The sequence below is a fragment of the Lactuca virosa genome, chromosome 6, assembly GCF_052849685.1.
Source record: "Lactuca virosa cultivar CGN04683 chromosome 6, Lactuca_virosa_CGN04683_v6, whole genome shotgun sequence".
Lineage (NCBI taxonomy): Eukaryota > Viridiplantae > Streptophyta > Magnoliopsida > Asterales > Asteraceae > Lactuca > Lactuca virosa.
This window is the reverse complement of record NC_136431.1, coordinates 22,832,949-22,905,037: the sequence shown is the minus strand read 5'-3', so window position 1 is coordinate 22,905,037 and position 72,089 is coordinate 22,832,949. Positions and strand designations below refer to the sequence as shown.

Genomic DNA, 72,089 nt, shown 5'->3' with positions numbered 1-72,089 from the left:
CCTGAATGATTAAGTTATTCAAACCATCCACAGTCGGTCATATGTTGGAAGTAGATATGAATCAAGACTGTCATGGGTTGGTTTGTAGAGGTCCAAGTTGGTGGACAAAGTGGTGCTACAACATTCATGAGTGCTCATAAGTTCTGAGTATTGGATTCAACCCGTGCTCATTTGAATCACTTCATGGATTTTATCACGAGTGATCATGAGACGATAATATCTTATATTCTTCAAACCTAGAGATATGAGTTGTTACTATGAGTTGGTTATACATTGATTGCACGAAAACGCATTTGGTAACTCGATGTTATAAAACGTGCCTTTGTGTATGATTCAACAAGTAGTAGAACAAGCCATATGAGTCGAAGTTTATCCATTCCTTTTACCTTCGGGATAAAAGCGATATATGTGGGCCCCTCGATGATTTAGCGATGACACATGTGAGTGCTTGGCCAAGCCAGGACTGATTTGATTTGTTGAATCAGTCAGTCATCATAAATCGAAAATCGGGAAACAACAAATGGACAGAGAGAATGATTATAATCCATGTCTCAGTCCATATGATATCTAGAATGGAGGAATATATGATCCCTTATCTAATGGACAAGTCATTGACAAGGTCAGAGTTCGACAGCGGCTTTAAGAGCTACGATTGCCAGTTAGGTTTTGAAGTCATACTCAATAATAGTTTTAGACTTATCCAAGTGGGAGACTGTTGGATTAATGTCTAAGTCCATAACTATATTTGGTATGTACTTGACCCGACCCGGTATGGTCCATTTGGGTTGCACTTCACCGGCACAATTTATATGGATAGTCTTTTGAGAATAGTATATTTATGATTTATATTAATATATTATAAGTTCTAATATATTAATATGGAATCATATTATTTAATTAGTATTGATCAAGAATTAATTTAGAATTAATTAAGTGATCAAAAAGAACTAATTAAATATGGACTCTTATATATATGGAATGGGCCAAGTTCATTTAGGTTGGGCTAAGCTTTCGTGGATGGTCCATGGAGCTTTTAACCCATGGATCCTATGTAAATGAAAGGTCATGGGTATTAGGGTTTACATGGATGTAACCCTAATCCTCCATAATATATAAAGGGGTCCTTGGCTCACAAAATTGGCACAAGTGTGTGAAAATAAGAGTGGGCCGATTTTAGTGTGCATACATATTCTCTCAAGTTCTTCCAAGGTGTTTTGGTGATTTGTGATTCCATTTGAGGCTTCCACACTATTGGGGCTAAGCTCTTAAAGCTTGAAGACATCAAGCTACATCAAAAGGTATGTCATCTAACTAGAACTTTGTAGTATAGGTGCTTCATAATATGCTAGTTAGGATGAAACCTTGGAATAGTTAATATTTGCATGTATAATAGAGAAAACATAGATCCAAGGTTTATAGGGTTGCATGTACACCATAGGAGTGTTAGAATGCTCAAAACCCAACAATTTTAAGTTGGTGGAAGCTATTGGCAGACACAATTCCACATGGAGAAGCCCTGAAAATGTCTTGGGAAATGTTCTTGGAGCAGTTAAAGATGCAGTACTGCTCAGAGATAGATCTGATAGATCTAAACAATGAATTTCAGAACTTGAAGAAAGGGAAAATGAGCATAGACGACTATGCTACTGTATTTACCAAAAAGATGAAGTTATTTCCATACTTAGTGCCAACTGAACTCTCAAAAAATGAGAGGTTCGCAAACGGACTGCCAGCCGACTTTGGCCCAACGATCAAGATGGCAGCTACTCTGAAGACAGCTGTCCGAGCAACTAAAAATGTGGAAACCCAGTTAAAATAAAAGGGTCAAGAGAGGGCAGAGGTTGGTGAGAAAAGAAAGTTCGATGGATCTTCGAGGTCCAACAAGAAAAGTAAATTCTCGAAGTCTGGTTCGAGGAAATTCGGAGGAGGAGCCGAAGCGAAGTGGTGTGATAAGTGTAATAAGAAACATGTTGGAAAATGAAACCCTAATTGACCTAAAAACTTAACCATTGGACTAATTGGCACGCAATTGGATTATAAACCCTAATTAGGGTTTAGAAAACCCTAATTTTGGATTCGTTAGTTTTGGAATTGTCGGGACCCGCATTTTGGACCATTGGATTGGAATTATGAATTAAGCCCGACCACATTGTATTATTGACCTAGTAGAGTGATGGGCTTAATGGATTAAGTCCTTAATGGGTTAAGTGTTCTTGATTAACCCTAATCGTCATTTTATGTGAAAACCCTAATTGTGTTGGGTTTTGAGTTGGGCTTTTCTATTGGGCTTAGATGTTTGGAATCTTGATGTGCCATCTAAGAACAAGTATATGGACTAGGATATTTGGATGGGCTTTAGGGTAAGGCCCATGTGAGGGGTTTGGGCCCAATTTGGAAAATTGGGCCATATGTTGGGCCTTGGTTCATTGTTTGGCTTTTGGGCATTCAGAGTGTGTATTTGGGCCTTGGGCTAGGATCAAGCTAGGTTGGGGGTAAAGTAGTCTTTTTACCCCAATCATTGACTTATGGTTATGTATTAGAACCCAATTATAAATTGGGTGTTGTTTTGATGTTGACAATTCGGGAATCTGTCATCCAGCAACTAGCGTTTTATACGCGGGACTTTAGTAGTGCGAGGTGAGTTGTCTTCCCGGTATCAGTGGGTTGAAGGCACCAATGTCGGCCCACTTATTGTTGTGTATAGTGAGATGATTATCTTTGTGATATGTAACGCCCGTGTTTCTAGGCCAGACATTAATGATGGTGTAACAGTCTAGGTTAACCTTTGTAACTCGTTTTGAAATAATAAGAATGTATTATTTGAGTATTATGTGTTTATTGCTTAATTGTGTGATTTAAATGAATTAAGGATAAAAATAAGCGATAAAGTAAAATATTAGATAAGCCCGATATCTATGAAGGAAGTTGTAGTGGTTGTGGCAAAGTTTCCGAATATATAAAGAATGCCGAAATCCGAGTTATAACGAAGAAGTTATGACCTGTCGAAGTTTCGCGACAGAACCGGTACGACACTGCGTGACGTAAATAGTGAATTTACGATAGAGCGATATTTACCCTTAGTGATCTAAACGAGAGTCGTAGAATAAGTTAAACCGAGAGCGTGCATAAGAAGAACGTCTAAATCTGACTTCGTATGAGGAAGTTATGATTTTTCGAAGTTTCGACTTAGCGGTATGCAACCCAAAGTTCGAATATGAGATCGAGTGGTTTCTAGCCAAAACAATCTAAACGAGAATCGAAGATCTCGTCGATAGTAGTCCAGCGGTAAAAAGACAGCCGGAAACGGATGCAGATGAAGAAGTTATGAATTTCTAACGGAGTTTTCCTGTCCCGGCCTACTAAAAATAATATAATAAAAGTTAAATTCAAAATTAGCCGACGGAGTCTAAACGAGAGTTGTAGAGCATAATCGCGCCTAAGCATGGATATAAAGAACGTCGAAAACGGAGCTCGTATGCGAAAGATATGAATTTCTGAAGTTCGGGGCACGAACTTCAACCCCTGTGTCAGAGCTCACGACGTGAGCACAGTGGCTCACGACGTGAGCACAGTGGCTCACGACGTGAGCAGGTGATGGACACCTTCCAGGGCAAGTGGCCATGACGAACGCAGTGACATATTCGAGCTCACGACGTGAGCATAGTTTCTCAGCCCTATAAATAGAAGTTCAAGGGGTACCCGAGTTTGGTTGTTCCTTTTTCACTCTCTCACTCCCGATACTCTCTAGCCGTATTGAAGTACCCCCGAAGCCCCGGTATCATCCCGAGACCCGAAGCGAGTCCCGAAGCTCTGAAGATCCCGAGAAGAAAAGAGTTTCCGAGCCGAAGCTCTGCCCGCGAGAAGCCCGGTGTGTGAAGAGATCACAGTTTCACCAAAAAATACTGCTTTAAGAGCCGTAGTGCTGTCCGAGCATCATCTTATCAAGTGAGTGCATAGTCCCTTTCATATACACGATTTTAATACAAGTATTGATGAACGTATTAGATCTATGATATGAGTAAGTGTGTAGTTGCTTTCTATAACACACGTATATGGAATATACTCTATGAAATACGTGCTATGTGATTATATATACTATTTGTTATGTGGTATGAGTATTGAATGAATATGTTATACAGGTTTTAAGTTGTATGTAAACAAGTATATTTTATCTACAAATATGTTGGGTAGAACATGGGTAGATAGTGATGTGTGATGAAATAAAAATGATGAGAGGCCTCGATGTGATTGTGATCTAGTCGTCCAGCAGAATATGGATGACGAACACAGACTTTTCTAGACAGTTCAGTGGAACGCTGGCAGGCTCATAACCTGTAGGTGTAGTGAGATTGGGTGTTCATTTGCTGTATTATATCCCCCTCATGGTTGCCTTAGGACATTCATTGCCGAGGAAACCCCTTTGCAGTAGTGTCCGTCCCGATGAAAAATCCTAGACTAGGTCCCTTGTGATAGTTGTTGTTTTAGGGACGTAAAGTGAGGATAACGGGAATGGGTAATCTGGTTATTGTTGGTTGATGAAATTAAATATAATTATTTATTGTGGGTTGAAAACCCTATATGCTCACCAGGCTCCCAAGCCTGACCCACTCGGTGTCTTTGTATTACAGGTAGTGGCGCGAGAGCATAAGTTGGAGAACTTGTGAAGATGTTTTTGTTTATAGACCAGTAGTTGTATATAACTGTGTAAGGTCTATGTTTTATTGTTTATGCTTTTGTGTCTGTGTCGGAACATGACCTCCCGAGTTTTGATATATAATGAAAATACATTTCTTTAAGAAATGCTTTGATAAACCTTATTTTATCATGTATTGTTTTGGGTACAAATTCCGCAACTCTTTTAAATCAATGGATTTACTCTGAAATTATTTTAAAAGCATAAATGAAACCGGTCTTTCTGGCCGTGAATTTGGGGATGTCACGGTTGGTATCAGAGCATTAGTTTAAGCGAACTAGGAATTTGTAGGATTTCTAGACTTAAACTTAGAATGCTAAGTGAAGATTGTGGGGTGAGTGTCTGTTGTACTTTAGACGCGAGCACTAGTTTATTTTAGGAAAGTTGCCTAAAATGCTTTTATGTGCTAAATGTTATATGTTTGCCATATCTGATATTATTTGTTCGGATCTACGATTTGTTGCCACCGGATCTGGAAACCTTATGTGTTTAGGGTTCTAAGCGTAGGACGACGATATTAGAACTAGCATGTAAGCGTTTCGGAGTGATAATGATGATTTGATTATCTATCGTGATTGAGGATCTAAATTCACCTTATTCGGTTTGTAGATCAACGATGGCAAGAACAAGAAGCGGAGTTGGAAACGTGAACAAAAACAGGAATCAACCACCTGTAATTGAGCAAATACTTGTTGTAGCAGCAGCACCGGAGCCAATGACAATGGCTGGTGTACAATTGATGATTCAAACGATGTTGGACCGTCAGATGGAAGAAACGAGACGTCTGCTTCAGCAGAATCGTGAAGAACTTTCAATACAAGTTGAAGAGCCCGAAGTGAATGGAGGGCCGTCGGATGGAGGAAACTTCAGTGGGATTGTTGGTCAAGCGAACCCACTGTTAGCTAGACAAAACCACCAGGAGGGGGGAATTGATGGACTTAGATGTAAGTACAAAGACTTTTTGACTTGCAAACCATCGACCTTCACTGGAAAGGAGGATCCGATCGGAGTTATGGATTGGATCTCGGAAATGGAGCTAGCCTGCATGACGTGTGGCTGCAGAGGCAAGTTGCATACCACTTTCGCAGTACGTCAGTTTAGGGGTGGACCTGTTCGTTGGTGGAACACTCTGGGGAAGACCCTAAGCCCTAATGAGCCACTGCAACTGACTTGGGCAGAGTTCTTGGTGCAATTCAAGCGCAAGTTCTGCTCGGCCCAAAATCTGCTATAGTTGGAGAACAAGTTTCTGACATTGAAAAAAGGCAGCATGTCAGTTGATTAATACACCAATGCCTTTACAGACAAAATGGAGTTTTCTTTGCGCATCGTCCCATATGAGCTGACAAAAGTTGACCGGTACGCGAAGGGACTCCCATGGGAGTACGCGGTGCCAGTACGTCAAGCACCTACTCTGGAGGCAGCTATTTGGGCTGCCAAGTCTGTTGAGGACATGATCAAGGGAAGAACCGCCAGCAAAGTTGAAGTTGGTGAAAAGAGAAGGTTTGAAGGAACTTCAGGTTCCAGCAAGAAAAGCAAATTTTCGAAGTCTGATTCGAAAAAATTTGGAGGAGGAAAAGGGGGCGAATCGAAATGGTGTGAAAAGTCCAAGAAAAAGCACTCTGGGAAATGTAGTGAGGAAGTAACTTGCTACAAGTGTGGAAAGACGGGGCATTATGCCAACGAGTGTCCGTCCAACAAGAGAGTGTGTTTTGGATGTAACGAAGAGGGGCACATTTTGAAAGATTGTCCTAAAAAGAAGGAGGCAGTAAGACCCAATATTCCGCCAAAGCCGAAGGCGAGAGCCTTTCAGATGACACTTGAGGATGCGAAAGAGGAAGCTGATGTCGCTTCAGATACCTTTCTCGTAAACAAATTTCCTGCCCAAATTTTATTTGATTCTGGAGCCAACTACTCCTTTATTTCGCATGAACTTGGTAGAAAACTAGCTTTGCCTGTCGATAGACTAGATAATGCTTTATTAGTCGAAGTTGCTAGTGGCAAGTTTATACCTGTTATCCATCTTATGAAAAACATCTTAATTGATTTGAATGGGAATAAGTTCCACGAGGAATTATTGCCTATTGAGTTAAATGGTTTCGACATTGTGCTGGGAATGGATTGGCTTAGCGCTAATGATGCCAAAATACTGTGTAAGAAGAAGATTGTAAAAGTAAACCCGCCAGGGAAAGAGTCATTTATGGTGTATGGGGACAAACACATAGTAAATTCTGGGATTATTTCTCTAATGAAAGCCAGAAAGTGTTTGGCCAAAGGATGTACATCATATTTGGCATTCGTGATTGATGCAAATAAGGAGAAAAAGGAGATGCAGAGCATTCCTGTCGTGTGTGATTATCCGGAAGTATTTCCCAAAGATCTTCCTGGATTACCGCCTGATCGACAAGTAGAATTTCGTATCGACTTGTTTCCAGGAACCACGCCAATAGCAAAAGCACCGTACTGATTAGCACCAACAGAGATGAAGGAGCTAATGATGCAACTTCAGGAGTTATTGGACAAAGGTTTCATTAGACCTAGTTCATCACCCTGGGGAGCTCCGGTGTTATTCGTAAAGAAAAAGGATGAGAGTATGAGGATGTGCATTGATTACAGAGAGCTGAATAAGGCAACGATAAAGAATAGATATCCATTGGCAAGGATTGGTGACCTGTTCAATAAGCTACAAGGTTCAAGCTATTTCTCAAAGATCGATCTTAGGTCAGGATATCATCAGCTGAAGGTGAGAGAGTAGGATATCGAGAAGACTGCATTCAGAACACGATATGGACACTACGGGTTTTTGGTTATGTCGTTTGGACTAACCAATGCTCCAGCAACATTCATGGATTTAATGAACAGGGTTTGTAAACCGTTCCTTGATAAATCTGTGATAGTGTTCATAGATGATATTCTGATTTACTCGAAAAGCCAAGAGGAGCATGACAGACACTTGCGAGAAGTGTTAGAAGTCTTGAAGAAGGAGAAGTTGTATGCAAAGTTCTCCAAATGTGATTTTTGGATTCGAGAAGTCCAGTTCTTGGGTCACGTGGTCAACCAAGAAGGGATAATGGTTGATCCAGCAAAGATTGAAGTTGTGGTGAAGTGGGAACAACCGAAAAGTACCACGGAGATCCGAAGCTTTTTAGAATTAGCTGGATATTACCGAAGGTTTATCCAAGGCTTTTATTCGATCGCTACTCCATTAACAGCTTTGACTCACAAAGGAGCTACTTATGCTTGGAGTGATAAGCACAAAGAAGCATTCGAGTTGCTAAAGAGGAAGCTATGTGAGGCACCGATTCTTTCTCTACCTGACGGAGTTGAGGACTTCGTTGTCTTTAGCGATGCGTCTGGTGTTGGTTTGGGTTGTGTTTTGACCCAAAGAGAAAAGGTGATAGCATATGCGTCTCGACAGCTGAAAGAGCATGAAAAGAACTACCCCACTCATGATCTGGAGTTGGCAGCGGTAGTATTTGCTCTAAAGATATGGAGGCATTACCTCTATGACACGAGGTGCAAACTTTTCACTGATCATAAGAGTCTCCAATATCTCTTTAATCAGAAGGAATTAAATATGAGGCAACGACGCTGGCTAGAGTTACTCAAGGACTACGACTGTGAGATACTTTACCACCCCAGTAAAGCAAATGTTGTTGCTGATGCTCTCAGTCGGAAAGTCAATCTTGAAAGAAAAAGGCCAAGAGCGTTGAGAATAGAAGTTGTCTCGACAATTGTGGAGAGTATAAAGAAAGCTCGAGAAGAAGCTTTTAAGAAGAATGACCGAAAGGGAGAAAGTTTGGGCAAAAAGTTAGTGTTCGGTACAAACAGTCACGGACTGAAGGTATTCCAAGATTGAATTTGGGTGCCTAAGTCAGGAGGAGTAAGAGATCTTCTGATGGAAGAAGCTCACAAAACCATGTACTCGATACATCCCGGTAGCACTAAAATGTATAGGGACCTAAAACCCTATTAATGGTGGCTGACGATGAAGCTCGATATTGCGAAGTATGTGGCCGAGTGTGTGACATGTGCTAGAGTTAAGGCACAACATCAAAAACCATATGGGAGTTTAGAAACTTTACCTGTACCTATGGGTAAGTGAGAAGACATTGCTATGGATTTTGTCACTAAACTGCCCAGAACAAAGAATGGTCACGACATGATTTGGGTGGTCGTGGATCGCTTCACTAAGAGTGCGCAATTCATAGCTGCCAATGAGAAATGGTCTATGGATAAGCTTGTGAATTCTTACGTGAAGGAAATTGTGAGGCTTCACGGTGTTCCCTTAATGATTGTATCGGATCGTGACAGTCGTTTCACGTCAAGGTTTTGGAAAAGTCTACAAGAGGAATTGGGTACCAAGTTGTGTTTGAGTACAACTTACCATCCACAGACTGATGGGCAGAGCGAACGAACGATACAAACGCTTGAAGATATGTTGAGGGCATGTACCATGGAATTCCAAGGCAACTGGGATGAACATTTTCCTTTGGTAGAATTTTCCTACAATAATAGTTTCCACTCGAGCATTAAGATGGCACCTTATCAAGCTTTGTACGAACAGAAGTGTCGTACGCCGTCTTGTTGGCTTGAGGCTGGAGAAAAGCAGTTTATGGGACCCGAAATAGTCCATCAAACTGCTGAAAAGTTAAAAATAATTAGGGAGAGACTGTTAGCGGCTCAGGATCGTCAAAAGAGCTATGCTGACAACAAGCGAAGACTGATGACTTTTGAAGTTGGAGATTCGGTTTTGCTTAAAGTCTCATCGTGGAAGGGACTTATAAGGTATGGTAAAAGGGGAAAGTTAAGTCCAAGGTTTATTGGACCGTTTAAAGTTCTTCAGAGGATTGGGAACCAAGCTTACAAGCTCGAATTACCTAAGGGGGAGAGAATTGTAACGCCCGTCTTTCTAGGCTAGGCATTAATGATGGTGTAACAGTCTAGGTTAACCTTTGTAACTCGTTTTGAAATAATAAGAATGTATTATTTGACTATTATGTGTTTATTGCTTAATTGTGTGATTTAAATGAATTAAGGATAAAAATAAGCGATAAAGTAAAATATTAGATAAGCCCGATATCTATGAAGGAAGTTGTAGTGGTCGTGGCAAGGTTTCCGAATATATAAAGAATGCCGAAATCCGAGTTATAACGAAGAAGTTATAACCTGTCGAAGTTTCGTAGAATAAGTTAAACCGAGAGTGTGCATAAGAAGAACATCTAAATCTGACTTCGTATGAGGAAGTTATGATTCTTTGAAGTTTCGACTTAGCGGTATGCAGCCCAAAGTTCGAATATGAGATCGAGTGGTTTCTAGCCAAAACAATCTAAACGAGAATCGAAGATCTCGTCGATAGTAGTCCAGCGGTAAAAAGACAGCCGCAAACGGATGTCAGATGAAGAAGTTATGAATTTCTAACGGAGTTTTCCTGTCCCGGCCTACTAAAAATAATATAATAAAAGTTAAATCAAAATTAGCCGATGGAGTCTAAACGAGAGTTGTAGAGCATAATCTCGCCTACGCATGGATATAAAGAACGTAGAAAACGGAGCTCGTATGCGAAAGATATGAATTTCTGAAGTTCGGGGCATGAACTTCAACCCCTGTGTCAGAGCTCACGACGTGAGCACAATGGCTCACGATGTAAGCAGGTGATGGACACCTTCCAGGGCAAGTGGCCATGACGAACGTAGTGACATATTCGAGCTCACGACGTGAGCATAGTTTCTCAGCCGTATAAATAGAAGTTCAAGGGGCAGCCGGGTTTGGTTGTTCCTTTTTCACTCTCTCACTCCCGATACTCTCTCTAGCCGTATTGAAGTACCCCCGAAGCCCCGGTATCATCCCAAGACCCGAAGCGAGTCCCAAAGCTCCGAAGATCCCCAGAAGAAAAGAGTTTCCGAGCCGAAGCTCTGCCCGCGAGAAGCCCGGTGTGTGAAGAGATCACAGTTTCACCAAAAAATACTGCTTTAAGAGCCGTAGTGCTGTCCGAGCATCATCTTATCAAGTGAGTGCATAGTCCCTTTCATATACACGATTTTAATACAAGTATTGATGAACGTATTAGATCTATGATATGAGTAAGTGTGTAGTTGCTTTCTATAACACACGTATATGGAATATACTCTATGAAATACGTGCTATGTGATTATATATACTATTTGTTATGTGGTATGAGTATTGAATGAATATGTTATACAGGTTTTAAGCTGTATGTAAACAAGTATATTTTATCTACAAATATGTTGGGTAGAACATGGGTAGATAGTGATGTGTGATGAAATAAAAATGATGAGAGGCCTCGATGTGATTGTGATCTAGTCGTCCAGCAGAATATGGATGACGACCACGGACTTTTCTAGACAGTTTAGTGGAACACTGGCATGCTCATAACCTGTAGGTGTAGTGAACTTGGGTGTTCATTTGCTGTATTCTATCCCCCTCATGGTTGCCTTAGGACATTCATTGCTGAGGAAACCCCTTTGCAGTAGTGTCCGTCCCGATGAAAAATCCTAGACTAGGTCCCTTGTGATAGTTGTTGTTTTAGGGACGTAAAGTGAGGATAACGGGAATGGGTAATCGGGTTATTGTTGGTTGGTGAAATTAAATATAATTATTTATTGTGGGTTGAAAACCCTATATGTTCACCAGGCTCCCAAGCCTGACCCACTCAGTGTCTTTGTATTACAGGTAGTGGCGCGAGAGCATAAGTTGGAGAACTTGTGAAGATGTTTTTGTTTATAGACCAGTAGTTGTATATAACTGTGTAAGGTCTATGTTTTATTGTTTATGCTTTTGTGTCTGTATCGGAACATGCCATCCCGAGTTTTGTTATATAATGAAAATACATTTCTTTAAGAAATGCTTTGATAAACCTTATTTTATCATGTATTGTTTTGGGTACAAATTCCGCAACTCTTTTAAATCAATGGATTTACTCTGAAATTATTTTAAAAGCATAAATGAAACCGGTCTTTTCTGGCCGAAATTTGGGGATGTCACATGATAATTGTTTGGTATGCCACTATCTGTTGTGACTTATATGCTTGTATGCTATGATATTATGTGGTAGTGTTAGGGGTGAAATAGACCCCGTAACCGGTTGAAAGAGACCGAAGGGGTAGGCCAGCACCCAGATATGCTCGGTAGTATCCGGTTGAAAGAGACCAAAGGGTAGGCCAGCACCCATATATGCTCAGCAGTACCGGTTGAATGAGATCGAAGGGATTGAAATATACCCAGTACCAGTTGAAAGATACCGAAGAGGTTGAAATATACCCAGTACCAGTTGAAAGAGACCGAAGGGGTTGAAATATACCCAGTACCGGTTGAAAGAGACCGAAGGGGTTGCAAGCACCCATATATGCTTGATTGTTATGTATGTATGGTTTGTGATATGTTGGGGGAAGTCACTAAGCTTTGTGCTTACGGCTTTCAGTCTTGTTTCAGGTACTCCAGTTTTCAAATAAAAGAGCTCGGGATGATCGCAGCGCATACACCCGTGTTTTCCGCAATATATGATCTTTGGGATTAGACTCTGATATTTGTTTTAATTGAAATGTTTTTCAATGCTTTGAACAAAGCTCCATTAGTGTTTTGGTTATAATAAAAACAAAATTTTAACTTGGGATTTTTTGGTCGTTACAAATATAAATTAATTACTTGGGGTAATTTGCGAGAATGCATGCTATACGTGGTTGAGATGTTTTGTCATAAATTATTGTGACAAATTTCACAAAAAATCAATAAGAACATTGGTGGGTATTCGATGGTCTTGTGGTCATGTGGGTGGGAGGGAATTTGGAACAAAGAAGATGTCTTTGTAGGTGTGGAGTACGTTGGCGATGGTGAGGTCAACGTGATGAAGGTCATGTGTAGGGGAGGTTGGTGTATGAGGTTGGAACTGGAAGTAAAGGGAATGGAGGGAGGCGAGACTTTTTTGTTGGATGAGGGATTGAATATCTGTAGTGGAGACTGTCGTGGAAATGGGCTCTCCTATAAGAGTAATTGTATTGGGCCCATGGTGTAAGGTTATTTGGGGTATAGAAAAATCTGCCATAATGGGGCCCAAAGTACTAAGCCATGCCTGTAACGACCCAAAAATCAAGGGTAAAAATTTCATTTTTAATATAGCTAAAACATTGATACCATTTGTTTCGAACATTTCAAATCATCATTAAGTAAAACATTTATCAGAGTTTATCCCAAAATCATTCATTGCGGAAATCATAGGTGTGTGCACTGCGATCAATCCGAGCCCTCCTTTTTTCAAATCGATGATACCTGAAACCAAAACTGTAAACCGTAAGCACAAAGCTTAGTGAGTTTCCTAGAGCATACCCCACACAATCCACATAACCACATAATACATACTAGCCATAACAACTACATAAACCATATCAATCATATAAGCCATGCATACATAAACCTGTAAGGATGCCGTGGGCTCCCCCCAGGGTCTTACACCTTCGTGCCATGGGCTACCCCACATGGTCTTTACCTGGGAATGCCATGGGCTACCCCACATGTTCTTATATCCAACTGCCACGGGCTCCCCCCGGGGTCTTCCATGCAAATATCACAAAGACAACTAGCATATCACACATCACATAAACAACTAGTATAACACATACCACATAAACAACTAGTATACTACATATCACATAAACAATGCATATAAACATATAAGGATGCCGTGGTCTCCCCCCAGGGTCTTATACCATCGTGCCATGGGCTACCCCACATGGTATTTACCTGGGAATGCCATGGGCTCCACCACATGGTCTTATATCCAATTGCCATGGGCTACCCCACGTGGTCTTTACCTAGGAATGCCATGGGCTCCCTCACATGGTCTTATATCTAATTGTCATGGGCTACCCCACATGGTCTTTCATGCAAATATCACATAGACAACAACATAGCATATAGCATATAACTAACTGGCATACCACATATCTCTATATCAACTAGTGTACCACCTAATACAAAATGGACTGGCCTTGGTGCCTTCGACCCATTGGTATGGTGAGGAGACTCACCTCGCACTGCTGAAGTCTCGCGGATGCAACTCCAGCTGTTGGTTGACAGGTTCCCAAACTACCAACATCAAACAATACCCAATTAATAATTGGGTTCCAAGCCCAAGGTCCAACTCACACTCCAAGGCCCAATATTCAAGTAATGGGCCAAAGCCCAACATGTGGCCCAATTTTCCAAATTGGGCCCAGACCTTTACATAATCTTATTCAAAGGCCCAACCATTTAGTCCAGTCCAACATTTGGCATTTCTAATGGCCTAATATCTCATAATCATGACGACCCAATTATGGCCCATCTATGGCCCAATTTTCCAAATTGGGCCCAACCCCCTTACATGGGCCTTACCCTAAAGCCCATTAAATTATTCTAGTCCATTTTATTGTTCTTGGATGGCCTAATATTGTCCTAATCGCCAAAGCCCAATAGAAAGGCCCAATATAAAGCCCAAGGAAATTAGGGTTTCACATAAAATGACAATTAGGGTTAAGTGTTTCTCACTTAACCCATTAAGGACTTAATCTATTAAGTCCATCACTCTTCTAAATAAATCATATGGTGTGATTGGGTGTAATTCACAATTCCATTCCAATTGTCCAAATGTGGGTCCCGATAAGTCTAAGCCCAAAATTCCAAAATTAGGGTTTTCTAACCCAATCATAACCCAATAGGCCCAAAAGTTAAGTCCTTAGATCCATTAGGGTTCATTAGGCCCATTAGGGTTTCACTAGGCCCACTAGGGTTTCATTAGGCCCATTTAGTCCATGCATCCCAACGAGTCAAACACAACAAGCACACCGCCACCCGACACGGCGGCTGGTGGCGGCAGCCACCACCTCACGGTGGTGGCCGGCGGTGGCGAGTGGCGGCAACTACCATGGCAGCCATGGCGGTTTTTCCTTGAGTTTCTCTGTTCAGCCACAACACACGTACACGCTCTTGGAACACAGCATCACCAGTTTATGCACTCAATCGGCGAACTTGTGGCGGCACATGGTGGTTGGAGATGACAGCCACCACCTCACGGTGGTGGTGGTGGCGAGTTATCTTGCTTCCCTGCCCAAAATAACGCACATACTCCACTATTAGCTCTGAAAACAACCTATAACAGCGTACACACACATTCAGCCACCTACAAGGTGGCATAACATCGTCGGAAAGCCACTGAATGGCGACCAACGGCGGTTACGACCCCAAACAGCTAAAAGGGATGAAGGGGATGAAAGATGTGACAATCCGAAATTTTTATCTTATACACTTATTCAAATCAATGAAGGTTAGACTCGTTTTTGCTATTTTCTAGCACTATTTAGAGTCAATTAGAGTGTTTAAAACCTAGTATAATCAAGGTAAGAGTCGTGGGATGAGTTTTGAGAGTGTAACAACTTGGAAATGAGCCAAACACTCCAACATATGGAGTGTGCGGCCACACACTTGTGTGTACGGCCACACACAAGAGTGTGCGGCCACACACCCATCCCAACCGCACACTCTCCCATATATATACTACACTTGTCATTTTTGAACACTTTTCCACTTCTTCAAAGCTAGAACTCGAAATCCTCTCAAGTATCATCCAAATCTTCATCTTGATCTTCATAAAAGGTAGTAATCCTTCCTTTTATTTGTTGATATACGACCCTAACTAGCCTTTTCCCTTGGTTTGATCCGTGAAAACATCCATTTTAGTCAAGAACACCAAGAACACGCACTAGTTTTGGACCTTAAACACCCTTTCAAGCCTCTATAACGTGTATACACTTATCATAACTTGTTGTATGGTAAGAACACTTGATGATATGCTAGAAAAACATGATTTTATCATGTTCATAAAGGGTGTGCGGCCGCACACATCATGGTGGCCGCACACACCCTTTTTAGGTCCAAAAATGGCAATAAACTTCTTATAAGGCTAAAGCATGAAGTAAGAAACCTTCCTAGATGAGTCCTAAAGCCTCAAAATACGTTTTGGCACATTCCATAGGGAGTGTGCGGCCGCACACACACCCTGGCCGCACACACACAAATAGTGTGTATTTTGACCATACACTCCCTTGTATAGCCATATACCCCTTATATACAATCATATATGGTTGTAACACTTCAAAATAAGTGTTTACTAGTCCCTAAGGTGGTTAAAAGTCACTAATTAGTTGTTATAAGCACTAATTATATTCATATATGTATCATTATATGTTAAATAGGATCTGTGTGTGTGCTCAAGTCTTCACTTGCCACTTAGCATCCTATACAATCCGTTCATCCAAACCACTCACTACAGGTGAGTTCATACCCCTTAATTAACCTTTTAAATGTTTTTAAATGCTTTTATGGGGGGATACAAGTTGAACTATTATAGTTATTATATCAATCACATGCGATTAATAACTACCAAACAAGTGGATTTCTTACTTTTCAAACTGTGTTACCAAACTGTTTTACTTCAAACTGTCTTACAAACTCTTTTACATGTTAAATACTTTTACTTAAACTCTTTTAACTTATATTCTGTGTATCTATATAGATATAGTTATATAAGTAGGATTGAAAGGACTTAGGACTGATAGCTCACCTTACTTCCTGTTCCTTGTTTGGTTGTGGACTTAGGGTATTCAGGTTATTTGTCCGAAGGTCGTTTGAATCCTAGTTATATATCATGTATATGTGTGTAGATATAAAAGGTTACTTCTTTCATTCAGTTCAATGCCTTTGGGTAGCAAAGGTATACAAACATGTTCATATACACAAACAACATTACTAGTAAACTATAATAGGTATAGTTTAGGAAGATACTATTACTAGAACAATGAAACATACAATGAGTCAGTTCATTCATGAGTAATACATAGTGATGAGAAACAAACATAATACATAGTGATGAGAAACAAACATAATACATAGTGATGAGAAACAAACATGATACACAGTGATGAGAAACAAAACATACAGGCTAGACAGAGAAAGAACACACAATACAGCTAGCACATACATATACATATACATATACATTACTTACAGTTATGTGAGCCACTTAACGGGGGCATGGCACTACCTGTCATGACCCGTTTTGTATCCAGAATCTCCTTAAATGGGGAGCGTATGAGTTTGTGTATAGATCTATACTGGATTGACTATCCTACACCTTGCTGCTCGCTACAGTGGGACTTGCAAGTCTACGGGTGCCAAACGTCATTTCTTACGACGTCTTACATCGTCGTTTTACTATAGAGTCGGTAGCAGGATACAGGCCGATCACATGGTACTTTAAATAACAAATAGTTTAAAGTAATTAGTACAGCAGTAGTTACTTAATACAACACTACAGTACTATATCATTTTCCCTTTACATTTACTTTGTGATATTCACACAATAAACAATAATGTAGAAACTATATTTTTGGTTAATGATAGTCAGACTTGGGAAAATACACAATCTTACAAGAGTCACACACACAGATACTAGATGCCTTGGTAGAAGGCTACTTTTAGTAGGAAACATAGGGTTTTCTAGGAGAGTTCAAACAATTACAAACTTTTACAAACTTATAAACATCTTACAAATGCTTTCATACAAATACAGACACAAATATACTTATGATCTCACCAGCTTTAAAGCTGATAAACTCTTTCAAAATAACTTGTATTCTCAGGTCACCAGTAGACAGGTACCGGTGCCAGATTTTGAGAAGATGGAGCTCGTTCAAGACTCATCTTTTATTTTGATGTATACTTTTGGTGTCTATATAACTTGACAGAACACACTTGTATGAAATAATATTATTAATGCAATGGATGATGTTGTTGCTTATTTACTACTTTACATTGTTGTGATACTGAACATGACGTCCTCCACCCCCGAACGTTTCCGTCGTTCCGGTTTTGGGGTGTGACAGATTGGTATCAGAGCATTGTTTATAGTGAATCGAGTGTATCAACCCATAAAAGATATACGAACTATAAACACAGCGAGATTAAAATACTCTGATAAAGAGTTTATACTTTTAAATAATAAAATATTTAACTAAGTATACATACCTGCATTCATACTAAAATCAGTGTCACTAGGACAGAACAAAAGTATTACGATTGTTGGACATCACAAGTAGACTTAGAGACATATGGTCAACCCTGGGAAGATGTAGCCTGATCAACTACATTATCCGAGGAGTGATTAGCATGTGCCTAAGTGTGGTTGTGAGGTTGCAACAAGTCTAAAAACTTACCAACACTACTACAACAAGAACAGTAGAACATAACATAAACTTAAAATACTATAGGAGTATTTTGTGTTACTTTAATTACTTATCTGAGAACTAAAGGTCTTTATTAGTATATCAATAGTTGATGAGTGGATACGCTAAGGTTATATGTGTCTAGGATATCATAGACTTAGAATCTGTGATCTTTGCTTTACTTCCTGTTCCTTGTTTGGTTGTGGACTTAGAGTTAGGGTCACTTATTCGAAGGTCTATCCTGTCTTGGTTACATATGGCTGGTATGAACTATGAAAATGTTGAATTAACTGATAAAGATCATCTTATAATTATCTAATTAGTTCGTCTATTTAGTTATTTCTTTATCCCTTTCCTCGCATAGATTTTATGGGTGATTCCATATCCCCGGAGACCCGTACTACCCCAACAACGGCAATGCAGGATGGTTGGGAGAAGAGCCAGAAGACGATCACCCAATCCCTTTGGATGATCACGAAGCTGAAGGCTTTTCTGATGGTTCTGACTCGGAGCCAGAAGTCAACAACCTACCCCCAGCTGCTCAAGACCCAAACCTGAATCCTCGTCCAGCATTTCAAGGACTCACACCTCTGTGGGCCAGAAACTTGAATAGATGGAGTCAGGAACAGGGTCAACCCATTCCCTACAATGGAGACAGAAGCTACTACAACCTCACCGAGGGAGGTTCAGCTGATAGGGTCCTACCCATCATGGTTCGTAGGATTGCTCGAAACACAGAGCAGGGTCACGCAGCTATCGACCGAGTCGTGGAGATTGACGCCAACTCTGGCGTTAACACCGTCCGCATTCGCCAACTTGAGTCTGCTCATGAAAGGACTCAAGTACGTAATGCAGTTCTGCAGAGAGAACTTGCTGAAACCCAAGTTGAAGTCAGGGAACTTCGAGCTCAGCAAGCAAGATCTGATAGGCGCGTAAGGGACATAGAACGTCTTTTGTCGGAATCAAGAACTCACTCTAGTAGTTCTCGTCGCCGTTAGAGTCTCATCGACTTCTCTTTGGATATAACCTAGTTCATGTAAAAACTCTAGTCTAATTTCCTATCTTCGTAAATCTTAGACCTGTTAGGTCTTGATTAGGTTGTAGTCTGTCAAAGTTGTCCCATCTTGGTTGATATAAGACCTACCTCTAGGTCATTTTTCCCGAACTCATTACATCTATAATTTCAGTATTATTGACAGATATCTAATCTCATGGAAATTGTATCCAAATGCTTTCGTTTACAATCAATCGTGTTATTCATTTGTGATGTTGGACTATGGAGAGTTAGTCCATGGGTCATCCTCATCAATTTTCCTATCAAATTCTTATCAATACCTTCATGTTTCTAATCTTATAGTTGAAAATGCCTCCTCGTAAATCTACAAGACGCAATCCTCCTGCACCAACACCACCTGCTCCTCAATTCGACACGGCAACCCTGAATGTTGTTGTAGCTGCGGCTGTGGCTACATCCATGGCACAATATCATTCTTCTGGTTCCACTGGAGGAGGAACCCCTGTCCTATCTACTCATGGTGAAATCCATGTGCGCTCCAGAGAGTGCTCCTACAAAGACTTCACAAACTGTAAGCCATTGTCCTTTAAGGGGACTGGCGGAGTCATTTCCCTATCGCAATGGTTCGAAAAGACGGAGTCGGTCTTTGAGATCTACTCATGCCCAGAGGGAAGCAAGGTCAAGTTTGCTGCTTGCACCTTCGAGTCAAAAGTCCTGACATGGTGGAATAGCCATGTCAAGTCACTATCTCTTATAGTGGCAAATTCTATGGGCTGGGAAGCTCTGAGAGAGCTAATGGTTGAGGAGTACTGCCCGAGGGGCGAAATCCAAAAGCTGGAGGAAGAACTGTGGAGCCTAACCATGAAGGGCTCCAACATAGTCTCCTATACCGCCAGGTTCTGTGAAATGGTGGCCCTCTGTCCCAACATGGTTCATACAGAGGGGGAAAAGATTGAAAGATACATATGGGGGCTGGTACCTCCATTCCAGGGAAATGTTTTGGCTTCAAACCCCACTACATTCGATAGTGCCAAGCGATTGGCACAGCGGCTTATAGACCATGGGGTTCGTACCCCGGCCGCAACAACAACCCTGGCCATCTCAGAACCCGCCAGAACCGCTGATTCCAAGCGGAAGTTTTGGGATGACAAGAGAAAGACAAAGGCTACCAAAAAGCAGCAGGTCGTGGCAGTTCATGCTGCGATAGCACCTGCCGCTGCTGCTCCGGTAAAGCAATACGCTGGAAGTTTGCCTAAGTGCAACAAGTACAACTTCCACCACGTAGGAGCCTGCCGGGAAATGCAGTGTTTGAACTGCAACAGGAAGGGGCACACTACCCGTTTCTGCAATGCTCCGGCTAGGCCAATCACCCAAATCCCCGGCGCTGGTGTGAGCCAAACTTGCTACGGTTGTGGCGAGGTGGGCCACTACAAAAGGAACTGCCCGAAGGTAGGGAATGCCGGTGGAGTGGCAAGAGTTCTGGCCATAGGCCACGAGGAAGCGGTTGCCGACCCCACAGTGGTCACTAGTACGTTTCTCCTCGATAACTCTTATGCATGCATTCTGTTTGATAGTGGAACGGAGAAGAGTTTCGTGAACCAAAACTTTGCTCATTTACTTAAGCAAAAATCACGAACACTTAAAGAACCGTTCACTGTAGAAATGGCTAATGGAAAGACAGAGAGCACTAGCAGTATATACATAGGGTGTACACTAACTTTAGATAGCCATTCATTTTCAATCGATCTCATGCCGGTCTCAATTAAAAGTTTCGACGTCATTATCGGCATGGATTGGTTGAGTCTTCATCGTGCCGACATCATGTGTTACGAAAAGGCTGTACGCCTTAATCTGCCGTCTGGCGAAACTCTAGTAGTATATGGCGACAAACCCGACACGAACCTTCGTATCATCTCGAGCATTCAAGCTCAGAACTTCTTGCGAAAGGAATGTCGCACATTCCTTGCTCATGTGGTCGATGTAAGCCAAGAAACGAAAGACATTCAGAACATTCCAGTAGTACGCGACTTTCCCGACATCTTTCCAGAAGAACTCCCAGGTTTACCTCCGCAACGTCAAGTCGAGTTCAGAATCGACTTAGTTCCAGGGGCTACCCCCGTAGCCAAATCGCCCTATCGTCTAGCACCTGCAGAGATGCAAGAACTGTCCTGTCAACTTAACGAACTGCTCAGCAAGGGCTTTATAAGACCAAGCTTCTCACCCTGGGGAGCTCCAGTCTTGTTCGTCAAGAAGAAAGACAGATCGTTTCGTATGTGCATCGACCACAGGGAGCTCAACAAACTGACCATCAAAAATCGTTATCCTTTGCCTCGGATTGACGATTTATTCGATCAACTTCAAGGGGCGAACTTCTTTTCAAAAATCGACTTAAGATCTGGATATCACCAACTACGAGTGCTAGGGGAGGATGTTCCGAAGACAGCCTTCCGAACTCGTTATGGGAACTACGAATTCGTAGTGATGTCGTTCGGATTAACAAACGCGCCCGCAGTATTCATGGATTTAATGAATAGGGTGTGTCGTCTTTACTTGGATCAGTTCTTCATCGTCTTCATCGATGACATACTTATCTACTCTCGTAGTACGGAGGAACATAGTCAACATCTGCGACTAGTCTTAGAAACATTACGTTCGGAGAAGCTCTATGCGAAATTCTCAAAGTGCGAATTTTGGATCCGAAGAGTCAAATTCTTAGGGCACGTGGTTAGCGAAGAGGGAATACACGTGGACCCTTCCAAAATTAAAGCCGATGAGAGCTGGTCAGCACCGAAGACGCCTACAGAAATTCGTCAATTTCTAGGCCTCGCTGGCTACTATCGCAGGTTCATTCAGAACTTCTCCTGCATTGTGAAACCTCTTACAACACTGACCCAGAAGGGCGTGGCCTTTGACTGGGAAGAGAAGCAGGAGAGAGCGTTCCAAACGCTCAAGCGAGCCTTGTGCACCGCACCAATACTATCCCTCCCCGAAGGGATAGAAGACTTCGTTGTCTATTGCGATGCGTCAAATCAAGGACTCGGATGTGTTCTGATGCAGCGAGGTAAGGTCATCGCCTATGCCTCGAGACAGCTGAAGACACATGAGGTCAACTACTACCCACGATCTTGAGCTAGGAGCAGTTGTGTTTGCTCTGAAGATCTGGAGACACTACCTGTATGGTACAAAAAGCACAATCTTTACAGACCACAAAAGCCTACAACATATATTCGACCAGAAAGAGCTCAACATGAGACAACGACGGTGGGTCGAGCTACTCAGTGATTACGAATGCAAAATTCGTTATCATCCGGGTAAAGCCAACGTAGTAGCTGACGCCTTAAGTCGGAAAGAATATTTTGGTCGTAGAGTCAAATCATTGACTATGAATATCCATTCGCACTTGTCCACACAAATTAAGGAGGCTCAGCTCGACGCTTTGAAACCTGAAAATGTGGCGGGTGAATCCTTGAGAGGGATGGATAAGAACTTGGAGGTTAAGGGTGGTGGAGCTTATTATTTCATGGAGCGGATCTGGACCCCGAAACTTGGTGGTTTCAGAGACTTGGTCATGAACGAGGCGCACAACACTCGTTATTCCGTCCACCCAGGTTCAGATAAGATGTATCTGGATCTTAAAAAGCTATACTGGTGGCCTAACATGAAAGCAGAGATTGCTACCTTCGTGAGTAAATGCCTTACTTGCGCCAAGGTCAAGGTCGAATACCAGAAGCCCTCCGGTCTACTACAACAGCCAGAGATACCGGAATGGAAGTGGGAGCGGATCACTATGGATTTCATAACCAAGTTGCCCAAGACAACGGGTGGACTTGATACCATATGGGTCATCGTCGATAGATTGACCAAGTCCGCACACTTCCTGCCCATCAAGGAAACAGACAAGATGGAGAAGCTTACAAGAACTTACTGTTGGAGATAGTGTCTAAGTCCATAACTATATTTGGTATGTACTTGACCCGACCCGGCATGGTCCATTTGGGTTGCACTTCACCCGAACAATTTACGGATAATCTTTTGAGAATAGTATAAGTTATGATTTATTAATATATTATAAGTTCTAATATATTAATATAAAATCATATTATTTAATTTTAATTAGTGTTGATCTATAATTAATTTAGAATTAATTTAGAGATCAAAAGTATGACTAATTAAATATGGGCTCTTGTATTTATATAGTGTGTGCTAATGCTTATTTGGAATGGGCTAGGCTTGCATGGAAAGTCCATGGATACTCCATGGAGCTTTAACCCATGGATCTCATGGAAATGAAAAGACATGGGTATTAGGGTTTACATGGATGTAACCCTAATCCACCACACTATATAAAGGAGGCTTTGGTTCTTGAAATAATACTAGTTGATGTGTGTAAACCAAGAGGGCCGATTTCAAGAAGTTTGTCACTATTCTCTCAAGTTTCCAAGTTTGTGGTGATTTGTGACTTCCATTTGAGGCATCCACATTATTGGTGCTAGGCTCTCAAACTCCAAGCAATCAACTACTACTACAAGGTAAGTAATTCTACTAGTTTTATTTGATTCAAGTATCCCATGCCATGCTAGTTAGGATAAGAACCTTGGAAAAATAATTATTTGCATGTATCTTAGTCAAACATAGATCCAAGGTTTCTAGGGTTGCATGTACATCATAGGAGTGTTAGAATGCTCAAAACCCATCAGTGGTAACAGAGACTGGTTTGTTTATTTGATACTTGATGCAAGAAAAAAAAAACTTGAAAATCCAAGTTTTGTTCAAAAGCTCGTATCAAAATTTCAAGTTTTGTATATGTACTTACGATTCTTGAAATTTTTGATATGAACACTCATAAACATATGAGTTTAGAAGATCATAGAAATTATGTGCTAATAATTGATTAGATTAATTCTTGATCTTTATGTATTTTAATGGAGTCCATAACTAGTTCTTAAGTTATGGATAACCAAAAGTCACATTTATAAATAACCATTAAAAGAACACATAGGTTACAAAAATGAAGAGTCTTCATTTTTAATAACCATTAACTCATAAGTTATGAGAAATGAAAAGTTTTGAAAGTTTACAAAACTTGCCCTCGAGTTTTGGAACATGTAAAGTCATATTAAAAATTTTAGTTCCAACCCCTAGAATTTTAAAAGTTAAAATTCAACCCTTATACTTTATAATATTATAAGTTTAATAATATTTATATATGTATAATATCAAGTCGTCTTACCGCTAGTACGCCTCATTCACGAAGCCGGTCTATAAGGGGGGTATAAGGTTGTTGCCTATAAAATGGCAACTTAATGGGTGTCCACTCTCACCCACCGCTTCCTTGATCGGTGGAGGGTCGTTAGCCGAACGGGTAGGACAAGGACTTATAAATTCTCATTAAAAGTATAATGATAATACTAAAGTAACTAAACTTTATTGAATTCCCAATCTTAGTTATTTTAGGAAAATGTTAATAAGGTGCTAATCCATGAAATTACACTTTACACTTTGTTTAAGTCGTTAGTGGAGCGTGTGTGGTTAACCGGCACACTAACTTGAACTTAACAAGGTAGGTAAAGGGTGACTTAATGTTTATCATAGTATCGATGGAGCGTGTGTGGTTAACCGGCACATCGATTGAGGGGTAATACATTAAGGGTACCAAGTAATTTGCATGGTTACTTCACACCTTGTTTTGTGATCCTCGGCATCCCAGTCACAAAACTTGAAGGGCACACTCGAGATTGAAACATGTCATTGAAGAAAGTTCAATGAATCTCAAAGAATCTAAAAGTTTCTAAACCAATTAAAACCTAATTAAATATTTCGTTTTTCATGGTTGAAATTGGTGAATCGTCATTCACCTACCTTCAAATATCTTATAGCTTAGATTACGGCATCCCTCTTCTAAGTTATAAAATATTGTGTTGGGTCCTAGCCTTAATATTACATTTGGGTGTTTTGTTAAGGACTATCTCTATATCTAATCTAATCTATTCCCTCTTCTTTTCAGATGTCTTCCAATAACAATGCTTCTGGCTCAAACCCTACTAGCTCCTTCTCTCTCATGAATCTTTGTGGGAGAATTATCTTTGATGGGTCCAACTTTACAGATTAGATCAGAAACATCAGGATGGTTACTCGGTATGAGAACAAAGAATATGTTCTCGACAAGGAGCTGAAGGTACCCGAGCAAACTGCTACTCCTGAAGAGCTTGCTGAATATGAGGTACATGAAAGAGATGCTAATAAGTGGCATGCATCATGATGGCCACCATGACAGCCGAGCTCCAAAAGTCCTATGAGGACTATTATCCTTTTGAGATGCACCAGGACTTGATGGACCGCTACCATCAAAGTGCTCGTCAAGAGCGATATGAAATAATCTCCTCCATGATAACAACCCGAATGAAGGATGGTGAACCCATCACGGGCCACATGCAGAAAATGCAAAGGTATGTGGACCGTTTACTGAAGCTGAATGTGAACTTCCCTGAGGAGTTAGCAATAGACATCATTTTGCACTCCTTGCCATCGTGTTATGATCAATTCCGCATGACATATCACATGAACAAGGAAGAAGTCACCCTCAGCAAACTTCAAGGACTCTTGAAGACCGCCGAAAGTGGTTTAAAGGGTAAGTCGGTTGTTACTACTCCTACTCCTACTCCAACTGCGGCCAATGTCTTGGCAATCGGGCATGGCAAAGGGAAGAAGAGAAAGAACCCTTCTAAGGGTACCAAGGGTAAGACCCTTGAAGGATCCTCTTCAAGCAAAACCAAGAAAGGTTTTGTCACTCCTTCTGCTAACCCTAATGAGGCTGAATGCTTCTGTTGCCATGAAAAGTCACACTGGAAGCGAAACTGCCCAAAGTACCAGCAAGATTTGAAGGATGGGAAAGTAAAACCCAACCATGCATGTATATACACTATATTGTCTAATAACTCACCTCATTCTAAGTCTTGGGTCCTTGATACAGGTTGTGGTATTCACATATGTTGTGATTTGCAGGGACTAAAAAGAAGTGAGAATGTGGAGCAGGGAAAGATAAACTTGATCATGGGAAACAGGAAAGCTTCACCTGTCACCAAGATAGGAGTTTATTCCTTAGTGCTAAATACTGGGTTTACATTAGATTTGAATAAATGTTATTATTCGCCAGAAATGGCAAGAAATGTTATTTCCTTTCATGCATTGTATAAACAAGGTTTTACCTTTTATTTTGATAATAATAATGGTAGTATTGATGCTTTCTTTAATAATGTTCTTTATTTTAAAGCATTACCTTGTGATGGCGTGTATGAAACTGTATCTGTTGTAGATAATCTAGGAAATAATGTATTGTGTATTAACTCTTCCACTAGCTTAGATAAAGCATCCTTATGGCATTGTCGTCTTGGACATGTAAGCAAGAAACGCATAGGCCAACTCCAAAAGGATAGAGTCTTGGAGTCATTTGACCTAAAGTCAGATGATAGTTGTGAATCTTGTTTGCTTGGTAAAATGACAAAGTCACATTTTACTGGCACTTGTGCTAGGGGTGAAGGTTTGTTGGACCTCATACACATGTATGTGTGTGGACCTTCGGAACCGCCACAAGAGATGCTAATCGGTTCTATGTGACTTTTACTGATGATTTTAGTAGATATGGATATGTCTACCTAATCAAGCATAAGTCAGAAACCTTTGAGAAATTCAAAGAGTTTAAGAAAGAAGTGGAGAATCAGTTGGGCAGGAACATTAAGATGCTTCGATCCGATCGTGGTGGTGAGTATCTTAGTACTGAGTTCCTTGACCATCTTAAGGAATGTGGGATTGTCTCACAATTGACACCTCCTAGGACACCACAGTTGAATGGTGTAGCTGAGAGGCGCAATCGGACCTTGTTGGACATGGTTCGTTCCATGATGAGTCGAGCTTCGCTACCAATCTCATTTTGGGGGTATGCCTTAGAGACTGCCGCCCATATCCTTAATCTAGTCCCTACAAAGAAGGTTGCCAAAACACCTCACGAGTTGTGGACTGGAAAAGTTCCCAATCTAGACCACATCAAGATTTGGGGTTGCGAGGCTTTCGTGAGACGCGAGACTCACGATAAGCTCGAACCCCAAAGCCAAAGGTGTATTTTCATCGGCTACCCACAGAAATCCTTTGGTTACATCTTCTACAGACCCAGTGATAATGTGGTCTTTGTAGCAAGAAGAGGATTCTTTCGAGAGAGAGAATTCATGAGCCAAGGAGACAGTAGGAGGCAAATTGACCTTGAGGAAATTCAAGAGTCAAGTGGTGAAAGAACCTCAAACCCTAGCCCTCAACCTGAGGAGGAAACTCCTGTTGAGCCGACTAAAGAATCTATACCTCTGAGGCGTTCCACCAGAGTTAGGAATGCACCTGAGCATTATTATGGTTTTCATATTACTGCAGAAGGTAAGACACTTATCAGTGATAACACACTGGTAAATCTAGATGAGCCTAACAGCTACACGGAAGCCATGGCAGGCCCTGAGGCTGCTAAATGGAAAGAGGCTATGGATAGCGAGATACAGTCCATGTATGACAATCAAGTTTGGAACTTGGTTGACAATGTACCTGATCGTAAGATAGTTGGGTGCAAATGGATCTTCAAGAAGAAGACCGACATGGATGGTAATGTACACACTTATAAGGCACGACTGGTTGCAAAGGGTTATTCTCAAACTCCGGGAGTTGATTATGATGAGACCTTTTCACCAGTGGCCAAGATTAAGTCTATTAGGGTTCTGTTAGCCATTGCTGCATTTCATGATTATGAAATATAGCAAATGGATGTCAAAACCGCTTTCCTTAATGGAAAGTTGGCTGAAGATGTTTACATGGTTCAGCCAGAGGGTTTTGTCAGTACAGAGTACCCCAGTAGAGTGTATAAGCTCGAGAAATCCATTTATGGATTAAAACAGGCACCTCGCAGATGGAATCTTTGCTTTGATGAGAAAGTCAAAGAATTTGGCTTTTCAAGGAGTGAAGATGAATCTTGTGTCTATATCAAGGCTAGTGGGAGTATAGTCAGCTTTTTGGTACTGTATGTGGATGACATACTACTCATAGGAAATGACATCCCAACCCTGCAGGAAGTAAAGTCCTGGCTTGGGAAGTGTTTCGCTATGAAGGACCTTGGAGAAGCTGCCTATATCCTAGGGATAAGGATTTTGAGAAACAGGAGTAAAAGACTAATTGGACTTAGTCAAAGCACCTATGTGGACAAAGTGTTGAAAAGGTTCAACATGCATAACTCCAAGAAAGGAGAGTTACCCATCCAGAGTAACGCCAGATTGAGTAAGACACAAAGCCCTAGTACTGAGGCTGAGATAGCAGAAATGAGTCGAATACCTTATGCTTCAGCTGTAGGATCGATCATGTATGCTATGACGTGTACTCGACCTGATGTAGCCTTTGCTTTGAGCATGGTTAGCAGGTATCAGGGGAACCCTGGCAAGGCACACTGGACTGCGGTAAAGAATATCCTCAAGTACCTACGGAGGACTAAGGACTGGGTCCTTACCCTCGGTGGCAGTGAGGACTTGAGAGTTGTAGGGTACAGTGATGCTAGCTTTCAGACTGACAGGGATAATTTCCGCTCTCAGTCGGGCTGGGTCTTTACTCTAAACGGAGGGGCAATTACTTGGAAAAGTTCCAAGCAGGAGACAGTGGCTGATTCCACTTGTGAATCAGAGTATATAGCAGCAAGCGAGGCAGCAAAGGAGGCTATATGGCTAAAGAACTTCATCGGAGACCTTGGAGTTGTACCAGCTATAAAGGAGCCAATGGAGATTTTCTGTGACAACAATAGTGCGGTTGCCTTAGCCAAGGAACCAAGAGATCATGGGAGATCCAGACACATTGACAGAAAATATCACTTCATCAGACATCGAATAGAAGAAGGAATCCTCGTGGCAAAGAGGGTATCATCGGATGAGAACCCAGCAGATCCCCTCACGAAGGGACTGACTCGGGCTAAGCATCTCCAGCATGCTCGGAGCATAGGGCTGAAGGATGATATTAGTTTTAGTAGTTAGATAATCTTGAAATTTGTAAAATGTAATTGACATTTGATGATAAATAAAAGCTGTTATTTATGAGTAAAGTGTTGCTATCTCTTGTCAATCGTTTACTATTATTTCTTTTTGCATGTTTTGACTTCCAGAATAATTATGTTATGGTTTATATCATATTATTCAAACTCTCCACAGTCGGTCATATGTTGGAAGTAGATATGAATCAAGACTGTCATGGGTTGGCTTGTAGAGGTCTAAGATGTTAGACAAAGCGGGGCTACAACACTCATGAGTGCTCATAAGTTCTGAGTATTGATTTCAACCCACGCTCACTTGTATCACTTCATGGAATTTATCTCGAGTGATCGTGAGACGGTAATATCATATAAGTCTTCAAACCTAGAGATATGATTTGTTGCCTATGAGTTGGTTATGCATTGATTGCACGAAAACGCATTGGTAACTCGATGTTATAAACCGTGCCTTTGTGTGTAGTTCAACAAGTAGTAGAGCAAACATATGAGTCGAAGTTTATCTGTTCCTTCTAGGATTAGAAGCGATATCTGGGCCCCTCGATGATTTTGTTTTGAACTATGTACCGGGCCCGGTCAGAACTAAATTGATGTGTTCAGTTAAGTTCTATGCCAAACAAATCGGAAATCGGGAAACAAATGCTGGACAATAAGCAAGACCATGTTCCATGTATTTGTCTGGCTGATATCTAGAACAGAGGATTATATGATCACTTATCTAAAATGGCGCTTCATAGTTCAACAGAGTCTTAAGAGCTACGATTGCTGATCGGTTCCTGAAGTCATACTTGCAACTATAGTTATTAGACTTATCCAAGTGGGAGACTGTTGGAGATAGTGTCTAAGTCCATAACTATATTTGGTATGTACTTGACCCGACCCGGCATGGTCCATTTGGGTTGCACTTCACCCGAACAATTTACGGATAATCTTTTGAGAATAGTATAAGTTATGATTTATTAATATATTATAAGTTCTAATATATTAATATAAAATCATATTATTTAATTTTAATTAGTGTTGATCTATAATTAATTTAGAATTAATTTAGAGATCAAAAGTATAACTAATTAAATATGGGCTCTTGTATTTATATAGTGTGCTAATGCTTATTTGGAATGGGCTAGGCTTGCATGGAAAGTTCATGGATACTCCATGGAGCTTTAACCCATGGATCTCATGGAAATGAAAAGACATGGGTATTAGGGTATACATGGATGTAACCCTAATCCACCACACTATATAAAGGAGGCTTTGGTTCTTGAAATAATACTAGTTGATGTGTGTAAACCAAGAGGGCCGATTTCAAGAAGTTTGTCACTATTCTCTCAAGTTTCCAAGTTTGTGGTGATTTGTGACTTCCATTTGAGGCATCCACATTATTGGTGCTAGGCTCTCAAACTCCAAGCAATCAACTACTACTACAAGGTAAGTAATTTTACTAGTTTTATTTGATTCAAGTATCCCATGCCATGCTAGTTAGGATAAGAACCTTGGAAAAATAATTATTTGCATGTATCTTAGTCAAACATAGATCCAAGGTTTCTAGGGTTGCATGTACATCATAGGAGTGTTAGAATGCTCAAAACCCATCAGTGGTATCAGAGACTAAGTAACTAAACTGTTATTAATACCCAATCTTAGTTACTTAGGAAAATGTGAATTTGGTGCTAACCCATGAAATTACACTTTGCACTTTGCTTAAGTCAGTTAGTGGAGCGTGTGTGGTTAACCGGCACACTAGCTTGATTTAACAAGGTAGGAAAAGGGTAACTTAATATTTATCATAGTATCGGTGGAGCGTGTGTGGTTAACCGGCACATCGATTGAGGGGTAAATATTAAGGGTACCAAGTATATTTGCATGGTTATTCACACCTTGTTTTGTGATCCTCGGCATCCCAGTCATAAAACCTGAAGGGCACACTCGAGATTGAAACATGCCTTTGAAAAGTTCAATGAATCTCAAAAGAATCTAGGAGTTTCAAAACCAATTAAAACCTAATAATACATTTCGTTTATCTTGGTGGAAATTGGTGAATCGTCATTCACCTACCTTCAAATATTTTATAGCTTGGATTACGGCATCCATTTTCCAAGTTATAAAATAGTTTGCTGGGTCCTAGCCTTAATATTTCATATTGGGTGTTATATTAAGAACTTTAGATCAACTATCTTGAATATCTCCCAAAAAGATGTCTGGTTCAGACATCTATGATCCTCCCAAATCTCTTGGAACTTCACTTCCTCCACCTCCTCCAATTATTCTCCCTAACCCACAAGTTCAAGGTCACTCAAGCCCTATTGGCAAGCAAGGTCTATGTGTGATCGCATCTTGGAGATGAAGTCACATATTGACAAGCCGGGAGAGTTGGGTGTCAAACTCTTGAGAAAGTTGTTGGTTCAATCACTTTCTAAGTCACATAGTGAATTCCTTTAGGACTACTATGAAACAGACTATGACATGACCCTTAATGATCTTATCTATTTGCTTGGTGCTGCTGAATCAGCAATAATTTGGAGCACTGGGAGAGCAGATTTGATTAGTAGATCAACTTCCCAAACTACCATGGACATTGACAGTGGTAGTGTCTAAATTTACCAAATCAAGAAAGTTCCTCATCGCCCAAGTTTCAATTGGACCGAAACTTAGAATCATGCAAGTTGAATAGTATGATGAATGAGAACTTTCAAGCATTGGAAAATCAAGACTAATTACTTGTTCACATGGATGTGTGAGTCAAGTGAAGGACTAAAGGGATCGAGTACACATTCTTGTGCACTGGTCATGTCCACCACAAAGCTCGTTAAGACTATTTGATTTACTAAAGTTTAGTAAATATGGTTATACTTACAAGTTTAAGTATAATTCTGAAACATTGGAAAAGTCTCAATGTATGGCAGAACGAATGGGAAGAATCAAATTAGGCAGAAAGATAAAAGTTTCTCAAATCTGAAAAGATGGGAGAGTACTTTAGTATCATGTTTGTGATCATCTTAATGATTTAGAAATCATATCACAATTAGTCCTCTAAAGGTCATCTTAGTGCATTCTTATGACTAAGAAAAGGAGTCATGAATTGTTGAAATGGTTAGATCAGGAAGATGAGTCATACTTCGTTCCAAAACAATTCTTAGAGTCATACTCCAAGATTGTAACTTGAGTGACATATCTTAAAGAAAGGTTTAAAACACTTGTCAAATGTAAGAGTAAAAGTGTCCTACTCTTGTACATTTGAAATTGGTAAGTTGTGATGTTTTGGATAAAACAAAGACCAACTAAGGCCAATTGTGTGAAGTGTTTGTCTTGATAAAGAATCCGCACTATCTCTTGAATATTTGGCAAGATAGTCTTATATGACAAGAGGATAGTGGGAGTCTTAAAGATCCTAAAAAGAATTTCAAGAACTAATCAAGAATAAAACCTGAGGTTCTTCACTAGCACACGACTTGAGGTTTATAACCTATCGTGTTGACATATTCTGTGCCCATTCCAGTTAAAGTTGGCTTTGCATAGGAGTTCTGAAAGTTCTCAATTGGTTGCATAACAACTTGGAAGCAATGGCAGGCCCTGTACTGCCAGGTGGCAAGAAGTTAAGATTGCATAAGTTCAGTCCATATGAGTTTGGATTTGTCATTATCCTTGTCTTGTGACTATGGTTTTGACGATTCACATGGATAAGAACACATATGATGGGTTTTGAGCATTCTAACACTTCCTAAGTGTACATGCAACCCTAATAACCTTGAATCTATGTTTTCTCTATATACATGCAAATTTCTTTTTCAAGGTTATTTCCTAACTAGCATGGCATGGGGATTACATAAAACATAAAAACTAGTAGAAATACATACCTTGTTGTTGCTTGGATTCCTTCAAGACTTTGTGAGCCTAGCACCCCAAATGTTGTGCCTCAAATGCTTCACACAACACCACAAGACTTGGAATAACTTGAGAGAATGTCACTTAGCCTCAAAATTGGTTATGCCCTCTCTAGTAACACTAGGTCTTGATTTTGCTAGCCATAGGGTTCCTTTTATAGTGTTGTCACAATTAGGGTTTACACATGAATGCCCTTAATTGTCATGACTCTTGATTTCTCATGACCCATGGGTTTGTAACTCCCATGGACTATCCATGGAGCTCCATATGGTTATAACCAAACCCATAAACCATGGATCATTAATCCACCATAAAAGAATTGATGATTGTCATAATCAACCCTATATATTTAATTAGTCTCACTTTGATCACTAGATTAATACTAGATTAATACTTGATCAATACTAATTAAATAATACTATTATTAATATATTAGAACTTATAATATATTAATAATCATAAGTGCCTTATTCTCTCATTTAGTCTATCCAAGTATTGCAATGCCATGCAACCCAAATGGACCATGCCGGGTCGGGTCAAGTACATACCAAATAAAGTTATGGACTTAGACACTATATCCAACAGTCTCCCACTTGGATAAGTCTAATAACTATATTTGCAAATATGACTTCAAAATCCGACTAGCAATCGTAGCTCTTTCAAAGTCTCTCGGAACTGAGATGATGATGATACGCCATTTAAGATAAGTGATCATATAATCCTCTGTTCTCATGATATCAGCCGGACAAACACATGGAACATGGTCTTACTTATTGTCGAGCATTTGTTTCTCGATCTCTGATTTGTTTCGACATAGAACTAAATTGAACACATCAATTAGGTTCTGACCGGGCCCGGTACATAGGTCAAAACCAAATCATCGAGGGGCCCAGATATCGCTTCTATTTCTAGAAGGAACAGATAAACTTCGACTGATATGCTTGTACTAACTACTTGTTGAATTATTCACAAAGGCACGTTTTATGACATCGAGTTACCAATGCGTTTTCGTGCAATCAATGAATAACCAACTCACAGTCAACAACTCATATCTCTAGGTTTGAAGATTTATATGATATTACCGTCTCACGATCACTCGAGATAAATTCCATGAAGTGATGCAAGTGAGCGTGGGTTGGATCCAATACTCAGCCCTTATGAGTACTCATGAATGTTGTAGCAACCATTGCATTGTCCAAAGCACTTTTAGACAAATCATACAAGCCAAATTCATGACAGTCTTAAATCAATACTTACTTCCAAAGTTTGACTAACTGTGGATGGTTTGAATAATAACATAATTATTCTGGAAGTAAAAACATGCAAAATTGAAACATAGTAAACAATCAACACAAGATAGTAACACCTTACTCATAAATAAATAACAACTTTTATTTATCATCAAATGTCAATTACATTTTACAAGTTTCAGGAATCTAATTATTGAAACTAATATCATCCTTTAGCCCAATGCGCCTCGCATGCTGTAAATGCTTAACCCTGCTCAGTCCCTTCGTGAGGGGATCTGTCGGGTTCTCATCTGATGATACCCTCTTAGCCACGAGGAGTCCTTCTTCTATTCGATGTCTGATGAAATGGTATTTTTCTGTCAATGTGCCTAGATCTCCCGTGATCTCTCGGTTCCTTAGCCAAAGCAACCGCACTTTCATTGTCACAGAAAATTTCCATTGACTCCTTTATAGCTGGTACAACTCCAAGGTCTCCGATGAACTTCTTTAGCCATATCGCCTCCTTAGCCGCTTCACTTGCTGCTATGTACTCTGATTCACAAGTAGAATCAGCTACTGTCTCCTGCTTGGAACTTTTCCAAGTAATTGCCCCTCCATTTAGGATAAAGACCCAGCCTGACTGAGAGCGGAAATTATCCCTATCAGTCTGGAAGCTAGCATCGTTATATCCTTCCACTCTCAAGTCATCACTGCCTCCGAGGGTAAGGACCCAATCCTTAGTCCTCCACAGATACTTGAGAATGTTCTTTACCGCTGTCCAGTGTGCCTTGCCAGGGTTCCCTTGATATCTACTGACCATGCTCAAAGCAAAGGCCACATCAGGGCGAGTACAAGTCATAGCATACATGATCGAGCCCACAGCGGAAGCATATGGTATTTGACTCATCTCAGCTATCTCAGCCTCTGTACTCGGACTCTGAGTCTTACTCAGCTTGGCATTACTCTGGATTGGTAATTCTCCTTTCTTGGAATCTTGCATACTGAACCTCTTCAGTACCTTATCCAAGTAAGTACTTTGACTAAGTCCAATTAGTCTCTTACTCCTATCTCTCAATATCCTTATCCCTAGGATATAGGCAGCTTCCCCAAGGTCCTTCATAGCGAAACACTTCCCAAGCCAGGACTTAACCTCCTGCAAGGTTGGGACGTCGTTTCCTATGAGAAGTATGTCATCCACATACAACACCAAGAAGCTAACTATGCTCCCACTAGCCCTGACATACACACAAGACTCATCCTCACTCCTAGAAAAGCCAAACTCTTTGACTTTCTCATCAAAGCAAAGATTCCATCTGCGAGATGCTTGTTTCAATCCATAAATGGATTTATCAAGCTTACACACTTTATTAGGGTATCTTGTATCGACAAAACCCTCTGGTTGAGCCATGTAAACATCCTCAGCCAACTTTCCATTAAGGAAAGCGGTTTTGACATCCATTTGCCATATTTCATAATCATGAAATGCAGCTATGGCTAACAATACTCTAATAGACTTAATCTTAGCTACTGGTGAGAAGGTCTCATCATAGTCAACTCCCGGAGTTTGAGTAAAGCCCTTCGCAACCAGTCGCGCTTTGTAAGTATGTACCTTCCCATCCATGTCGGTCTTCTTCTTGAAGATCCATTTGCACCCAATTGTCTTACGACCTGGTACATTGTCAACCAAGTTCCAAACTTGATTGTCATACATGGACTGAATCTCGTTGTCCATAGCCTCCTTCCATTTAGCAGACTCAGGGCCTGCCATGGCTTCCCTGTAATTATTAGGTTCATCCAAATCTATTAGTGTACTATCACTAATAAATGTATCACCTTCAGTGGTGACGTGATAACCATAATAAAAATCAGGTGTGTTCCTCACCCTAGTGGAACGTCTTGGAGGTACAGACTCATCTATCAGATCAACAGGAGTTTCCTCCTCAGGTTGGTTGATAGCATTTGAGGTTCCTTCACCACTTGACTCTTGAAGCTCTTCAAGGTCAATTTGCCTCCCACTGTCCCCTTGGCTTATGAATTCTCTCTCACGAAAGACTCCTCTTCTTGCTACAAAAACCACATTATCACTGGGTCGGTAGAAGAGGTAACCAAAGGATCTTTGTGGGTAGCCGATGAAAATACACCTCTCACTTCGAGGTTCAAGCTTATCATGAGTCTCACGCCTCACGAAAGCTTCACAACCCCAAATCTTGATGTGGTCCAAATTGGGAACTTTCCCAGTCCACATCTCGTGAGGTGTTTTGGCAACCTTTTTAGTAGGGACTAGATTAAGGATATGGGCGGCAGTCTCTAAGGCATACCCCCAGAAAGAGATTGGTAACGAAGCTCGACTCATCATGGAACGAACCATATCCAACAAGGTTCGATTGCGCCTCTCAGCTACACCATTCAACTGTGGTGTTCTGGGAGGTGTCAATTGTGAGACAATCCCACATTCCTTAAGATAGTCAAGGAACTCAATGCTAAGATACTCTCCTCCCCGATCGGATCGGAGCATCTTGATGTTCCTGCCCAATTGATTCTCCACTTCCTGCTTAAACTCTTTGAACTTTTCAAAGGTTTCTGACTTATGCTTGATTAAGTAAATATATCCATATCTACTGTAATCATCAGTAAAAGTCACATAATAGCGATTAGCATCCCTTGTAGCAACTCTGAAGGGCCCACACACATCCGTGTGTACAAGGTCCAACAAACCTTCACCCCTATCACAAGTACCTGTGAAGGGTGACTTTGTCATTTTTCCAAGTAAACAAGACTCGCAACTATCATTTGACTTGAGGTCAAATGATTCCAAGACTCCAGCCTTTTGGAGTTGGCCTATGCGCTTCTTGTTAACATGTCCAAGACGACAATGCCACAAGGATGCTTTATCCAAGCTATCTGAAGAATCAATATACAACACATTATTTCCTAGATTGTCTACAACATTCACGGCTTCATATACACAATCACAAGGTAATGCTTTAAAGTAAAATACATCATTGTAATAAACATTAATAGCACCATTTTTATTATCAAATGAAAATGTAAAACCTTGTTTGTACAAGCCATGAAAAGAAATAATATTTCTCGCCATTTCGGGCGAGTAATAACACTTATTCAAATCTAACATTAACCCATTATTAAGCAATAAAGAATAAACTCCTATCTTGGTAACAGGTGATGCTTTCCTGTTGCCCATGACTAAGTTTATCTTCCCGTGCTCCACTTGCTCACTTCTTCTTAGTGCCTGCAAATCAGTACAGATGTGAATACCACAACCTGTATCAAGCACCCAAGAATTAGCATTAGATGAGTTATTAGACAATATTGTGTAAATACCTGCATGGGTGGGTTTAACCTTCCCATCCTTTACATCTTGCAGATACTTAGGGCAGCTTCGCTTGAAGTGTCCCTTATCCTGGCAATAGAAGCACTGTGCTTCCTTTGGGTTTGAAGAAGGAGTAATGGGACCTTTCTTTGTCCCACTTGAAGAGGAACCATCAAGAGTCTTACCCTTGGTACCCTTCGAAGGGCTTTTCCTCTTCTTACCCTTTCCCTGCCCATTAGCCAGAACAGGGGCTGTTGAAGGAGTAGAAGTAGCAACCGCTTTACCCTTAAGGCCATTTTCAGCTGTCCTTAAGAGTCCTTGAAGTTTGCTAAGTGTGACTTCCTCCTTGTTCATATGATAAGTCATACGAAACTGATCATAACTTGGAGGTAAGGAATGGAGAATGATGTCAATCGCCATTTCCTCAGGAAAGTCAACATTTAGCTTCAGCAACCGGTCAACGAACCTTTGCATCTTCTGCAAGTGACCGGTGATGGGTTCACCATCCTTCATCCTTGCGGTTATCATGGAGGAGATGATTTCATACCTCTCCTGACGCGCGCTCTGATGGTACCTTTCCATCAGATCCAGGTGCATCTCATAGGGGTAGAAATCTTCATAGGGTTTTTGAAGTTCAGGAGTCATGGTGGCCATCATGATGCACGCTACTTTAGTAGCATCCTTTTCATGTGCAACAAACTCCGCAAACTCTTCAGGAGTAGTAGTGGCTTCACTCACAACCTTAAGCTCCCTATCGAGGACATATTCTTTGTCCTCATAGCGGGTAATCATTCTGATGTTTCTGATCCACTCATTGAAATTGGATCCATCAAAGATGACCTTACCACACAAGTTCATAAGGGAAAAGGAGCCTGTTGGGTTTGAGCCAGAAGCATTGTTGGAAGACATCTGAAAGGAAAGAAAGACAAGTTTCATTATATTAGGAATCCTTAATAATTCACCCAAATGAAATATTAAGGCTAGGATCCAACAAACTATTTATAGTTGGAAGAGGGATGCCGTAATCCATACTATAAAATATTTGAAGGTAGGTAAATGACGATTTACCAATTTCCACCATAAGAATGAAATATTTTATTATTAGGTTTTATTGGTTTTGAAACTCCTAGATCTTTTGAGATACATTGAACTTTTCAATGGCATGTTTGAATCTCGATTGTGCCCTCTCAAGTTTGTGACTGGGATGCCGAGGATCACAAACAAGGTGTGAATAACCATACAAATTGACTTGGTACCCTCAACAATATTACCTAATCGATGTGCCGGTTAACCACACACGCTCCACCGATCTATAATAAAGTCAAGTTACCCTTTGCCACTCTTACTAGTCCATGTTAGTGTGCCGGTTAACCACACACGCTCCACTAACGACTTGGTAAGGTACAAAGTGTAATTTTATGGGCTAGCACCAATTTCACATTTTCCTAAAGTAACTAAGATTGGGAATTTATAATGTATAGTTACTTTATAATTCATTATACTTTTAACGAGTATTTAAAGTCGTATCCTACCCGTTCGGCTAACGACCCTCCACCGATCAAGGAAGCGGTGGGTGAGAGTGGACACCCATTAAGTCACCATTTTATAGGCAACAACCTTATACCTCCCTTATAGACCGGCTTCGTGAATGAGGCCTACTAACGGTAAGAATGACATATTCTTATACATATCTATATAATAAAATTATAATAATAGTATAAGTGTTGATTTTTAAACTTTTTAAAAATCTAAGGTTTAATTTGGAATTAAATTATTAAAGTATAAGACTTTTCAAATTCCAAAACTTGAGGGCAAGATTTGAAACTATTCCAAGTCTCTTCAATTTGTAACTTATGAGTTTTAATGGTTCATAAAAATGAAGACTCTTCATTTTATGAAACCTCTTTAGTTCTTTAATCATAATTAAAAGAAGTGACTTTTGGTTATCCATAACTTGAGGACAAGTTATGGACACCATCATAGCCATTAAGATCATGAATTAAACACACATGGAGGTTACACATAATTCCTATGATCTTCTAAACTCATATGAACACAAATTCATGTCAAGCAATTTCAAGAAATCATATAAACATATACAATACTTGAAAATTGATAAAAGTCATATAAAATGGGTTAACATAATCATTATCATTTTGAAAAACAGATTTTACAAGTCCAAAACAGATTGGGATAATGATCTTAATCCATTTCCAGCAACAAAAACTCGAAAAAACTGCCCAACACGCTCCTACTCGCCGAGTGCATTATTCTACTCGGCGAGTAGAATGAATTTGTTCATGGACTCGACGAGTCCTCCCCATGGACTCGGCGAGTCCAGTCGTCAGAGTGCAGAATTTTCGATTTTTAAGCAGTTTTGCATCAAGTATACAGAAAACAATCCTAGGCTCTGATACCACTGATGGGTTTTGAGCATTCTAACACTTCCTAAGTGTACATGCAACCCTAATAACCTTGAATCTATGTTTTCTCTATATACATGCAAATTTCTTTTTCAAGGTTATTTCCTAACTAGCATGGCATGGGGATTACATAAAACATAAAAACTAGTAGAAATACATACCTTGTTGTTGCTTGGATTCCTTCAAGACTTTGTGAGCCTAGCACCCCAAATGTTGTGCCTCAAATGCTTCACACAACACCACAAGACTTGGAATAACTTGAGAGAATGTCACTTAGCCTCAAAATCGGTTATGCCCTCTCTAGTAACACTAGGTCTTGATTTTGCTAGCCATAGGGTTCCTTTTATAGTGTTGTCACAATTAGGGTTTACACATGAATGCCCTTAATTGTCATGACTCTTGATTTCTCATGACCCATGGGTTTGTAACTCCCATGGACTATCCATGGAGCTCCATATGGTTATAACCAAACCCATAAACCATGGATCATTAATCCACCATAAAAGAATTGATGATTGTCATAATCAACCCTATATATTTAATTAGTCTCACTTTGATCACTAGATTAATACTAGATTAATACTTGATCAATACTAATTAAATAATACTATTATTAATATATTAGAACTTATAATATATTAATAATCATAAGTACCTTATTCTCTCATTTAGTCTATCCAAGTATTGCAATGCCATGCAACCCAAATGGACCATGTCGGGTCGGGTCAAGTACATACCAAATAAAGTCATGGACTTAGACACTATATCCAACAACATACACCATAAAATCTAAGGGTCATAAGGTTTCTCTCCGATTCATGAAAATGATGGTGAGGAAACACTTCCACCAAGTAGATTTGAAGCAGATGGCAAAAGGTCTAAACAATTGAGACTATGATTACGGCATCCCTTTTCATAGTTCTGAAATTGTTTAGACACACATGCATGCTATCTAAGGAAAGGTGTATGATTTTGATAAAGTTTTATCAAAGCATCTCGTATCAGAAATCTGAACTTTGGTAAGAAAGTCAATAAAGTATTGATTTCTAGAAGTCCAGCTGATTTCTGAGTACATGTCAAAGCTAGTGGGAGCATAAGTGTTATGCTAATAATCATCATGTTAGTGGGAGCATGATAATTATTGTTAGTGTTGCAAGTTAGCAATGTTAATTATAGAAAACAAAAGTTTCAATTCGTGAGGCTGCAGGGATTGAAAAAGTTGTTTTGCTATAATTAAGGGAGATGATATACTTCATTTCAGTTCTAAAGGCTTAGATTGAGACCTTAATCATCTTTAGTCAAGAATATATATATGAATTTCATGTTGGATTGGTTCAACTTAAGGAAATTCTATATATTGCGTTCTCAAAATTCGATTATGATTACGGCATCCCTCTTCATAGTCAAATTTTGAAAACATGGCAAATAAAAATATTGTAGCAAAAGACTGGTCTAGAATCATGTCTTTATGTGAGACATCATGAATCGTGTACCATTTGCTTTGGGTACAGGATCGATTGCATGTGCTATAATATTTGTCATTTCTAAATTTTTCCAAATGCCCAGAGGCATTAAGAAGGGAAAAGGTCTAGAATTGGATATGACTAAAATGATTAAGCAATTGTCGAGGACAATCTGAGGTTTACCAAAGATTGGTTGCTCAGGGACAGTTGGAAGTATAGTGCTAATTTTGGAAGGACCATATTGACATATTCTGAAAAGAGGCATCTCTTATTCAGAAGTGATAGTCAAAATGAGAATATGGAGTTGTCTCCATAGGTGGAAGTTATCTGTGTAAGATTAGAAAACTTAATGCAAGAAGCATGTCCAAAGCAATGTACTTTGAATATGAGACTTAGTTTCCATGGAGTTGATCTCCATTGGAATACCTTATAATGACTGTTGACAAGTCTTTGTGACTTTGTACATATTCATTATAGGAGGGTCAGTGCATATAAGTTTAAAATCTAAACAGATTTCGATAAATGATAGGAATTTGAAATTCTCACATTTTTCGATAAGGATTTGGGAGTGTGAAATTAGAATCATTGAAATTATGTTCAATTGGTTTATTTCACAAAGTAAGGATCATAGAAAAACATAGAGTGCATACTTGGTGTATGGCAAAGCTATTGTTTAAGAAAAACATAGTGTACATGCTTGGAGCATGGGACAACTAGTGTTTTTAATTCAAGTATAAAGTTGATAAAACCGAAACAATGAATAATGAGTAATCAGTATGGTGATAAATAAAAGTGTTTATTTATATTCATAGGGTTTGATACCATATTTGATTCATTTATTCTTATGTTTCACTTTGCATGTTTTGACTTCCAGAATAACTAAGTCGCTCTTCCTGAATGATTAAGTTATTCAAACCATCCACAGTCGGTCATATGTTGGAAGTAGATATGAATCAAGACTGTCATGGGTTGGTTTGTAGAGGTCCAAGTTGGTGGACAAAGTGGTGCTACAACACTCATGAGTGCTCATAAGTTCTGAGTATTGGATTCAACCCACGCTCATTTGAATCACTTCATGGATTTTATCACGAGTGATCATGAGACGATAATATCTTATATTCTTAAAACCTAGAGATATGAGTTGTTACTATGAGTTGGTTATACATTGATTGCACGAAAACGCATTGGTAACTCGATGTTATAAAACGTGCCTTTGTGTATGATTCAACAAGTAGTAGAACAAGCCATATGAGTCGAAGTTTATCCATTCCTTTTACCTTCGGGATAAAAGCGATATCTGTGGGCCCCTCGATGATTTAGCGATGACACATGTGAGTGCTTGGCCAAGCCAGGACTGGTTTGATTTGTTCAATCAGTCAGTCATCATAAATCGGAAATCGGGAAACAACAAATAGACAGAGAGAATGATTGATAATCCATGTCTCAGTCCATATGATATCTAGAATGGAGGAATATATGATCCCTTATCTAATGGACAAGTCATTGACAAAGGTCAGAGTTCATTGACAAGATCAGAGTTCGACAGCGGCTTTAAGAGCTACGATTGTCAGTTGGTTTTTGAAGTCATACTCAATAATAGTTTTAGACTTATCCAAGTGGGAGACTGTTGGATTAATGTCTAAGTCCATAACTATATTTGGTATGTACTTGACCCGACCCGGCATGGTCCATTTGGGTTGCACTTCACCGACACAATTTATATGGATAGTCTTTTGAGAATAGTATATATATGATTTATATTAATATATTATAAGTTCTAATATATTAATATATAATCATATTATTTAATTAGTATTGATCAAGAATTAATTTATAATGAATTAAGTGATCAAAAGAAACTAATTAAATATGGACTCTTAGATATATATATATATATATATATATATATATATATATATATATATATATATATGTGTGTGTGTGTGTAGTGGGCCAAGTTCATTTAGGTTGGGCTAAGTCTTCATGGATAGTCCATGGAGCTTTAACCCATGGATCCTAGGAAATGAAAGGTTATGGGTATTAGGGTTTAACCCTAATCCTCCACACTATATAAAGGGTCTTATGGTTCATGAAATTATGCTAGTGGCTAGTGTGGATACACTAAAGAGGGCAATAATCGATTTCATAGTGTGAGCCAAGTATCCATATTCTCTAAAGGTTTTCCAAGGTGTTTTGGTGATTTGTGATTCCACTTGAGGCTTCCACACTATTGGGGCTAAACTCTTAAAGCTTGAAGACATCAAGCTACATCAAAAGGTATGTCATCTAACTAGAACTTTGTAGTATAGGTGCTTCATAATATGCTAGTTAGGATGAAACCTTGGAATATTTAATATTTGCATGTATAATAGAGAAAACATAGATCCAAGGTTTATAGGGTTGCATGTACACCATAGGATTGTTAGAATGCTCAAAACCCAACAAGTTCATACCCCTTAATTAACCTTTTAAATGTTTTTAAATGCTTTTATGGGGGGATACAAGTTGAACTATTATAGTTATTATATCAATCACATGCGATTAATAACTACCAAACAAGTGGATTTCTTACTTTTCAAACTGTGTTACCAAACTGTTTTACTTCAAACTGTCTTACAAACTCTTTTACATGTTAAATACTTTTACTTAAACTCTTTTAACTTATATTATGTGTATCTATATAGATATAGTTATATAAGTAGGATTGAAAGGACTTAGGACTGATAACTCACCTTACTTCCTGTTCCTTGTTTGGTTGTGGACTTAGGGTATTCAGGTTATTTGTCCGAAGGTCGTTTGAATCCTAGTTATATATCATGTATATGTGTGTAGATATAAAAGGTTACTTCTTTCATTCAGTTCGATGCCTTTGGGTAGCAAAGGTATACAAACATGTTCATATACACAAACAACATTACTAGTAAACTATAATAGGTATAGTTTAGGAAGATACTATTACTAGAACAATGAAACATACAATGAGTCAGTTCATTCATAAGTAATACATAGTTATGAGAAACAAACATAATACATAGTGATGAGAAACAAACATAATACATAGTGATGAGAAACAAACATAATACATAGTGATGAGAAACAAACATAATACACAGTGATGAGAAACAAAACATACAGGCTAGACAGAGAAAGAACACACAATACAGCTAGCACATACATATACATATACATATACATTACTTACAGTTATGTGAGCCACTTAACGGGGGCATGGCACTACCTGTCATGACCCGTTTTGTATCCAGAATCTCCTTAAATGGGGAGCGTATGAGTTTTTGTATAGATCTATACTGGATTGACTATCCTACACCTTGCTGCTAGCTACAGTGGGACTTGCAAGTCTACGGGTGCCAAACGTCATTTCTTACGACGTCTTACATCGTCGTTTTACTATAGAGTCGGTAGAAGGATACAGGCCGATCACATGGTACTTTAAATAACAAATAGTTTAAAGTAATTAGTACAGCAGTAGTTACTTAATACAACACTACAGTACTATATCATTTTCCCTTTACATTTACTTTGTGATATTCACACAATAAACAATAATGTAGAAACTATATTTTTGGTTAATGATAGTCAGACTTGGGAAAATACACACTCTTACAAGAGTCACACACACAGATACTAGATGCCTTGGTAGAAGGCTACTTTTAGTAGGAAACATAGGGTTTTCTAGGAGAGTTCAAAGAATTACAAACTTTTACAAACTTATAAACATCTTACAAATGCTTTCATACAAATACAGACACAAATATACTTATGATCTCACCAACTTTAAAGCTGATAAACTCTTTCAAAATAACTTGTATTCTCAGGTCACCAGTAGACAGGTATCGGTGCCAGATTTTGAGAAGATGGAGCTCGTTCAAGACTCATCTTTTATTTTGATGTATACTTTTGGTGTCTATATAACTTGACATAACACACTTGTATGAAATTATATTATTAATGCAATGGATGATGTTGTTGCTTCTTTACTACTTTGCATTGTTGTGATACTGAACATGACGTCCTCCACCCCCGAACGTTTCCGTCGTTCCGGTTTTGGGGTGTGACAAAAGACGGCCTCACCGTGAGAATTCCGATCGCACACGACTCGTGTCCGCTGGTCATAGTTTCGACTTCGTTCTTGGGGGGTTTCTCCGGTCGTTCGCGACTTCACCGGAGCAGTAGAGGAGGTGACGATGGCGTTCAATGACAAGGTGGCTAAAACGGTGGCGTCTGGCGGTCTTGCTCGATCAGAAACGAGAAGGAAGTGTACGGCTGGAGATTGACGAATGGCAAAAGGGGGATCCGGAGATGGTGGCGGCTGAAAACAAGGCTAGGGTTAGGGTTTCGGTGGTGGGCAGCTATATACCCGGCTCCCATACTAACTACAACCCATAATGACGGAAATGACCCCTCCTTCTCCTTTTTCTTTCAAATTTAATCCAATATTTACCCTTTAGCCCCTGATTCCATAAATTCATTTCATTTTAAGTCTAAAACTTACCAAACAACCCCTGCCTTAAAAAATCCTTTCAAATTAAGCCAATAATTTACTAAACAGCCCTCAACCTTAAAAATTCTTTACAACTAATCCAGGAATTACATTTTTAACCCCCCATACTCTCAATTATAACTTTTTAAACCCCAAAACTAACTCCTTGCTACACTATTCCGCATTTAGGGCTATTATTAATTTATTAATTTGTTTATTTATTTATTAAATAAACGGGGTGTTACAATGCCACCCCTAGAATTACATCGGCGCCTTCGACTGGGATGATAAAGAAAGGAATTTTTAAAATGGGTTTTTTGGAGGTGGATTTCCAAATTAGGGCAGACGCCGTTGCACTATAGATAATCCCCGCTACCAACCAAAACTGGAAACGAGGTGATGGTGTCGTGGTCTAATTTTAGGGCGGCGACCACTCGAGGTTGGATGATATTATGTGTGCTCCCCGAGTCAACCAAGATTTTGAGTGGTGTGTTATGGATGAAACCAGTAATACGAAGAGCCTGAGCAGAGGGAAGACCATAGAAGGCAGTTGTGGATAAGGCGAGGAATTGGTCTGGTGGGTTGGTTGGTGTGACATCATCAAGCTCTAATGAGAGGGTTTCCAACGAAAGGGTTTCTAATGGCGGGTCCTCCTCATTATCGACAATAACCATAAATTGGGGGGGATTGCACTTGTGTCCGGGGCTGTACTTGGCGGGGCAACAAAAGCAAAGTCCTTCAACCCGCCTTTTCTAGAGCGCATCTGGTGTTAAGCGGTTGAGTGGGAGTGTTGTTTGTGGTGTTGGAGTAGTGAGAAGAGGTGGCGAAGTGTTGGGTTTAGTGAGGGATTGGGTGGGGGTGGATGGTGTGTTAGAGAAGGGTGTTGAGTAGGATACGTATGGGGGTTGGCGGGGTTTGGGTGAGTTAGTTTTTCCTCTATAAGTTTGGCGAGACCGTAGGTCTGATGAAGTGAAGTGGGGTTGTGTAAGGCTGGTTCGTTTTGGATAACAACAGTTACGGATAGCAACTGGTGTGAGGCCATCCACCTGATTGCTTATTCGTTCAAATTCGATTTGATAGGCCGCTACCGTGGATACCTACCGGAGCTTGAAAAGATTGGCCTGGTGATTCTCATAAGAGGACGGGCCAAATCGGAGTTCCAGATCACGACAAAAGTCATCCCATGTGGTGAGCAAGTGATTGCTGGCGAGATGCTTATACCAGCTGAGGGCCTCACCTGTAAGGTAGAACACAACCAAGGGAAATTATTGGTTATTGGTCATATTATAATAATCAAAATAATTGTTAGCTTGGAAAATCCAATCTAACGGGGTGGAGCCGTCAAAATGGGGCAGCGAGATTTTTGGGGGTGGGGGGGAGGTTGTTGGTGGGGTGGGGGCGGTGGTTGTGGTGGTGGGTTTTGTGTTTGGTTGGTGAAGAGGGTCACGAGGGTGTTCATGTTGGTGGTAAGTGTATCGAGGCGGTGATTGGTTGCAGTGGTAAGGTGGATGAGGGCGGCGAGTTGTTCATTGGTGTTAAGCGGCTCTTCGGGTTTGTTTTCAACTTTTGGAGGCATGAGGACGTGATGAAAGCACCAAATTGGTGGATGCCAATTTGAAATGACAAATCTCCCAGAAGGACAGACAAGAGAATGGAGCAATTTTCTGAATTTTTCGTATCCACAAAATGAACGTTAACATCAATTAAATATGCAGAACTATGCTATAATCTAGGAACTAGTGGATGGTCATGGACCTTTAGGAGTGATAACTAACATGATGCTAAACTAATGCAACTACTACTAAAATGCACGAGACTTCTTCCCAATCTGACCAATTCTTCACTGCTTGGGTTACTTGACTTCCCCTTAGTCCAACAGCCTTTGCAGGCTTTCTTGTGATCCGTTTGGGCCTGCTAACCTCCGTAATTGGACTGCTATGTGTTGGATTGGTGTCATATGGAAATGGGTTTGTATCAAACATTCTATTAGAAAAAACAAGCAACATTAGTTATTATCGATGCACATTTGTGATTTGGTGGTCATCTTTTAATATTGCAAGAGAATATGGTTATGATGTGATATAAGAGGTCTTTACGTGGTCATTTTAATTAGTGATTAGCTCTTAAGTAAATAATATATAAAAATATTTGAAAAAATGGGTTCATATTTGGAAAATTGAAAGAAAAAAATAATAACGGTGCAACTGTGAAATATTAGGACGTAAAAGAAATATTTTTATAGCACCATCAATGATGCCAAATGGTGAAGAATAGTTGAGATATAAACACTTCAAAATAGAGCGAGAGTCGACTTCGAATCCCACAAACATCAACGTTTGGGTGACATTTCAATAAAAAAAAAGTAAAAAAAATCCTTGTATGATTTTTTTTTTTTTTTTTTTTTTTTTTTTTTTTTTTTTTATAAATTGTAGTAAAAAAAATACACATATATCTATCTTCCTCCCTAATAAATCAAAAAAAATTTGTCGCATGTCTTCTTCTCTTTTATTTGTTCACATGATATTTTTTAAGATTTTTTGAATTTTTTATTTTCCACTTGTCATTTTGTTGAATTTTTCATTTTATTAAATTAAAATTACATATTTAAATTTAAATGTTATATATGTATGTAAGGTATTTATTAGAAAGGGTTTATATATGTAATATATTTATTGTATTAAAGTCTCATTAGTATCTTTTGTTTATTTATCTAAATTATTTGTTTAAATTTAAAAAAAATAAAAAAACACTTTAATTTTAACAATTCAATATTTTTCTTATTTTCTTATAAATTCAAAATTTTCAAATATTTAAAATTTTATATTTCATTTTTCTTTTAAATAAACTCATGCAATACATGAGTCTCACACCTAGTATATGAAAAAAATGTGAGTTTTAATTTAGGAATTTGTGTAATGCATGTGTAGTTTTACTAAAGAGTAATTATGAGTGTTAATTAAGGTTTTGTGGTTTTCTTAGAGCATTAGGTTTTTTTAGAACGGTAAATCTATATTACTCCTAAACTACTTCTAATACCACATATGTCTCCAATGAGACTTGAACCATCAACCTTTATGAGAGAGGGCAACACCCGACACCGCTGGGCTAGAAGCCCTTTGGTTCTTAGAACATTAGGTATGGGTTACGTTATAACACCAAATTCATATGTCATGTCAACCATAACACAACCATAAGGAAATGGTGTTCCCCATGTTATAACATGTTAAGATGTAGAGAGAGAAAGAAAAAAAAGAATTTGATTGGTTGATAAAGACAACAAACAATTAAACTTCCCGTTGCATATTGTCTTCGTCATAACGAGATATGTCATAACACCCTCTTAACAAGAAGGGGGTGGTGTTCATCTTGTTATGACAACGTTATTAGGTGTCATATCAGCAATAATCTTGTTATGACTAGGTTATGAGGTGTCATATCAGCAATAATACCACTTCTTGTTGCCCATACCGTATGCTCTTATGAGTTTATGAGTTAAGGATCTCAAAATGTTTTTGCCACCTATTGGCGGAAAAGATGATGGTGATGGGCTGATGGCTGGAGTTGGGGTAAATGGATGGTTTGGATGGGTAAGTAATAGCAATGTTTTTAACAGAACATTTAAATAAAAGTTTAAAATAAATGATAATGCCATATGGCAATTACGTGGCATTGAAGTCTTTCAAAACATGTGATAAGAAGTTACTATTTAATGTAATTTAATTACCTTTTCATGTTTCATTGTTAACATGTTTTGTAACCAATTTGATTGTTTTCTCCTCAACAAATAAGAGAAAAGAGTACATGTTGTATCATTTATGCACCATAATGATAAAAAAATGTAATAATCAACTAATAGTATAGTTATAATTACATAGTTCACATAAAAGTTAATCAGTCGAATATTCCCAATGGTGACATATTATTGCATTCTCCAACGACTTTAATGGATAGGTCTACTCCAACCTAAACTATACGATTAGTAGTTGTAGCAAACACCAAACACAAACCTCCGTTAAGTGTAAGTAGTCATTTGTTAGTTTAACCTAAACTTATGCTTGTCATCTGCCTTTCACCAAACCCAAACTCATATCAAAAGCTTGCTTCCTTTTAAGAAATCATTTTTTTTTTCATTCATTATATATATATAAACAAATTTATGGAAAAATAAATGAAAATATAAGAGGTGGAATCCACCAAAAAAGCCTTTATGATTATCTTTTTGAAAAGAAACGTGGATTTGTCCAGATTTGGCTAAAAATTTTATATTTTGGTTGTATATAGTTTTCTTTAAGATTTTTCCTTTTTGAATACGATAATTGTTTTAACGTAAAGTGGGAAATAATCTCATTTCAACACTATCTTACCTTATAAATATTAAATATGCTCTATGCATGGAATATTTTTTCCACTGTAACCATAAAATCACATAACAAACAGATAATAAACTGCCACCTTAACTCGTTAGTTTTTCTTTTCTATAAATCTATGTTCATAGATCTTAAGGCATAACACTACTATGTAATATGTATAGACTCTATTAAAAAGATTTATATTGTAGAAAACCAACAATATCAAACACGAATGAAATAAACACGTTAATTAATAATTATCCATGCATCATTCAGTTTTGTCACTTTGTATTGTATAAGACAATTTTTAAAATTATGTGACCCACAATAAAACATTTGCTTCACAAGCCTACGAGAAAACTTTTAGATCCATAACCTTACTATATATGACACTTGAACTCTATTAAAAAGATCTACAAGGTAGAAAACCAAAAATATCAAACAAAAATGAAATAAACACGTTAGATTAATAATTATTCATGCATCATTTCTTTAGTTTTGTCACTTTGTATAAGACAACTTTTTAAAATTATCTAGCCCACAGTAAAGCATCCGCTTCACAAGTATGAACTTTTAGATGCGTGCATGCATGTGTTTCATATATCCATCCAAAAATCAAAATAGTTGTCAATCTAAGTTTTTTTTTTTTTTAAAAGTACTATTTGTTATTTTAGGTATACATTGAGCAATGTGAACATAAGATAAAAATCTAATACTCAACCATGAAAAACATACCAAATAAATGGAAATTAATGAGACTAGCAATCAATTATACATCATAGATTTGGAATATATATATATATATATATATATATATATATATATATATATATATATATATATATATATATATATATATATATACACACGGAAACATACTTTTCCTAACAAAAGTTTTTGGGCAACTTTCATACATCGACTAATACTCTGCTGGACAAACATGATGTTATGCTTCATGTCTTGGAGTCGGTGTATGCGAACTTCCATGATCAGAGGGCTAAGTAGTGACAAGATATAAACATAAGTCAATAGCTTACTCACCACATCTTCAACATAGAACATAATCTCTCTCTATCTCTCTTTCTCATATATATATATATATATATATATATATATATATATATATATATATATATATATATATATATATATATATATCAGTGTTGTAAAATATCGGCCTAGGCGCTAGGCGGTCTGCAACTGATTAAAATTATTGGCATTCGGTCATTCTGACAGAATAAAATCGGATTTTTAAATTTGAATTAATTTAAAATATTCATATTTTTAAAAATAAAGAAATTAATTATCCATAAAAATCTGAAAATTTCCTTTTTTAATATAGGTTAATTGACTAAAATGCCCTTATGCTGAAATTTGTGTGATTATATGGTACATGTTACCCTATTGTAATATCATAGACCCTCAGATCATGCCAGTTAATTCTATTCCATCCGGTGGTTCAAATTTGTGCATTCTGGCACACAATAGTTAGTAAACAAAATAACCTAAGCCTACAACCTTGATATATATATATATATATATATATATATATATATATATATATATATATATATATATATATATATATATATATATATATATATATATATATATATATATATCAAGGTTGTAAAAATCGTTCGGCGGTAGCTTGGCGGTCGACTGGGGTCAAACGATTAATCGGTTTGGCGGGGATTAATCGGAGGTCTAATCGGGGACCATAAATTACTAATAAAACTATTTTAAAACTTAATATATCCTAAGAAAAAAAATAGTATTTGAAAATTTTAAAATTTTAAATTTTGAAATTTTGAAATATTGAAATATTTGGTATAATATTTGAAAATTAGAATATTTAAAAATTTTAAATTTTGAAGTTTTGTAAATTTTGGTGTAATATTTGAAAATTTGAGTTTTTTAAAATCTTTCCGCCAAGGTCCGCCGAGGAGCGCCAAGGACCGCCTAGCCTGAGTTTGACCGATATTGACCAATTTCCGCCAAGCACCCTTAATCGTAATCAGTTGCAGACCGCCTAGCGACTAGGCGACCGCCTAGGCCGATATTTACAACACTGATATATATATATATATATATATATATATATATATATATATATATATATATATATATATATATATATATATATATGAGAATTACTAAGAGAATAAGTTGTTTGCTAATGTGAATACGTTCAATCTTACACAACGATCATCATTTTCATGCATTCTCACTAATTCTTATTCATTTTTGTTCTCACGCATCATTTTTTACTCATTTTCATTCTTACAGAATACGACCCAATAAACATTATGATAACATTCTGACAGAAAAAAGTCTATAATAACCTTATAGACGATTTAATTAGTGCGAATGCGTGATAATGACAATAATTATGTAAGATTGAACGTATTCACATTACCAAACAACATATTTTCTTTGTCATTTTCACAGAATGCATTCTCACTAATTCTTATTCATTTTTGTTATCACACATCATTTTTTACTCATTTTCATTCTTACAGAATACGACCCAATAAACATTATGATAACATTCTGACTGAAAAAAAGTCTATAATAACCTTATAGACGATTTAATTAGTGAGAATGCGTGATAGTGACAATAATTATGTAAGATTGAACGTATTCACATTACCAAACAACATATTTTCTTTGTCATTTTCACAGAATAGCACTGTCCACACGTCCACACAATATATGTCAATCCATATTTGAACCTAGCTCTCTCTCTCTCTCTCTCTCTATATATATATATATATATATATATATATATATATATATATATATATATATATATATATATATATATATACACACACAGGGGCGAAACAATGACACCATAATTGAGGGGGCCGAAATTAAAACTTCAAAACATAACCATATAAACAAAACAAAAAAATTGGTTTAAAATTATGACATACTACAAATATAAACCAAAAAAACTAATATGAAGTATTGCTACGTCGTATATTCAAATAAAAATCATTTATATTTTGTGTTCTTGAAGTTTTAATTTTTGTTTACTGCTAATCTTTTTATCAAATTCCAAAACAAATTACAAAAAACATAAAATATAGTAATATACAAGCAAAGAGTTCCTCGAAAAATGGTTTTTGGTTTTATTCTTAACATACTTTCATTTTCATTTTATAGTTAATGCTAATAAATCATATATACTTTCGATGTATCTAATCACAGTATAAAACAATAACTAATTTATTAATAAATAAGTATAAACTATTAAAATTAATAGACGTTAGTTGTCAACTATTATAGGTCTACTTTAATACATTTACACTTCATACTCACACATTACACACATTACAATGTCTGATATTATTTGATATATGAGAATAAAGAAAGAAAGAAAAGCCAAAGAGGGTGAGAGATACAGAGACAGTATTACCGTTTTATCTTTAGTACTCTATGGAGAGGAGACTGAAGAGCCGAGGAGAAGGAAAAGCAGAGATCAACATGAAGCACAGTGCACGCCGGAAATCAGATATGACGATTCCGTCGAGGCAGTGGCTGATGGAGAAGAGCAAGAATGACGGCAGCGCAAAGTCCGACGACTTGCGGAGAGGGGAGAGATGGTGCACGGAGAACGTCGGAAGGCGAGAGTCCGATGTCGGATACTGGTTTCGGACATGCAGTTGGACGGAAGCTTTGTTTTCCGGTGGAAGGAATAAGTTTTCCGGGTTTTTTTTCTTAAATACCGGGGAGGCCATGGCCTCCCGGCCTCTATTACCGTCCGCCACTGTGTGTGTATATATATATATATATATATATATATATATATATATATATATATATCTTAATACCTTAAAATGCATTTACCTATTTTAGGACAACAAAGTCTTAATTTTAAGTAGTACAAAACAAGAAGCTGAAAATACAATTACTGAATGCATATGTTCCCATATCTTTTCCTCATATCTCGCAAACTTTTGACCTCAGGAGCACCAATTTTTGAATTTTCAAGTAGAAAGATAAGAATGTTTTCTTTTTGAATTGAATGAGTAAAATTTGACCTTGTAGTAGCTAAACTTCAGCCAATTATTCAAATAATAATGCAATATATACAAACCGTATTGCTCACTTTCTGTCGACTGAATCATTAGCACCAACAAATACAAGTGATTAATGCATATGTTTTCATATATCTCCTTATTAGTAGGTAGTTTGACTCAGTCAGTTTTATATCCCATAAATATAGATAGGTCACGATAATGAATGAAATTCAAATTTAAAATCCCAATTGTCAGGCCCATTCATCGGCTCCCATCGCCTATATCTCCCATCTTCCTGTGGTAGAATTAAGAAAACCTTAGTTTCCATCCTTCAAGTATTCATCGTCGTCACCATACACCACCATATTTGCTTCAGCCACCCACTAGCACCACAACACCACCACTTTCACATATTTCCCCTATCTCTTAGAAGACAGTGACCAACACCACTCACCGTCGCTGTCATCCCCATCGATTTAGTAGCCATCAACCATCTTCGTTCATCCTTCAACCATCCTCACCTACCCTAACCATCTTTGCCTCCTCTTACATAAGATTCCCAACCATCCTTCCATTTACAAAACCATAATTTCTGCATCACGTAAGATAATCACGGAAGAACGAATGACAATCAGTTTTGAATTTGAGAATTGAATTTTAGATTCTTAGCACCTATCTCTCAGATCTCGCCTCTTTCCCATGTATGTTCACCTATCTTATGGACCATCACCTCAGGTAAGCACCATCATCGCTTGATTGCACCACCAGTATGGCTCTCGACATCAACCGTAGCACCAGATCCACCTCTGCCTGTCGAATCATGTATGAGCATTGATTTGTTGCTTTTTTTAGTTTGTTTTTCTGGATTTGAGAACGTTAGATTTGCTTTTTTTCCCAGGTTAGCAAAAAAAGATGGGTTTACAGTTATTTTGAGGGATTACAAAGTATGCACCCCATGTGTATGATGTAAGGTCTCAAAGAAATTTTGTAGTTTTTTCACTGTTTAATTGCATATAGTTCTTGATATTGTATGTTTTTGATCACCTGCAGGATAAGAATTTTGAAATTATGACAAGTAACATGATTTTAATGCATGACAGTTGGGTCTAATTACAAAAGCATTGATTAATTCTTTTATCTATTCATGTCAGGTTTTTTGTTGTTGTAATGGTCTTCTCAATCAATGCCCAAGTCCGTTTTTCTTCTTCTTCTTTAAGAATTTGCATGGATTTTCAAATTTCAACCTTTAAGCTTCTATTTGGGTTGGTTAGCATTTTTTCTCTTTTTAGCAAATTACTTTCATTATTGGGTATAATATAGTATCTTACTTTGTATGAACCATTTAATCTCAAAACTAAATAGGACAAATATTGAGAATCCATGTTTTTTGTTTGGTGTTTCTTATATTGGAGCTCTTAGTGCATGATTGTGTTTGAAGTTCCCTCACCACACAATTAGGAGTCCCAAGTTTAGATGCAGGTAACGCAGTTTGCAACTTCACTGAATTCGATCAACATTTTTCTCTATTATGATAGGTTGGTTACTCTACAAGACCAAAATGTAAAGTTGTATTACGTGTAAAGGGCTTGAAATTGATTGATTGATAGAAGAATCTAGGAGTGGTTGTATAGAGTTGCTAGAAAATAAGATGACTTTGGTAAATAAACAAGGCTTAAATGCAATATATAGCAACATACTTTTGTTGGTTTGTACATTGTTATGTCTTATTTTTGTTTCTTCCTACTATATTATTGTACTTGAAAATTTCTACCAAATTTAATTATGTTTGTTTCCTTTTGATTTTGCATGATTCTGGTTCTTGGACTTGAAATTGATATTTTTCCTTCCGATTTTTATTTTTAGCATATATATATATATATGGATTTTATAAGAGTTTGACTGTCAAATATTTTTTTATGGTCTACTTATGTGTATAGGGAATTTTGGATTGGAAGTGGAAAAGATTTGAGGTTTAGTTATGGCAGTAAACAATTCAAGACAAGATACGATTCAATCAAACACTCGCAGTCAAATATAATAAGAAAATTGATAAATGATGTGTTAAGTTTCACCCTCAAACTAAGATTTAACATGGTATTTAACAAAATAAAAAAAAAAACTAATTGATGCCTGTATGCATTCAAAGTTACTTCCTACTCTAATTAAAGTTTGATACACATATGGTAATTATAATATTTAAATATAGTATATTATTTTTACATCATCATATAATAATGGTGAAGAATTTAAGATAACATGTTATATATTTGGATTTATATCATATTTTGTGCTAAAAGAAATTATAATTATATATTTGTTTATATATCAAATAGTACTCAACTTTCAAGTAACTACCTTATCTTAATGAATATATGTAAAATTAATTGTTAAAAAAAATTATTATGTATACAAATGATACACATGACATGTGTCTTTATTTAGACCCTTTCTTTCTATATTTTTATCTCTCTTGTTTTAAAATATGTATATTGATCATTTAACCTTTTTTTATTACGACATGAAACTTTAAACAATCTATCGATATCGATTATAGCAATATAGAAATCATGATATTATATCATTATATTATACCATTGATATTTTGGTAAATTGATGTTTTGATTAATCAATAATTTTCTTTGTTAACGATCACTATATTTAATTGTAAAAATTATTATTATTTAACCAGTCAAACCACAATAATATTTCTATAAATGATAGATTATGTCATGAAAACAAAATAAAATAAAACATTGGTTTCTAATCATAATCTCAAATATCATTTGTCATTTTTTGTTAATTATATATCGATACAAATGTCTTAAGGATACTAGCAACGACTATTTGTTGAAAAAACTATTCACCATCTTTCAAAAACAGCTATTCACCTAAAGTAAAACTATTTGCTTTAAAAAAAAACTATTATCACAAAATCACCACATTGAAAACACCACCTACGACCGCGCTACTAACACTTCTCTAAACCCTACACCTTAAACTGTAAACCTTAAGCCTTAAACCACCAAGTAAACTTAGATATATGTTGATGCATTTCATGTTCTTTGTAATATCATATGTTTATAATGAAACTATTATTGTCCGTCAAAATGAAGCTACAAGAAATTATTCGTCAAGCGAAACTAATCATCGAAATGGAATTAATCAACACCCAACTAAAGAATAAATTAGTGGACTGAAAACTATTTTCACGCATGAGAAAATTTATGCTGCATTGTCCATAAGAATATCACGTGACAATACAAATGTATTGGTGAACACTAAAAAAAGTTCAATGAGGACGAAGTCTATATCTCAAATGTGGTGTATAAAGAATTTTTGCACGGTTAACTTTTACTGATAATTATTTAGATGTAGTAACTATTTGCGCAAAAAAATTAATCGTCTCCAAAACTAATTTTTGAAAAACCTATACGCACTCATCGCTTAGCGCGAGTAAACGGCTAGTATATATATATATATATGAGTTATGCTTCATGTCCTGGATATGGTAACATGGCTTAGTAGTGACAATATGAACATGAGTCAATATGTTACTCACCACATATTCGACATGTCTTACCAAGTCATCATAACGTAAGTGGTTAAATATAACATTATCTTAGATAACAAATTATACATTAGTCAATAGGTTACTCACACCATCTTTCGCATGCATTATCAAATCATCATAACCTAACTGGTTAAATATGACATAATCTTTGATAACAAATGGTACATTGATATATCATTTCTTAATAATAAAGTTACATCAAGTTGAAATAAGAGCATTAAAGTATTATTGTCTTTAAGAAATAAAAATTATGTAATTTTGGAGTTTTAATATGAAAAGAGAAACTATGATGAGCTATATGGGTTCGTGCAATCTACGATACCAGACTATGAGTTGAAGGAGTGTCAATTTCAAGTCAATTTCGAGCCAAATAGCCAAACTGTGGAGGCTCTATGTTGGATTTCTAAACTAATATCCAAGATCAAATTTCTAATTTTTTATGGTGAAAATACTTTTAGAGTTAACAATTTTAGAAATTAGAGATCAAATTAAGAAATATGGTGAGGTTTGATCGCTGTACGATTTTGATTTTACGATCGTACTATTTTAGGATCGATATTGCTCCAAACCGATTTTATATAAATCATCTTTTTTTATACTTGTAGGATCATAAAAAACTTACAAAGTTATGATAAATTCTGGATCTTAACGAAACTCATCTAAAATATTAATGCAAGAAACATTTCATCAAACAATTTAATTTTAAATGAATGAATTATTTAAGTGGAAAAACCTAAAGGTTAAAAAGTTATAAAATTTCTATCTTTTGAATTAGTTATTGGATTAAGACATTTTTTTTAGAATAAAAAATATAAGTCTTATAAATCCTTGTTTTTAGTTCAAGGTTTTTAAATGTTTTAAGGGTTAAAGAATTCAAAATTTTGTAATACCGTTGAGAGACATAGAATTAACTTGTTTTCCATTGCTTTATATATATATATATATATATATATATATATATATATATATATATATATATATATATATATATATATATATATATATGAGTTGGAAGTGCAAACAAGTTGAACAAAGTTTAATTTTAGTTAGGCTTGAACTTGGCCCGTTAAAATTTTTTTGGAGCTCGAGCTTGAGCTCGGCTTGTTTCGAGCATTATTATATAGAGCTCGATATTGGCTCGTGAAGATTTATACATGCTCGGGCTCGGTTCGTATACGATATACTCTAATTTCCTAAAGTTGTATTTATTAAATAATACCAATTTTACTATATAAAAATAATAATATTTTGTATAAAAAGATAAATAATAACACATAATATGAATATAGGTTTTATTCTTTAAGAATCATACGATTTAATGAAACATATTTAATTCTTAGTGAATTTAGGCGATTCCATTCATATTTTACAAAATACTAACAATATACAGTTTAACATTATTATGTTTGTTTAACTTTTTGTTAAACTTAAGTGAAAGAAAACGAATTTTTTCTATAATTGTTCTTTGGATTTTGAAATATTTCTTGCAATTCCGAGTTTTATTTTTTCTTTTCAAAATGCAGAATTTTAGTTCGGAATGCCGTCACAAAATCAGTAAAAAAATGTTTTTTCGGATACCTATTCTTGACCCGAACGGTTATTTTTACTATTTTTTAATGGATATTTGTTCGAATACACTTTAAAAACGGGTTAGATTACTAATTTTCCAAAAAGAAAGCACGCTTTTATTGTTTTTCATAATATGTATTTTTTGATTAAAACATTAAGCATGGAAACTAACATCCTTACGGCGTCGTTCAACTAACCTCGAATATTGTGACCGTTGTGCTCTTTTATCATTTTAAATGCACGAGTAAATCCACGCGCCAATCACTGGCGCGTAATAACACCACTCGTATGTACAAACCCTGGGAGACTGCACTCCTCTCCTCTCTCTCTCCTCTCTGCCACCGCTCTCGTGCTCTCATGTTCTTCCCTTCACCCCCAATTTTGTCTCTTTCTCCTTTTTTCGTCCCTCTCTCTCATGCTGTTCTCCATTTCTTGATTCTTTTCATCACTTTCTTATCGACACCTCTATCTCTGTGTTCTTCAGTGTTTTGACTGTGCTGTTAATTCCTGCTTATTAATTTCAACATTTATAATCAATTGATTCTCCTTAAAACCCTACCCAGAAGAGAAAACAAACTCATTTCCTCTCGAACCCAGAAAGTATTTACATTGATGACGCAAGAGGTATGTCTTCTTCGATCTTCAACCATAGAACATCTCTAGGTTGCGAGTCTTTGATTATGTGTCTGTATTTTCGTATAAATGTCTCATCTTTTAATTTGGGTTTTTTGTTTTTCATCCAAAAACATTTTCTGTAAAATTCATCTTTTGTAATATCTTGAGAAGGTTTGTAGACAAAGATATGTGATTCTTGAAGGTATAATGGAATCCGAGGTACATGGTTTGTGTTTTGTTTTTTAACCCATAAAAAAATCTCTAGTCTGGTTTAAATCAGGAAAAAAGATTCATATTCTGGAGTGAAAAAGCTGCGACTTTATGTAAAAAGCTATGGAATCTAAGCCGTTTTTAACTATGTCTTCTCTTTCAGGAAAACTCCTGTTGATTTAATCGAAACCCTAGAGAAGATATTAGTAAAATCGAAATGGGTTGTGCTCAATCTAAGATTGAGAATGAGGAAGCTGTTTCTAGATGCAAGGATCGCCGGAATTTCATGAAGGAAGCCGTGACGGCGAGAAATGCTTTCGCTTCCGGCCATTCTGGTTACGCTATGGCTCTAAAGAACACCGGAGCTGCCCTTAGTGATTATGCACAAGGCGAAGCTGATGAAGTCTACCATCCTCATTTGGGTGGTGGTGGTGGCGGTGGTGAGTCATCGGAACCACCACCTCCTCCACCGCCAATGGAGCATCATTTCCCGCCACCTCCCCCGCCACCTACATCTACCTTTACGCCACCTACTTCTACATATACCCCTGCTCCACCACCATTGCCTAGCTTCTCCCCTATCTCAACACCGCCACTACAGAGATCAGTTACAATGCCGGCAATCTCTGTGGCCAAAAAGGGTGGCCGGAAGATAAATAACGGAGCTATACTTGAGGAAGACGAAGAGGAGGAGGAAGAAGATCATGATACGGATTTGAGAGTGAGAAAAGGGCGGAAGAGCAGCGGCAGGATGGCGGCAGTTGACGAGACTCCATCACCTCTGCCTCAAACTCCGGTGGCTCCTCCTCCTCCACCACCGGATGGTGAAAAGATGCCATGGGATTACTTTGATATGGGTGGTATGCAGTGGTCACATTTGAATGAAGAATATGACGATGTTATTGATGAAAAGGATGAGGAAGAGGAGGAGGAGGAAGAGCAAATTAACGGTGCACACCACCACCAGCACCACCACCTCCACCGGAGCGACCACCTCCACCATCATCAGGTTGAGCCAAAAACACCAGAGAAAGTGGTGATGGAGGGGTTTACAACAGAGGAAGAGGAGACACCAGTGATGGCAAAACAGTTCACACATTCTAACACAGCACCACCGGATCTCAACCGGAGAGGAGGAGGAGGGGCGGTGAACGGTGGCAGCGGTATGGTTGTTGGGTCAAGTAGTGTGAATTTGTTGAAAATTCTGGCAAAAATTGATGATGAGTTCTTGAAAGCTTCTGAGAGTGCACAAGAGGTTTCCAGAATGCTCGAGACCACACGGTTGCATTATCACTCCAACTTTGCTGATAATCGAGGTGACAAACCCTTCTTTTTGTACATGATTAAATAGTTAGTAAATCCGTATGGGCAAATACGTAATTTCACTTTGAAATTTGAATACATTCCAAAACGGATTACATTGCAATTCTTCTTGGATTTAATTTATGAAGGTTTGAGATTGAATTAGGGCTAAATGCAAGAAATGGCAACATTGTAATTTTTATGGTTTTTTTTTTGTAGGTCACATTGATCATGCTGCAAGAGTGATGCGAGTGATCACATGGAATAGATCATTCAAAGGTGCACCTAATGGTGATAATGGTAACGATGAGTATGATGAGGATAAATACGAGACACATGCCACCGTGCTTGATAAGCTCCTTGCATGGGAGAAAAAGCTCTACGAAGAAGTAAAGGTATGTTTGTCTATACCAAAGGGCAAAATGGTAATTTTACATCAAAGAAAACGTTGCATTTGTTATATATCTCTTGTTCATTCATATAGGCCGGGGAGCTTATGAAGCTTGAGTATCAAAGGAAGGTTTCGTTACTTAACAAATTGAAAAAACGTGGTGCGAGTACGGAATCTTTGGAAAAAACAAAAGCGGCTGTGAGTCATTTGCATACGCGATACATCGTTGACATGCAATCTTTGGATTCGACTGTTTCTGAAGTTAATGATATCCGTGATAAGCAGTTATATCCCAAACTTGTGGCTCTTCTTGACGGGTAAGTTTTGCTATATGTCTGTCTCACTATTAGTCAAATACCATTCGATAATTTAGGATATTTAAGACTATAAAAAAAAAGGTCAAATGTGGCTTAGATTATCCGGAAGTAAAATGACCATTGTGCCATCGGTTAAGTTTTTAGTTTAATGAACTAAAATAAAGTTGAGGGGTCTTTTTTTTGCCAAGCATACACAACTTCTGATTTTAATTTTTTTAGATCTTGCATTTATTACTATTCATGCATTGGTGACTTGTACTTTACAGTCTGACCAAATCTTCATCCCCACCACCATTGCACCCATCCTTGTCTCACCTACCTTCATAGAGTTTGTTTCTATTCAAAATTACCAAAAAGATTTGAAGTTTACGATTTTATATCTTGACCTCCAAACATATGCAAAATCATGGGTAGTTTGGTAATTTTCGGTGGTTTTAAAGGGTGTCATCTTTTTAACTTTTTATAATTGAGCAGCCTGATTGACAATCACACAATAGTTCGGTGGCCCTCCTGACCCTCATCCCGATATAAAGTACTCAAATAAAATGACTATTCCGCCCTCAAATAATTTTTTTCTAAATAGCAACTAAGTTATAAGTGGTCCTTTTTGTAGTTTTTACTGTTAATTGTGCATTCATTTCTGGTGGGGTACAACTCACCCAATTTCTTGATTTTGTGTGATTGTGTCTATTCAAAAAGTTTTAGTTAAGGACTTTAAGTTTACTTTTTTACGCTTTGACCACCAAACAAATACAAAATCAAGTTTGTGTTCAAAATACCTAAAATACCCCTCTGATGAACATGCAGGATGTCAAAGATGTGGGATTCAATGTGCGAACATCACGACAACCAATTAACAATCGTCACGGATCTCAAATCTCTTGATGTCTCCGGTGAACCCAAAGAAACCACCAAACACCACTACGAAAGAACAGTTCAACTCTATCATGTCGTTCAAGGGTGGCACTCACACTTTGAAACCCTAGTAACCCATCAAAAACATTATGTTCAAGCCCTCAACAATTGGCTCAAACTAAACCTAGTACCAATAGAAAGCTCCTTAAAAGAAAAAATCTCATCGCCACCAAGAATCCAGCACCCACCGATCCAAACCCTCCTCCATTCATGGCACGACCACCTCCAGAAGCTTCCGGATGAACTCGCAAAAAGTGCAATTTCGTCTTTTGCTGCTGTGATTGAAACGATAATGAATCATCAAGAAGAGGAAATGAAGCTTAAGGAGAAATGGGAGGAAACGAGGAAGGAGTTCTTGAGGAAGAGTCAGGCTTTTGAAGATTGGTATCAGAAGTATATTATGAGGCGGGGCCCACAAGATGAAACGAATCCGGGTACGGATCCTAAAGATCCGATTGCTGAAAGGCAGTTTGTGGTGGAGACGTTGAAGAAGAGACTTGAAGATGAAATGGAAGCTCATCAGAAGGTTTGTGCTCAAGTGAGGGATAAATCTTTAGGGAGTTTAAAGATTCGATTGCCTGAGCTTTTTAGAGCCATGTCGGATTATGCTCATGTTTGTAGGGATTCGTATCAACGATTGAGATCGATCGTGCATTCACAAAATCGACAGAATGGAAATTAAGTTCGATTCTTGCCAGATTTCTTATCGGTTTTTTGATCTTGTTGTATGCTGAAAACTCGCCAAATTTGTTGTGTTTTTTATAACCAATTGCAAGTATGCAATTTCGTATTTTACACGGGTACGTTTTTTATGCATCATTTACTTGTACATAATGGTGCAAGTTAGTAATGCATCTACCATGCAATTGCAATTATATTTGGCGAGGTCAATGATTTGATGTGAAAGAAGGTATGTTTTTTTGTGCATTAATGTTCTGCATGATGCATCTTGAGTCATTTATATATTTTGTTGAGATATGAGTTTCTTGCATTATTGGCTTGTACCCACATTAGGCAAATTGCCAATAAGTTGGTAAGATGCATTACCCGTTTGTACATTTATAGGACCACTGCACAAGCATATCATTTTGGTGGTACAAGCAATTAATGCAAGATATTGTTCAAATCTTTTGTAAATCTTTATTCTTTATTTATAGATGAGCCTAGTTTTTGGGATTGAAAAGAACCCATAAACAAACCAAAATTTGTAACGGAAAATTCGACTTGTATTCAATAACCTGAGATTTGGTTTTCAGGAAAAAACTGGTTTTGGTTTTTGGTTATTTAACAAATTTCGGTTTTGGTTTTGGTTTTTGGTTATTTAACAAACTAGATATGAGACCTATGTATTACAAGAGTTTATTTAAAAAAAACTAAATACAAAATTCTAAACATTTGAAAAGTATGAATTTTTAAGAAAAATGAGAAAATATATGAATTATAAAAATTAAAGTGTTTTTTTTTCTCTTCTAAATTTAAACAAATAATTTAGATAGATAAATAAATAAAGAAAATTAATTAATTTTTAATTTGGTAATTTTGAAATTAGAAAGAAAGTTCATTAATGAAATTTATATGCATTTATCTCTATTCTAATAAATGAATAGTTTTAATCTCATTTTGTCAATTCTCACTTTAATACAACTCCTTATTAATATTATGTCATGTGCCATGTAGATATATTAGTCAACTCATTTCAAATTTTAAATTTACATTTTCTAATTATATGTTAAATTTGAAGTTATAATAACTTTAAAATTTTGATATATCTTAATTAATAATTTATTTAAAATAATTGATTAGTAATTATAAATTTTTATTATAAAAGTTTAATTAATTTTATAACTGTGGTTCCTACGGGTTATAAACTAGTTATTGAATATAAATGATATCTACAATTTAATAAAATGAAAAAACCATAGAATGACATTTGGAATACAAATTAATTTAAAATAACCATAAAATTACATTTGTCAAAATAAATGAGAATATGCCATATGACAAAAAGATCTTTATTTATTAGGAAAAGATTAAAATGACTAAAATAATAAATAACATATTTTAATATGTTATTTTTTTGTTAAATTTAACAACAATGGTTAATAAAAAATCAAATGAAAGAAGTAATATCAATCATTATAAGGAAGCAATTTTTTTGAATCCAAACATTGTACCAACAATTTTTTGAATCTAAACATTGTACCAACAATGAATTCTTATAAAAACCAACAAACGTGTTTTTTTTTCAATCTAAATTAATAAATACCATCTTAAATTAAAAGTAATTAATTATCTAATAAACTGAAACATTAGGAAAAAAACAATTCTAAAATCAAACTATTTAATTAAAATTAATTTGATATATATTAGTTTTAAATATATACATGTGTAAGAAAAAAAACCAATTATTTTCTTTTTGTGTATCTAACAAGGCTGTCAAGATCGAGATCCTGCCTAAGATCGTTTTGTGTGTTGCAAGATCGTGATTGTAAGATCGGATTGGGATTGAAAGATCCTACCAAAAATGAACTCATTCAAAATTACTCATACGGTCTTGGGTGTGCAGTATACATTATTACTTGATGTCAATTAAGACGTAGATATGGAGCCAACTTTAATTTTTTAAACATAAACCATAACTTTTGTTGCTGCAAACCATAAATATTAGGAAGAAAACATCTCAATTACAAAAAGAAATAAGATCATTATGATCTACAACTAAAGGTTTTAAGATGACAAAAAGAATATCATGTGACAACCCGAAACTTCGACCGTTTCCGTTACGCGATTTTCATTAATAAAAATGCGAATTCATTAACTTTTCCGTCAAACTTCTTGGTTTAGAAAATAATCTAGTTATATATAATTAAATTATTTACGAGTCAGAATCAAAAATCGCGCGGGAACCCGAATATCTCGAAAAACCAAACATTTCCGGTCTAAGTGAGGTTACGACCGTAAACCCGTTTACGGCCAGTAAAGAGTGGACCCCACCACCGACCACAAAACCCCTATAAATACGAGACCTCCACCTTCATTTGAACATTTCTTGCCAAAAACTCTCTCCTTCTCTCTCTAAGAACCTTGACCGTAAACACCTAAAAACACCTTCAAATTTCGGGAAACATCGAGAAACACCGTTTGGAGTCACTTCGGAACGTCTGGAAACGCTTATCTCTTCGAAATCAGCACCATCGTTCTTGAGTTTACAGTCCATCTTCAAAGACCGTAAACCCTGTTCTTGAGTTTACGGTCCAAGCTTTCAAAGACCGTAAACTCTGTTCTTGAGTTTACGGCCGTAAACTCATCAAGCCTTCAGAAACCGTAAACTACCAGTCGACCGTAAACCCTTGTTCATGGCCGTAAACACCTTTTAAGTGGTGCTTTTGACTGAAAACCCACTTTCATCGATTCGATCAAGTCCCGGTACATTCCTCAACCGAATACAAGTGTTCCTCTAACACTTTATCTAACGAAATCACTAATTTAGATACATATATGTATTTATTTGATAATAGGATTTCGTTAAGTGTCACGTGCAACAACTCGAGGATCTTCATTTCAGTCAACGCTTTCCCACAACAACTGTGAGTTCATACCCCTACATTTTCCATATTTTTAATGTTTTCAGGGGGGGAATACAAGCTACACATAAATGTTTTCAAAAACTCATGCAAACTATAATCGGTGTAGTTTGGGATTTTTCTAAAATATATCAAGTATAGAAACTTTCACTACTAAACATATGCACTAAGACATAAACCGTTTACAGTTTACATCACTACTTTATCATGGTATTCGTAACTGTAATTATCACTATATACGGTATACATACGGATTTTCACTACGGTAGAACGCTACTACACTACATGTAAACTAGATTGTACGATACTGTGAGGCGCTACTTCACTACTGTACCCTTAGGTGTACAGGGATAAATCCTATCATAGTATAACCAGAGTCTCCTGGAGGGAGAGCGTGAGATTTGTGAATAGATCTATTCGGGACTGACAATCCCACATCTGGACTGCTAGCTACAGTTAGGCGGGCACGCCTGAGATATACAAATGTGTGACAACCCGAAATTTCTATTATGTACAACCATTCAATTCAATAGAAGTCAGAACAGTTTCTGCTAACTTTCAAGCTTTTTGGAATAAGTTTGAGTGTTTTTAAGTTAGCACTTCAGGAGATATCAGGAGAGAGGATGCCCTAGGGTTTATTGTGCAACAATATAATTCCAAAACTCCAAGAGTTTGGAGTTTACGGCCTAAACAAAGGTGTTTACGGCCGTAAACCCTAAAAGAGGGTATAAATATGACACTTAGTCATTATTTATCACTTTTCACAATTTCAAGATCCAAAACTCAATTCTCTCTCAAGTATCATCGACTTTTCTTCTTGATCTTCAACATTGTAAGTGTTTCTAGCCCTAAAAAGTTGATATCTTACTTAATCTAGTGATCTAACATGATTCCATCCGTGAAATCATTCCAAAAGTGTAGATCTTCAAGTTTCACCAAGAACACACACTAGTGTTCTTGGACTTTTAGCACCTTTTAAAGCTTCTACCTAGTAAGTACTTCCATCCTAGAGTATTATAGATCTTGTTACACTTCTAAACATCAAGAAAACACCCAAGAAAACCAAGGATCAAAGGTGTTTACGGTCCAAGATGTTCTTGGACCGTAAACCCTAAAAAGGGTGCCAAAGTGTGCCCTAGTCCCTTATAAGCCTTGGAAACTAGCCTAGATCCCTTCCTTGATGTGCTTAGTACTTAAAAACATCAAAAGACCATAAACCATTTGGGTTTACGGCCGTAAACCCAAAGGGAAATGGTCCAAGGACCGTAAACTCCTAAAAGGAGTGAAATGGCGCCCTAATCTCTTCCTAAGGCTTAAACATGAAGTAGGAATGCTTCTTGTGATCTTTAAGGCTTCAAAACACAAAATGGTCAAGAAACATGAGTTTAGGGCCGTAAACTCATGGGTTTACGACCGTAAACTCAATGAGTTATGGTCACAAAACCGTAAACTCAAATAAAGGGTCCCCTTGAACCCTAAACTCAATAGCAATGTCCTACAACACTTAGATGCAATCCTTAGGACTTATAGCACTTAAATAAGGTGTTTTACATGTCCTAGTATGTCTTAACTTTGTTAATTAGTTGTTTAAAGACTAATTGGATACATATATGTGTTATTATATGTTAACTAGGATCATTGTGTGTGTACAAGTCTTCACTTGACACCTAGCAATCCTATATCATCAGTTCATCCAAACCACTCACTACAGGTGAGTTCATACCCCCTTAATTAACCTTTTAAATGTTTTAAATGCTTTTATGGGGGGGGGGGGGAATACAAGTTGAACAATTATAGTTATTATATCAATCACATGTGATTAATAACTACCAAACAAGTGGATTTCTTACTTTTCAAACTGTGTTACCAAACTGTTTTACTTCAAACTGTCTTACAAACTCTTTTACATACCAAATGCTTTTATCAAACTCTTTTACATGTTAAATACTTTTAATTAAACTCTTTTAACTTATATTATGTGTATCTATATAGATATAGTTATATAAGTAGGATTGAAAGGACTTAGGACTGATAGCTCACCTTACTTCCTGTTCCTTGTTTGGTTGTGGACTTAGGGTATTCGGGTTATTTGTCTGAAGGTCGTTTGAATCCTATTTATATATCATGTATATGTGTATAGATATAAAAAGTTACTTCTTTCATTCAGTTCAATGCCTTTGGGTAGCAAAGGTATACAAACATGTTCATATACACAAACAACATTACTAGTAAACTATAATAGGTATAGTTTAGGAAGATACTATTACTAGAACAATGAAACATACGATGAGTCAGTTCATTCATGAGTAATACATAGTGATGAGAAACAAACATAATACATAGTGATGAGAAACAAACATAATACATAGTGATGAGAAACAATCATAATACATAGTGATGAGAAACAAACATAATACATAGTGATGAGAAACAAACATAATACACAGTGATGAGAAACAAAACATACAGGCTAGACAGAGAAAGAACACACAATACAGCTAGCACATACATATACATATATATACATATACATATATATATACATATACATTACATACAGTTATGTGAGCCACTTAACGGGGGCATGGCACTACCTGTCATGACCCGTTTTGTATCCAGAATCTCCTTAAGTGGAGAGCGTATGAGTTTGTGTATAGATCTATACTGGATTGACTATCCTACACCTTGCTGCTCGCTACAGTGGGACTTGCAAGTCTACGGGTGCCAAACGTCATTTCTTACGACGTCTTACATCGTCGTTTTACTATAGAGTCGGTAGCAGGATACAGGCCGATCACATGGTACTTTAAATAACAAATAGTTTAAAGAAATTAGTACATCAGTAGTTACTTAATACAACACTACAGTACTATTTCATTTTCCCTTTACATTTACTTTGTGATATTCACACAATAAAAAATAATGTAAAAACTATATTTTTGGTTAATGATAGTCAGATTTGGGAAAATACACACTCTTACAAGAGACACACACACAGATACTAGATGCCTTGGTAGAAGGCTACTTTTAGTAGGAAACATAGGGTTTTCTAGGAGAGTTCAAACAATTACAAACTTTTACAAAACTTATACATTACAAGACTTACAAACACTTTCATAACAAATACAGACACTAATATACTTATGATCTCACCAGCTTTAAAGCTGATAAACTCTTTCAAAATAACTTGTATTCCCAGGTCGCCAGTAGACAGGTACCGGTGCCAGGTTTTGAGAATATGGAGCTCGTTCAAGACTCATCTTGTATGAAATTATATTATTAATGCAATGGATTATGTTGTTGCTTGTTTACTACTTTGCATTGTTGTGATACTGAACATGACGTCCTCCACCCCCGAACGTTTCCGCCGTTTCGGTTTTGGGGTGTGACAAAATGTCATTTAACTCGACGCCTGAAGAACGTTGGAAAGGTCTCTAGTCATATCAAGCATGGTTATACGACTCACAATATGTATAAATCACCTTTAGTTTACAACTTAACACTCTTCAACAGTTCTATTTACATTAAATAGAACTAATATACACTACAACTGGAGAACTTTCAGGGTTTTCACACCGAAACGAGCAAACAATGGTTTCATGCACGAAATACTATTACATCGTGATTAGCATTAGCTAGTCACATGAAGTAATAATTTCGCATATCACTACAGTTTTGAGTGACAAACATTCATGGTTTTATACATAATTGAAAACACTACTTTCTCACTAAAGAAAATATCGGATTTTCTTGGAACTATACAAATATTTTCCGAACTCATCAACGATTTTCACTACAAATCACCGCTTATGAACTCACCAGCTTTATGTTGATACTCTTTCAAACTGCTTGTATTATCAGGAAATCAGTAGACAGGTACTTGCTGGATTTTCGAGGAATTGGAGCAATAAGAGTTATAAGTTTATACTCTACAAAGCTATTGAATGTAATTCAAACAACGTTTCAAACTGATGTAAACATTTTTATTTTAGTATTCACTGTACTGGTTGTGTTGCTATGATTGCTATTATTCATTGGTTGTGATGCTACACATGACGTCCTCCGCCCCAGAACGTTTCCGCCATCGGTTTCGGGGTGTGACAGATTGGTATCAGAGCCCTGGTTTATAGCGAACTAGTATACCGAACCTTACGTGGTATACAACTATAAACACTAAGGAGCCTAAGTGCTCTACGCTAAAAGTATACTTTCAAAAATATAAGTATTTTTATAAAAGTATACGGGCATGCATACATAACAAAGTTCGTGTCACTAGTAGAACAAAACAAAGAGTATTTGGATGTTGGAACGCTGCGGTTAAACCTGGGCAGTTATGTAATCATGTCTAGGGTGAATATAGCATGATCAACTATATGCAGTCGAGACATGACCAACATGTGCTTGGGAGTGACTGTGGTATTACAACAGGCCTAAAAACTTACCAAAATCCTTCCACATAAAATACTATAGGGGTATTTTAGCTAGAGCCAAACTCAGTATACTTATTCACTCTAAGCGTTGCTACCTCTTCTTCCTTAAGCAATAACTTACTTGTGTTAGTAACCTTTCTGTGCTTATCGCTCGGTAGTATACTTTTATTATCAGCATGAGATATATCTTGTTTTATATATCTCAAGGACTTACCATCCTCTTCTTCCTGACTGTTTTCTAGAACGAGATGCCTCCTCGACCAAGACCCATCAGAAGGAACGACGACACTCCGCCACCACCACCACCTCCTCAGTTCGACCCTGTCATGTTCCAGGCAGCAGTTACGGCCGCCGTGACTGCAGCAATGACACACGTGAATGCTGGTGGGGCTGGAGGTGGAACCGACCCACAGAGACCAGGTGGAAGTCAGGGACATCAAAAAGAATGTTCCTAAAGGACTTCATGACTGCAAAACCCAAGTCCTTCGACGGAAATGGAGGTGTCATCGCCCTGACTCGATGGTTCGAGAAGATCGAATCCATCTTCGAAATTTGCGTTAGTTCTGAAGAAAACAAGGTGAAGTTCGCCGCCTGCACCTTCACCGACAGAGCCTTGACCTGGTGGAATGGTCGAGTCAAAACCCTAACCCTGCTAGTGGCTAACGTCATGGGTTGGGAAAGACTGAAGGATCTCATGCTCGCGGAGTACTGCTCGAGGGGCGAAGTGCAAAAGTTGGAACACGAACTCTGGAACTTGAAGATGAAGGGTTCCGACATCGCTGCCTACACTGCGAGATTTTGTGATCTGGCTCTCCTCTGTGCGGGAATGGTCACCCCGGAAAGCAAGAAAATCGAAAGGTACATTTGGGGACTGACACAACCAACAAAGGGGAATGTCTTGGCTGCTAGACCGATTACTTTTGAAAGCGCCAAGGATCTGGCACAG

The 72,089-nt window shown here is 37.6% G+C and overlaps 1 protein-coding gene across 1 annotated transcript; it reads left to right on the top strand.

Moving 5' to 3' along the window:
• The first annotated feature begins 59,694 nt into the window (after positions 1-59,694).
• On the top strand, positions 59,695-63,919 carry LOC145119403 (DNA ligase (DUF630 and DUF632)). Its single transcript, XM_079055059.1, has 5 exons — positions 59,695-60,003; positions 60,368-61,520; positions 61,726-61,901; positions 61,991-62,214; positions 63,022-63,919. The coding sequence occupies exons 2-5, from the start codon at positions 60,422-60,424 to the stop codon at positions 63,809-63,811; spliced, it is 2,289 nt and encodes a 762-aa protein (XP_078911185.1). The 5' UTR covers positions 59,695-60,003; positions 60,368-60,421; the 3' UTR covers positions 63,812-63,919.
• Positions 63,920-72,089: the final 8,170 nt, after the last annotated feature.

Bases quoted from the DNA above. Each gene is read 5' to 3' on its own strand.
- LOC145119403 (XM_079055059.1), top strand. From the start codon at position 60,422: ATGGGTTGTGCTCAATCTAAGATTGAGAATGAGGAAGCTGTTTCTAGA. The intron at 61,521-61,725 runs GTGACAAACCCT...TTTTTTTTGTAG, and splicing joins CAACTTTGCTGATAATCGAG to GTCACATTGATCATGCTGCA. The intron at 61,902-61,990 runs GTATGTTTGTCT...TCATTCATATAG, and splicing joins AGCTCTACGAAGAAGTAAAG to GCCGGGGAGCTTATGAAGCT.